The sequence below is a fragment of the Salvia miltiorrhiza genome, chromosome 2 (genome assembly GCF_028751815.1).
Source record: "Salvia miltiorrhiza cultivar Shanhuang (shh) chromosome 2, IMPLAD_Smil_shh, whole genome shotgun sequence".
NCBI classification, from domain to species: domain Eukaryota; kingdom Viridiplantae; phylum Streptophyta; class Magnoliopsida; order Lamiales; family Lamiaceae; genus Salvia; species Salvia miltiorrhiza.
The window spans coordinates 63362022-63432465 of NC_080388.1; the positions used below are offsets into that span (position 1 = coordinate 63362022).

Here is a 70444-nt window from a genome sequence, read left to right on the forward strand (position 1 = left end):
TAATGCATCCGAAAATAATAAATTTTTTGCTCCCTTCAGGATTCGAACCCAGGATCTGCATTCATCCACCAAGATGATGCATCCACCGTAGATCTTGATGATCGAATGGTTTAAAATGGTTCTCTGTTCTAATTTTATTTAGTGGTTCTTATTTGAACCTCTCCCTATATATATATATATATATATATATATATATATATATATAGGGATATATATATGACTTTTTTTAAAATCTTAAAAAAGATAAATATCCTATATAACTAACTACTATAATGAAAATAACAATAATCACCATTATATAAATAAATTAATTTATTGATAAATTAATAACCTTTTAATTTATATAATAATAGTGATCAAACTAAAGATGATTCAATAATATGTTCATATTTTACAAGTTACCATAGAATACCATATTTAATAATATTTTAGCAAATACTAATTTATAATATTAACATGACATATATATATATATATATATATATATAGGGTGCGGTTATAGTGAGAACCACAATTATCGTGAGAACATAATAACCAATAAAATTACTGCATTTGCTATACAAATTAATGCATCCGCTATTAAATTTAATGCATCCGAAAAAAATAATTTTTTTGCTCCCTTCAGGATTCGAACCCAACACCTGCATCCATCCACCAAGATGATGCATCCACCGTAGATCTTGATGATCGAATGGCTTAAAATGGTTCTCCGTTCTTATTTTATTAGTGGTTCTTATTTGAACCTCTCCCTATAAATATATATATATATATATAGGGGAGGGCTACAGTGAAAACACTTCTTAAAATATAAATATAAACGTTTTTTAATGTACGAATTTTATCCAACAGGGTTACGAATTCATCCAACAGAGTTACGAATTGCGAAAAATAAATTTTTGTTACCTTTGGGATTCGAACTCAGGACCACGAATTCATCCAACGGGGTTACGAATCAACCGTAGATCTTGATGATCTAAGGGCTGAAAATCATTTATATTTTATACACTTAAGAGTGTTTTTATTCTAGCACTCCCCTATTTATAGCAAAAAAATACACGAACTTTAATAAAAGTTGCAATTTTCACCTGAACTTTCAAATTAGCCAATATCTGGGATGCACGGATTCGCCATAAACCAACACATTGCAGTATCCGATTCGCGCGGGGGGCGGGTGCGGGCGCGATTCGCGTGGGATTCGCACGGGATTCGCCACCTGGCGAATCCCCCCCCCCAAAAAAAAAAAATTGGATTCGCGAATCCGATTCGCGAATCGGGATTCTCACTCTCAACGGACGGCTGTTGGCTGGCAGGAGGCGAGGCGGCTGAGCAGGGCGGCGGGGCTGAAGGGCAGGCGCCGCTGATGCAGCCGAGAAAGGAGCAGTGGCAACGGCGGCCCTCCTTGGCCGTCTGCTGTCAAAAACGCGTGGGAGAGAGAGAGAGGCAGGACAGATCGGAGGCGGTGGCAAAGGTGGAGGGGCCGTGAGGGGGGCGCGACTGCCGGGGATTCACGGTGGAGGGGGTGCGACTGCCGGAGATTCGCGGTGGAGGGGGCACGACTGCTGGAGATTCACGCCGGAAGGAGGGCGGCGGCGTGGTCAGTTTCGAGAGAGAGAAAATGAATGAGCCGATAGAGAGATTAGAGAGAGACGGGGCGGTGGGTGTGAGGAAGGAGAGAGAAAAGGGTGGTTGTGAAGAAAATGGGTTTGACTTCTAATTGGGCCGATTTCTTGGTGGATAATTAAATCTCATGGGCCGATTTATTTTAATTTCATGGGTCATACTTTTATTTTGTTGGGCTCAATTTATATATTTTTACTTAAATGTAGTATTAAATATTTGAACTAATACATTATACTCTCTAATTTAACTCTTCTAAATCCTCGAATCGCACCTTATAAATTTGATTGGTTTTATATTATATATATATATATATATATATATTTGATTGGTTATATGTAATAAAATATATATATAACACGGACGTATCCTTCACGAATCGCACCCTACCATTTTTGAAAAATCCGTATCCCCGCACTGGAATCGTATCGCTCCCGCACCCGCCCCCCCCGCACCTATGCAATCTAGGCCAAAATATACCTGAACTTATATTTTTTGTTGTAAATTTCACCTCGACGGAGTTCAATCATTACAAGTTCAGGTGAAATTTAAAAAAAAAATATAAGTTCAGGTATATTTTGGCTAATTTGAAAGTTCAGGTGAAAATTACAACTTTTATCAAAGTTCGTGTATTTTTTGGCTATAATCCCTATATATATATATATATATATATATAGGGTGCGGTTATAGTGAGAACCACACTTATCGTGAGAACATAAGAACCATTAAAATCAATGCATCTACTATATAAATTAATGCATTCGCTATTAAATTTAATGCATCCGAAAATAATAAATTTTTTGCTCCCTTCAGGATTCGAACCCAGGATCTGCATTCATCCACCAAGATGATGCATCCACCGTAGATCTTGATGATCGAATGGTTTAAAATGGTTCTCTGTTCTAATTTTATTTAGTGATTCTTATTTGAACCTCTCCCTATATATATATATATATATATATATATATATATATATATATATAGGGGGCGGTTATTCAATAAACCACCCTTATTTTAAGAATTACGAACCAGCAAAAATGCATGAATTTTATGTATAACACGCATGAATAAACTGTATAAAGGCATGAATTGTGAAAAATAATTTTTTGCTACCTTTGGGATTCGAACTCAGGACCATGAATTTATCCAACAAGGTGATGAATCAACCGTAGATCTTGATGATCTAAGAGCTGAAAATGGTTCCTAATTTATATTTTAAGATGCGTTCTTATTTTAGCCTTCCCCTATATATATATATATATAGGGGAGGGATACAGTAAAAACATTTCTTAAAATATAAATATAAACGTTTTTTAATGTACGAATTTTATCCAACAGGGTTACGAATTCATCCAACAGAGTTACGAATTGCGAAAAATAAATTTTTGTTACCTTTGGGATTCGAACTCAGGACCACGAATTCATCCAACGGGGTTACGAATCAACCGTAGATCTTGATGATCTAAGGGCTGAAAATCATTTATATTTTATACACTTAAGAGTGTTTTTATTCTAGCCCTCCCCTATATATATATATATATATAAAGGTGTTCTCTAAAAAAATTACTTATTTTATTATTTTTTTGGATTAACCCATGTTGATATCGGAGAAATTTATTATTTTTTTTGTCCATCAAATGAGTACACATATTTCTTTTTTGGTCTGTCTATCAAATGAGTATTCATTTCATTTTTTTGGTAATTATACTCCACATAACACACTTACAACAAAAATGAAACATTTATTTCACTTATATACACTCAATCAATTTTTTAAAACTCGTATCGCCCTCAAATTAGTACTCTATCCATCCGATGGAGTAGTTTATAGAGTTTAATTTTTATGCTAGTTATCATAACACTGAGCAGTTTTTTGTAGAAGTTGTTATCCTTTCAGGTCTAATTTCATCTTTTCTTTTTAACAATTTACTCGATTATGTTGGAATTTCTCTTTTGGAATATATGTTTAAAAAAAGCCCATAAATTATTTGTTCAGAAAAAAAAAACATTTTAATTCAAGATAATTAGTCAATTAAAAAAAAGGAAAAGAAATAAATTCCTTTTTATTCCTCTTTGTGATATCATGATAGTGCGGTATGATACAAATTTCAAGAAAAAACAAATTCCTTAGTCTTTTAATGAGTAGGCGTAACCGTGTACATAAAGGAGTAAAACCAATACTAATCTAAACAGAATCCCTATAATCCTATTTGTTAGGATAACGATATTGAATACTACGAAACTATATACTGCTGCCGCCGTCGCCGTAACTCGCCCTTTTTATTTCTCTTTGTGGCCGCCGTAGCTCCTCCAATATTGTTACCGTTTCATAAACAAGTGCATTCCAACTCGCTACAAATACAGTCTCGGTAAATTAGCAGCTCTCAATATATAGTTGTGTTGATTGATTCTCATGCATTATGAAAATATATATATATATATATATATATATAAATATATATATTCATATATAATATTAATACCAATAGTCTCTCAAATATATAATTGTGTTGATTGATTCTCATACATTATGTATATATTCATATATAATACTAATACCGATCGTATTTCTTATTATTTTATGCGAAAAAAAAAGCACCATTATTGTTTTCCAACGTTCTTTGTCATCTGCTAGCAATATTTTTGCAGCCTATGCATAATTTATTTGTTTTGTTTGTTTGGATGATTTGTGCGTTTGATTTTGAACTTACGTACTCAAATATAATTTTATATATTTTTGTTCTTGTGATGTTGATCTTCTATAAATGATATGTTAATTTAGTTTTGGATTGTAATACAGAATTAATATAATATGATGGGTGAATGTGAAGTTTCGGTGGTTAGCAAATTTGAGGAAAAAGGTTTGTTGGTCCTAAGCTCTAGTCAATATGAGAAACACACCGTGAGTGGGGTGGAGAATGAGAACTTTGTCATAAACCCTCAATATGAGAAACAAAGTGTTGATGAGGAATTGAATGTTGACTCTGGAATCAACACCCAAAACGAGGAACAAATTGTGGTTGTTAATGGGGAGGGAGATCGGAAGTGTGATTGGATGGACGAGTATCCTCCACTTACTAGTCGAGGTGTCCAAGTTTTCTCTGTGAATTTGGTCCAAAGCACTACAAGTTGGGTGGATGCTCTCAAGAAGCCACATGTTGCTTCTTTGGAGGAGGCAAATGTCAAGATTCAGGTTAGTTTTAGTTATTATAGTCATTGATGTTGTAAGCTATGGTACTCACTTCTAATTCAACCTCTTCATAAATGATGTTTGGTTTCCAATTCTATAGATGGAGAAGTTTATGAAAGTTTGTAGCAAAAACAAAAAAATTCGGCAAGATTATGTTGCAAAGAGCACGGTGCGGAGATTTGGGACTTTGAATGGGCGTGCACTTGGGCCTGTTGAGAAGCCAACGCCACATGTTGTTCCTGGGACTTTGGATGGCCGAGTCATGTTGACGCAACATGTTGTTCAAGTCTTCGAAAAGGAAAATTGGGAGAAATCAACAGACGATGATGACGGATTAGCAAGGAAGACTGAAGACATAATGAGCTATGAGGCTGATTTGAAAGAAGAAGTTAGTATTGACAAGGCAGAAGAAACGGAGAGGAAAGTAGAGCTGAAATCAGAGAAAAGAGAGAAGGTGAGAAGCTACACCAATTTGATGTTGTTGTTTCATTCCTGAATTTGTGTGTGAATTTGATGTTTCCTGAATTTGTGTGTGAAATTGTTGTAGAAGAGGCATAAGAGGCTGAGGTTGAGGGAGAGAAAGAAGGCTCTTGCGATTGCAAGGGATGGTTTCTCTCTCACCTCTACACAAAATGATGATGAAATGCTCAACGAAATAGAAACACATAATGAAGCTTCTTCTTCCATCAAATTTCTAGATGCTGACGAAGAAGAACAGCAACAAACCGAGTTGCTCGAGCTTGTGGATTCTAAAGAAGAAGAACAGCCACAAATCAAGCTTTTGGATGCTAATGAAGAAGAACAACAAAACGAATTGCTCGAGCTTGTGGATGCTAATGAAGAAGCACAACAACAAACTGAGTTGCTCGAGCTTGTGGAGGGTAACGAAGAAACACAACTGAGAGAAAAGGTGAGAAACTAAATTACACACAACACATAGTGATTGTGTTATATATCAATATAATACAAATTTTGAAATATATGCATCATTATAATATCATTGTTGAAATATAACATAGAAATATTAACTTTAAGTTGAAATTGTGCAGAGAAGGAAGAAGAAAATGACAAGGAAGAAAAGAAATAAGGCAAGAGCAGCGGCAACAAATGCAAGAAAGAAATGGATTTTACTCATCTTCATCAACCTCACACTTGTGTTATGCCTCATCTTCAACTTGTCCGCCAAATTCTTCACTAGATTGTATATTTTCTAGTTTATTTTGTTGTTTATGACCGAATACTTCAAGTATGATATTTGCGTTACTAGTAAGTATTGGTTAGTACATAGAATATGTTACTTTATATTCTTATATCCAATATTAAGATATTGGAAATTTAAGACTACCGATCCTATATTGTGTGGGAGAATTTGAGTTGTTATTTCATTATTATACTTATTTTTTTCTTCAACTTTTTTTTTTAAAGAAGTGGATATAATTAATTCTAACGATAAAGAAGTAGATATAGTTAATGCTAACAAGGAAGGAATTAATTTTCTTGGGATATGTATTGGTACCATAATAATTTTCTAATATTTCAAGGAGCAGCTTCTACAATGATAGGGATCCGGTTTATCTGGCAGAGCTGTATCTAGTCTCTGCTGCTATATGTGTAGCTTAGTTCAAACATACGCAGTGGGATTCTCATATATTTATTGCCAGTGAAAAAGGATAGTATATCCTTCTCCCCAACAAACAGAAAGAAAATAAAAGAAAAAAAGATATTCTCTGTTTTTTCACTATTGTGGTTTTTGATTGTGACCTATTGAGAAAGGAATTGGGTTCATGCACCTCTACCAAACACACGCACATATATATTTAAAATAATTTAAGTTGAAAAGGTCCAACTGAAGTCACAAATATGATCTGATACCTTAAACTCATTCCAATTAGAACAAAGTAAGCTTTTCTCTTTAAGAAGAAGAAAAATGTGATTGGCAATGAGTACCACGGAAGTCAATCCAAACTGCAGATATTTGATGGAAACAAGTGTTGGTTTTAAATTCATTTCAATTTAGTAAAGTTAGTATGGATGCTATAATTGAATTGAGCCTGAAAATGACAAGAATTATGAGAAACATTATCAGTACAGATTACGACTGAAACCATAACTACTTGTAAATACTCAATTTGAGATTATTCAGTCAAAACCTACGGATATTTAATCGAGATTGATTGTTTCAAAACTTATTTGAGCAGTAAACACAGTAGTACTATTAATTTAAATTTCAAGTCAAGACTTAAGAGCTCAAAAACTCTAGTTAGCTTCATATTTAATTCAATAAATTAATGTAATTTCGCAAATCGCCTAAACTGATGCAATAAGCAAGCATGAAAAAACAAGGAAAGGTTGTGGATAATTTTATCTGCAAGTTTTTACTGTGTTGTGTTGCTGCATTGACTGCAGACGCAAAACAAAACAATTGGAGCGAACAAGAAGAAGAAAGGGAATAGGTAAAATATGTGAGTGAGTGTGTGTGTGTGAGAGAGAGAGAGAGAGAGAAAAGTTGGTTGAGAGAAAGGAAAGGGAAGGAGAGAGAAAAGTAAAAGATAGTTGTATTGTACATAGGCATGAAATATAGAAACAGTTTTTGTGTCCTTTCATTTCGTTTCTTATTCCACATCCTTTGTTTCTTCTCTGTCTATTTTCTATATTTGTGCAGCAGATCTCTCCTTTGTGTAATCCGTAATTCTTGCCAGCAGTTTCCGGAATTACTCAATTAGATCATGTTTCGCCGCTGAAACCCAGCCAAAATTTGGAAGAAGGGCTGCTGACTGAGGAGCTGGAATATGTGAATTAGTTTCAAGGTTGTGAATGTGAAGGGGAAAATCAGACTCGACCTTTCCGCAGATGAATTCAGTTAGCCCATAAAGGTGCGACCTTTTATTTTTCTGTTTCTGTTTCTGGGGTTTATTAATTTGAAACAAATTTGTTGGGCAATTCATAGTCACTGACCTGATGGTTTGTGTTTTAGTGAGACTTCGAAGATCGTTGCTTGATTACTTAGAAGAGGTTTGACTTTAGCAAGAACATGGTTAAGGTTCAAGGAAGAAAATCCAAGGTTTCCTCCTTGAAGATTGAATTTTTATGGTGGTTATGTTGTTCAGTTGTATTGTGAAATTTATTGACCAAAATCCTCCCAGTTTTAAAGAAAGCTACTACTATATTAAACACTTGTATTTCCGTTTTCCAACAACTTAGATTCCAAGTTTCCTATTTCCCAATGTGCAGGTGTTTCTGTAGTTTTTGGGGTTGTACAAAGTTTTTATCTTTGAGAGATGGAAGAGGTAGGTGCCCGGATAGTTGCTCCTACAGTCATCCACCAGCATCTGACTGCGAGATTTTGTGATCCATATCCGATGGCTAAAAAACGCGCTCTGCCCTTTGACTCATCGAGCTTTCTGCCACAGAATACTGCAGAAAGTTGGAACCCCAAGTCCTGGAACTGGGATAGTGCCAGGTTTGTCGCCAAACCATTGCAACGCAATGGAGGCCAAGTGGGGGGTGGCGAAGAGATTCAGCCAGCCGTGCCAAGAAGAAAACAAGTGCTGAGTAGTGCTTCATATTCTAGGACTCCTGCAGTTTCTGGAGAAGTAGATGATAATCTCGTACTGAATCTTAGAGGTGGAGATGGAGCTCGTAGTAGTGGTAATACTGGTGGTGTCAATTTGGTGGAGCCACAAACTGTATCAAGGCCCAATAAGAAAGTAAGATCGGGATCACCTGGTGGTACTAACTATCCCATGTGTCAAGTGGATAATTGCAAGGAAGATCTGTCTACTGCTAAGGACTATCACCGCCGGCATAAGGTGTGTGAGGTTCACAGCAAAGCTGGCAAGGCCTTAATCGGGAATCAGATGCAAAGGTTCTGCCAGCAATGCAGCAGGTTGGTATGTGCGAATATGCATTGCATTATACTGGGATATAGTCGAGGGTTGAAAATATTAACCACAGATAGTGTTTGTAATACATCGAGATGAACACAATTAAATATATCTTTAGTCCTATAAGTGTTACTATTAGTTTTAGGATTATTAGTCCTCCTAAATGTTTCCATGTCCTCAAGTTCACTAAAGTGTGCTAATGGAGATATTAACTGAATTTGTTTGGAAATATTCCATATGACGTAATTGATTACCATCAGTTTGAATTTCCAAAGCATATCACATAGACTTCTAGAACAGACTTTATTATTGACTTTATTTTTTCATGTCAATACATAGTTTCGTAGTGTATTTGATAAGTGATAATAAAACCTAATTGAATTTGGTTGTATACCTATGCTGATACAACTACAAGTAGTGAAAATGGGAGTTTAAGTTAAAACAATTCTGTAAATAGAAAAAACTTCTACCAAGATATGGCTCAAGTTGTGCTTCAACTCCTGTTTTTAATTATTATGAGGAGTTGGTCTTGGCATACCTCGAGTTTGCATGAAAAAAAGAAAAAAGAAGAAGAAGCATTTAGTGAAATGATAATATAGATGGGGTCATAATTTTGATTATTCACAGGGATATCTCGAATCTCTGCTTTGATTATCAAAATTTCTATTTCTTATAATGTGCATTTAGATCCAATGTTTTAGCATCATACGATTCCATGTTTCCAGGTTCCACCCTCTTTCAGAATTTGACGAGGGAAAGAGAAGTTGTAGGCGTAGGCTTGCTGGACATAATAGGAGGAGGAGGAAAACTCAGCCAGAAGATACTACTCAACGGTTATTAACTCCTGTTATTGGTGATAGCAATGTCGGTGATAATGATGTTCTGAATTTACTGGCGGTGCTAACTAGTGCACAAGGTATAAAGTTGGCAGATTAATGGCTTAATCATTTAGTAGTAGGAGCTTATCAAATAATGTTGCTAATAAAAAATGGTGAATAGCTCATGTGTTGGCCTTGGATGCATCATCCATGTATATAATAAGGACATGCTAAAACAAATTATATGCAACCTTAGCACTAATCATGCAATATTCAGACTTACATAAGAGTTATCTGCCTTTTCTTCACATATATACATTCTAAATTCTGCTGCTTGTTGTTTTCGGTGATCATAGGGAACATTGTGGACAGGAATGATAAATTCCCATTGATACCCAACAAAGATCAGCTCATACAGATACTGAGTAAAATAAATTCATTGCAATTGCCAGCAAACTTGGCAGCCAAGTTGAATGGCATTAACTCAAATCATATATCCTTGGAAAATCAGAACCAGATAAATGGGAATGCTTCTTCCGCATCAACCATGAACTTGCTTGCTGCTCTTTCAGCAACTGCAAGGGCACCTTCATCTGATGTATTTGAAACTCAATCTCAACCGAGCACTGAAGGAAGTGACTCTGAAAAAAGCAAGTCACCATGTCCTGAAAAGCATGGTGGATCAACAATGGAATTTCAGGAGACCTCGCCAAGTGTGCCTCTTAAGCTGTTTAGTCCCTCACCTGAAGATTATAGGCCAAAAAAATCGCCACCGGACAGAAATTTTCTTTCATCTGGCAGCAGTTATCCTTCAGATGAGACATCACCTCTATCTACGCCACCTGTTGTACATGATCTATTCCCGATGCAGACTTCAAGAGACACAGATAAGAATGACCATCTGTCAAATAGTGAAGGTGAAATTGCCACGATCAACGGGTGCAGTACATCTCTTCAGCTTTTTGGAGTATCGATCAGTGGTACTGAAGATGTTCCAGCTCATACATCTCCATACAGAGCTGGATATACATCTTCTTCCGCGTCTGATCATTCCAGCCAAAATTCTGATGCTCAGGTACTTCTACATCATTTTCTTGCTGTATTTTGAGTGCAACATTTATTGTATGTTCTTGTCTTTATTTATTTTGTGTCCTTGTTCCAATGGATAGTTTGGATTGAATTTGACCTGTTTTTCTCCTAGGATCGTACTGGTAGAATAATTTTCAAATTGTTTGACAAAGATCCAAGCCATATGCCTGGGTCACTGCGGGACCAGGTCAGTGCCAATATTTTAGCTTTGCTTTCTCCACTATTTTACTTCTCCTGTACAATATTGGAGACTTCATCATGTTGTTTTATTTCCAGATATACAATTGGCTCTCTAACAGTCCATCAGAAATGGAAAGTTATATCAGGCCTGGTTGTATTGTTCTATCCCTTTATTTATCGATGCCATCATTTGCCTGGGATCAAGTGAGTTCTTTCTATGATCTTTTTACACTTCGGTACTATAAACTTTGACTAACCTTCATTTTCCCCATTAATGCCTTTGCAGCTTGAAGATAACCTTCTTAATTATGTGAAGTCTTTAGTCAAAGATATTGATATAGACTTCTGGGGGAATGGGAGATTTTTGATTCATACAGACAGACAAATGGTTTCACATAAAGAGGGTAGGTGTTGCTGATTCTTTTATAATCTGGGGTCTGTTAACTGATGTCTCTTTTTCCATGTTATCATCTTTCTTTAAGGAGTTTGAGATTGATCACCTTTTAAATTCTATACTAACACCCTCTTCTAAATTTTCCTCTTATCTTCCTTCTGTGTTATTGATCTACAGGGAAGATTCGTCTATGCAAATCATTGAGGGCCTGGAGTACACCAGAACTCATCTCAGTGTCCCCTGTGGCAGTTGTTGGTGGGCAACAGACCACTCTTCTTTTGAGGGGAAGAAGTTTGAAGGCTCCAGGCACACGGTAACTCATTGATATTTAAACAAAATTTACTCTTTCATTAATTATTTTGACTGGAAATTTTCATAATTTATCATGCAGGATACACTGCACGCAAGCAGTTGGATATAATATAAGGGAAGTTCATTCATCATTGTGCCACAAGACTCCATACGATGAGATTATCTTGGCTGATTTTAAGGTCAATGGAGCAGCATCTAATGTGCTCGGGCGCTGTTTCATTGAGGTAGAACTTAAGCTAACTGTCAACATTGAGATTATAGATGAGCTTTGTATTATTAATGTCTCCCTTGTTCACAGGTCGAAAATAGTCTCAGAGGGTCAAATTTTCCAATAATTATAGCAAATAGCACCATCTGCCAAGAATTGAGACTCCTTGAGCCCGAGATAAATGGAACCTCTGATATATGCAGTGATAGTTCAACTGATAATATTGAGAAAACAGCATGGGTCCGATCCAGGGAAGAATCCCTGCATTTTCTGGATGAACTCGGATGGTTGTTCCAAAGAAAATATAACTCATGCTTGTTTGAGATCCCAGATTATAGGCTCACTCGGTTCAAATTTCTTCTTGTATTTTCCGTCGAGCATGACTTTTGTGCATTGGTCAAAGCCCTCCTGGACATTCTGCTAGAACTTAACTCCGGTAGAGAAGGATTAGAAAAAGAATCTCTGGAGTTGTTATCAGAAATTCACCTCTTGAACCGGGCTGTCAGAAGGAGTTGTGCCAGCATGGTTGATTTTCTCATTCATTACTCCATCGTAGATTCTAGTGGTACATCTGAGAGGTTCATTTTCGTTCCAAACATGGCTGGGCCTGGTGGTCTCACACCTTTACATTTGGCTGCTTCGGCATCATCATCAGATGATATCGTTGATCTACTGACAAGCGATCGACAGGAGGTACCTTTTTTTTTCTTTTTTTTCTTATGTCCTGGATCTTTAAACAGATAAATCTTAATTTATATGTTATTGCCAAACTGTGTAGGTTGGGCTGCATAGTTGGAATTCTGTTCTTGATGCAAATGGGCTTTCTCCTCATGCATATGCCCTGATGAGGAATAACCATTCGTACAACGCACTTGTTGCTCAGAAGCTTGCAGATAAGAGCAATGGTCAAGTCTCTGTAACAATCGAGGATGACATAAAACACTTCCAGGTTGAGATGGATAAGGAAGGAAATACTAAATCGCACCTCAATCGAGGTCAACAATCTTGTTCCAGGTGTGCATATGGATACAGCAAGAGGATTCCAGGTTCCAAAGGATTGCTGCAGCGTCCATATATACACTCAATGCTCGTCGTTGCTGCTGTTTGTGTTTGTGTGTGTTTGTTCTTAAGAGGACACCCCTTTGTTGGTCGTGTTTCTCCGTTTTCATGGGAGAACCTGGAGTACGGCACAATTTAACTACTGCATCGACAGTGTTTAATAAATTCTGCAAACAAGGAGAAGTGTGTATTAGAAGGCATGAATAACTCACTTGAGGATGACAATCAATTGGTGGCAGCACATCTGTTCATCAAGTTCTTTGCTGACCAAGACGAAAGCGTGATATCTCCTAACCTGTTACATGAATTTTCTGATATCAGAGAGTGAAAAGCTTCAGCGCAATAGCTAGATTTCCCAGAGTTAAATCCTTCATCAATCCATTGAGTTCGAAGACTAATATGGATCACTTTGAACGTACAAGAGTGGTGTGATATTCATAACCTACTTCAAGGAGCATATTGGTTGAATTTGATACAAGGAGTCTGAAGCATTGCAAGACTATATCCACTAAGGTGAAAGAATGCTCTATGCTCTTGTTCAAGCTCATCAACTTCAGCTAATTGCCATGGACGTTGATCTGCACTAATTGTGCTAACAATGAGGCCAAAGAATTACACACTGGGATTTTCTTACTGTAAGAACTAGGTGTTATATATTTAGATAGTTGAAGAGAAAATATATACATGCAATAAGAGTATTAGGTGGTTTTATATATTTATTAATTTGTTTTTCTTCGTAAGTCACATTTACTGCAAGTAAAAGCCTGTAGTAGTGTATGATTGCTCTTGGTTGAGGGCTAATCTGACTTGAGGTAAGGTAGGCTTTTGATGATGTATTCCTCCTGTAAAGACATGGTACTAGAATCTGTCTTGTATTTATTGTCTGAATCTTGTATAAATTCATATGCTTTCCATACAATAATTTGAGTTCAAGGAATGTCTTGTTGTTCTCCTGTCTGTGTGTGTGTGTGAAGAGGCAACTGAAGTAGACAAACTGTTTCCCATTAATTATTACAGCAGTTGCAGAGGCCATTATGATGAGCATGAGCAGAGAAGAGGAGATAATTATACATACATTTGTTGCAGCAGGCAAAGAATTGAGGTTGATGCTTGAATAATAAAAGTAGTCATGGTTGTTGTATCCTTCTTCTGCTAACACACCTACCTCTTGCTATGTTCTGAACCAGGGCTTCTCCCATGCCTTCTCCGAGGCCTTCGATGAGGCCTCCGATGAACTCTATGACGACCTGGGACGCCAGACGAGCTGCAGTCCCGAGGGCGCTGGGCCTCTCGGGCGGGGGTATGCCGTTGGCTTCAAGGCCATTGATGAAAACCTTGGCACACACCGCATGAAGATGGTATTCACACACCGTGCAGCGGTACATTCTGCCCGATCTCTTCTTGTTGCACTGCCCGCAGGCAGCCCCGTTGGCCGTGCCCGCCGCGGGCAGCAGCCTCAGCATGTGCGGATGAGCCGGGTATTGCACCTCGGTGGTCAGCATGGCGCAGCAAGGGTGCATCTGGAAACTGCAAGCCCTGCACCGGAAGGCGAAGCCTCTGCTGGACTTGGCGCAGACGTCGCACCTCGGCCACGAGATCCCGCCTTTTGCTGCATCGTATAAGGTGAGCTTGTGGTGAAAGGATGGGGCCGGAGCCGGGGTTTGAGTTTTACGTACCCGACTTAGGTTTAGCATGGAAGATGAGCTGATGCTGGCCGTGGAGAGGGTGGTTGTTCAACACAGGGGGGGAGGCGGCGCAGAAGTCGTGCAGCTGGAAGTCGCACTGCTGGCAGGCGAATCTCCGGCCGGCCCCGTACTCCTTGCATCCGCCGCAGGTGAAGAGCTCCGTGAGAGTGACTTGTACCAATGGGTGCTTCGAGTGGGCGTAATGCGTCATCCCTTCTCCGGCAGCTGACTGCGGCGACGTCGGGAACTCCACCGGGGAGGAGGAAGGGAGAGATGTTTGAGATTTCAGGGATGTTTTTCTTCTCATTGTGTGTGTGTGTGTGTGTGTGTTGGATATGGCAGTGGGAGAATATTATTTATGCTGCGAAAAAAACATCAAGTGCTTGCTTTATCAAACAGGAGAATGAGAATGTAGTATGAGAATACTGCCTTTTGAAAAATGAAAATACAAATGTTTTACGTAATACTCCTACGCATTCAATGTTTAATTAAGATCATGTTGGCTGCAACTAAATTGCGCAACACCATGATTATCTTTTCTTTTATTTGCACATACATCAAATTGAAATATTTACTCCACATTGAGGTGTTAATTACACTGACACCTACAGCCAATAAATCCAGTGAAAAATAAGGATAATTCTTTGCCACTTCTCTTTATCTGTATTTTTATAAATTCGAGTGTGCAATTCTTTGCACTTCTCTTTATCCGTAATAAACCAATATCGTTTGGTTTATTAGACACAACCTATACAATAAAGGGTTAATTTGTTAATCGATTCTTTAACATCTCTATAAGTCACCTTAAAATATGTCTCAATGGACAAAAATGTCCTAATCCTTAAATTGTATATAAAAAATGTCCTTTTTTATAATTACATGCATTCTATGTTCAAATTAAGTGGACGCACCTAAATACGGTTAGATGGTTTTGATAGGTTATCTGTAAAAAGTCATACAAATTTCTTAAATATAAAATTAAAAATGATTTGTCACGATTTAGGAATTGGAAATGGGCTTTCCTTATTTATCGCTTGGCTGGGGGAAAAAATTCAAAAGCAATGGGGTCAGAAGATGCCTATGTTTGATTCTGTTACATTAGATAAAGTTGTCGTCTGCAATTATACATAGGGCTCGCAAATCGTGCGGGTCGGATCGTTATCGGATCAATCTGATATCGACCTGACTTGATAAAGCCAAATTCGAACACGGCCACAATGTTCGAACTCGACACGAACTCGATACGATTTGCCTAAATCTGAACTCGACACGAACCCGATAACAACATGATTTAAAGCGTGTTGACACGACACGATAGCAACACGATCTGATTACAACCTGATAACAACACGAATTTAGAGTTGATCTGATTTGCCCAAATTCATTCACATCAATAATAATAATAATAATAATAATAATAATAATAATAATAATAATAATAAATACAAGTAAATATTTAATAAAAGCTAAACTAAAGTGTAGAAAAAAATCATGAATAAAAAATTAAAAATAAATATTTAATAAAAATTTAATTCTATCGGGTTACCCGAACCCGATCACGAAATTATCAGGTCCTTATCAGGTCGACCCGATAAGAACTCGAACCTTATCGTGCGTGTTACTAACCCATTAATTTCGTGCGATCTTGTATCGTGCTTTCGTGTCGTGTCGAAAATTGCCAGCTCTAATTATACAAGAGAAGAAGCTGGAGTGAACAAAAAGCACATGCAAGAAATAAATAAGAGACACATATGCTCCAAAGTCAAGATTTATCTTTATGCTCAAGGAAGTTAATTGGAATTAACCAATAAAAATTTACTAATTTGTATTTCTTTCTCATTAACTAAGGGTGAAAAAGAATCCAAATCTTTGAGGAGGGTTCTTATTCGATTTAAAGTGGGAGCCAATCAAGAAAAAAATTGCAGCCTTTAAGATTTTTGATGTTTTAAAGCAAAGTAAAGCCAAGATTCATCGTTGAAGTGGGATTTATGGGCTCGTTTGTAGGCCTCGTTTTTCCATAGTGTGAGTTGTAAAGCAAATTAACACAGTGAAATGAATTCCATCAATTCTGCCTGTGCCTGTCTATTGTTTCATGTTTGAAAAACTTCAACAAGTATTCTTTATAGACGTCGCTTAGACAATAAGTTTACATCCACCGCTTGATTTGATATAAATTTATTCGGAACATTGGAGGTGACCAAGAATAATCTAACAATTTTTACGACATTAATTGATGTATAACTGTAAGAAAGAAAGAAAAAAAAAAAAGAGTTCAAATTATTCCTCATAATAAACAAATTAAAAATTATAGAATTTACTGTGTGATTTTTCAATTACTACTTTCAAGGATAACTCCAATTAAATGGGAGAAAGTATAAGAACAAATAAATGAATAAAAAGTTAGAGTTAATTCTTATTGTTAATGCTTCAAAAATTACAATAAATAGAAAATATATTGCATAAAATAAATAAAAATGGATTGGTAATAGTAGGAATGGGAATATATGTCAAAAATTGTAATATTAAGGACTTATTTGTATCTAAAAATGTGTAAGCTAGAATACATTTGTTCTAAAAGTGTTATAGGTATATTATATCCTAATCACTCACTCAATACCAACGAGCTCTAAGGGTATATTTGACCCTTTTCCCTAACTAGTACTCACTTACTTTTGTTTTGTATTCTTTAATAAAATCATCATTTAGATAAATAGTATCGTACTTGTGCTTGGATTTCAGCGGAGGTGGGTTTCATTAGCTTGTTGTCTTGGCCTGTCTCATTTTCATGATGAGATAGAGCGATTCTATTTAAAACTTCTCATTTTACTTATATATAGTCCCTGATAACAATAATAAATTTATTATTATTATTATTTTATAATTTATAGTCTCCAAATTACGTACGTACCTAATAAATAATGAATGATTCTAAACATAACCCCTTTCTTTTTCATATAAACATGGCACAAACCCAAAAATTTGGAGAAGAAAAAAAATTGTAGACAAATAGTACTCTTTCCGTTCCATATATAGGCCGATTGGAATTTACACAAAAATTAAAAAAAATATATTAAAAATAAAATATACAAGTAAGCTTTCTAATACGCTCATAATTATTATTTAACGATGAATTAAAATTGAAATAAATTAAAGAATTAAATATGGTTATAATAGTAAATGAGTAAAAAAGATTATTTTTTTATGAAAACAAGCCTATATATTTGAGACATTCGAAAAAAGAAAACAAACCTATTTAAATGGGACGGAAGGAGTATTATTTTCTAAAAAGACATTAATGTTACAATTAAAAGGCGTGTAATAACAAATCAGCATAAGAACGAATGAAATTATAACAGCAATTAGCATGAATTTGTCGAATTTTGAATTAAATGATCCTTAAGTTGCATCTCGGTGGGCGTGCAACAAAATTAAATCACATGAATTACTTACTGCTCCAAATCTATTGATGAAAACAATTGTTAATATACTTGTGAATACACATATTCAACCTTTAAAAGAAGCTACGAACTTCACGCAATATGTTTTTTTGTTTTTCTTTTCTTTTTCCCTTTGTTTCTATCCAATTATTATTGTGAATCCATAACTCAATCAATTAATTCATCAAGCACTCAAATATGAAATGCAGAAATAGGATAAATGGAGCACAGCATTCAGAATTTTAAAAACCTGGCATTTTTTCTAAGCTCCAGCATATATAGTTTTACTTTTTCATATTTTTGGGGCTACGGTGCTTGAATTGTGAGACTTTATGAGGAATTTATTTTTGGCCGAAGGAATCGCATCGTTTGATGACATTTCGATGCCCTAAGTCAGCTCTCAGTCGTCGAAACAAATTTTATTGGATAGGTTTGAAAGAAAATTGATAAATAACGAGTAGTACTATATTTGACTTATACATTCAGATATACTCCATTTATGAAAACATTCAAATCTTAGGATATAAGAAGATGCTTTTATATAATTATTACCTTAACATAAATACCAGCATATAGTTTATTCCTCAATTTATATGAAGTCGTGATTTTTTTATTATTTGCGTGGAGGATGAAGAAATGATGAGGTGGCTATAAATTAATTACCGTCAATCGCGCATTGAATAAATTCATTATGAAGGTTGTTTTTTGCGAATAGTAGTGACAAACGCACCTTTCATTTTGCATACTACTCCTGGTTGAAAGGGTAGTAAATTAACAAGTACGGATAAATTAGATAACAATGATGATGACAAATGGGTGGGGGTCTACTGCTGGTTTTAGTTTTATACACACACACACAGAGGCGAGCTGTCATATGAAGGCTGATTAGTCAAAACATTAAATTCACGCAAATAGTACGTAGAGTTGTACGATGAATTAAGAACTATATGAATCATGATGCCTAACTTAATAACTCAAATTAATCGATCAAAGTTTTTCTAGTAATTCATACTCCCTCCGTCTATTAGGTTTATCTCATTTCTTTTAGGCACGATTATTAAAAAAGAATATAATTAGTATAGTAAAAATGTATAAAGACGTGAGATCATATTATTTATAATGTAAAATCATTATCAAATATAGAAACATGACAAGATCAATGAGACAATTCAAAAAAGAAAAGAGGACAAGATCAATGAGGCGGATGAAGCATTTTATTAACGTCATATTTTATTAATGTCCTGTAAATTATATTTTTATTTATTTAAATTTATACTAGTTTGAATGTTGTTTTATGAATAAATTAATTTATTTATGATATATATTTAATTTTACTATATAATAGTTGAAAAAAATAAATCCGAAGGCTATGCACAACTCAAGTACTCATCCTCATCCATATTTTACTTACAGTGCACCAGCATAATTACTCCCATTAATCATACATTGCCACTTGTCTCTTCATTTCTTACACTAACTTCAACTGCAAAAACTACCTATATATATATATATATATATATTCAAATTATTATACGATTAATCAATCGCAATTATTATTATTATACTATATTATCAGTTGGAAGTTTTGGCCGATTTTAAACCAAGTCAATAGTTCGAAACATTAGATTGTGTGAATCAAACACCGCTGAAATGAAAATTTTATTGAAAGAAAGAAAAAAAAAGAACAAAAATCCTAAAAATGTGTCATGCTTCATGACACAGTTTCCTTTTTTGTCTGTCCCACGAAGCATGACACGTTTTTAAAAATGGCAAAAAAAATTACCCTTTATTTACATTTTCACTTTTTCACCTACCACACTTAAACACACAAAATACCAATTTCTTAATTTTCGTGCCGAAAAGAAATGTGTCATGCTTCATGGGACGGAGGGAGTAAGAGTGGGAAGTCATAAAATTTCTTCAGTTGAAGTACGTTTCTGGACAAGCCTTAATTCGGTAGTAGGCGGCGGGCTCTCTCTCTCTTAGACTATGTACCATCACATTTATAGCGCTGCTCATAAATAAATATTTTAAGGAAACTGCAAACCACAAATTATATATAGATAAAATGAGGAAAACATATTTTTCGTAGGAGAATTATAATCATTACATGTATTATATGGTGCGATGAAGAGAGTGAGTAATGATGAAGAGCACACACAGAGAAAGCAACAAGTGAAGAGACCAATTCATGATTTGTCTTATTAATCTGGATGACCTATATATCTCATTCTCATTTAATTATGGTAAGTCGTTTCATTACTTTATTCAACAACGCAATTTAGCTGATTAACGCAACTTAGCTAATTAGTGAATTTAAAAATAAGTTTATACTTTATTTTAAGTGATAATATTTTAATAATTCATTACAAAAATATTAAAAGATTAATAAAATTATACTCTCTTTGTCTCGTGAGGTGGTCTTGGGAACAACCGGGTTGCACCATCACTTATACCTTGACCTGCACCCTGATTCGAACCGATATCCTGACCCAAACCTTATAAATAGCATTATTTTGAGTGAGGGTCAACTCAATTGTACGGTTCACTCAGTTGTACTCAAGTTTTTGTGTTGTCTCATTAATAATGACTCACTTTCATTTTTCATCTTTTTCGTTAATAATGGCTCATTCCAAAAAATAAAACCACTTTCTCTAATAAAAAGTTGTGGTTCCATCACTTTCTATCACTTTTATCATTTAATCACTCTTCTTCTTAATAATTGCATCCAAAAATATAAAATCATACTTAATGAAACGAATGGAGTATATAATTAGAAAATTATTTGAAGGTGGATGTTTCTTCGATTTTTTCTACTTCGATTATCTACAAAAAATCAATAGGAATTAAGCTAAACATATATTTAAAAGGATAATGGTATGATATTACTATAGATATAAATTGTGAAGACCTCTTTCGCTAGCATTCGTTAGATAACAATGCAAAATTAAATCATGACCGAACACAAGTTTCGATTGGTGAAGTCTTATGTTCGAAAAAGATTGTTTATGTCTTTTGTTTATGTTTATAACAAAAACTAGTCTTTATATCAAGATGATGCCTTTAGATCTGATATATAAGTTGTATTCTATTGAGTTTTGACGAGAAATCACATTACGTTGTATTCCTCCAGACTCCCGTCTACAAAACATCTTTCTAATTTTTTATTTTTATCTGTTCACGAAAAATCTTTTTAATTAATTTTTGAAAATAATCCCACTAACTATCACTATTACAATTCCCACACAATTACACACATTGCTGCTAATGAACCCATAGTTTTGGAAATTACCTCATTCACTATCATCACACATAGTCATAACATAACAAAATATTCAAGTGTTAAGAAACATAATAGAAACAGTCAAGTATTCAAAGCACAAAAACACAACATAATAATCAAGACGAAGGTTCGGTGGGTGGAGTGGGTCCCGTAGATCCAGGTGGAAGCCTAGCCAATATCTAGTTGAGCATACGCTGCTGAGCCTCAAATCGAGCATCGGTCTGCTCTTCTTTCTGCCTCATCTCCTCCTTCTGACGTGTTATCTCCGCTAAGGCATCCTGCAACTGCTGCTCCATGTCTACAAGTCGCTGTGGATCGACAGTATGGCCATGGAACTGAGTTGTACCACTCGACTGCTCACTGCTCCTATAGCTGGCTGCAAGTCCACCAACTCCAAACATTCTCTTCTTCTTGTCGAGTCCACCAACAGCCTCCACATACACCTTGTTCATATCGATCTCTGGTGGATCAGAATCATCATCCACATGCTGACTCTGAGAAGCAACTAATTCATGCACCTTTTCCTACTTCCCGCGAATTTACCGACGGATCGCCGATGGAAAATTATCGACGAAATTTTCTTCGTCGTTATTCTTTTTTTTTTTTTAAATTTTCGCAATTTTTAAAATTACAGATAGTGACGGACAGTATTCCGTCGCTAATTATTAATTTAAATAATCGAAAATATTTCCTTTAAAAATAACGACGGAATTCGCGTCCGTCGCTATTTAGCGACGAAAAATTCCGTCGCTATTCTGTCGCTGCGCCCTAAAAAGTAAATTTGATAGCGCCTCCTTCTTCAATTTTTCAACACAACTTTCACTTCTATTTCTCAAAATTCCCAAATTTCACTCATCCGATTCCCCATTTCCGGCGACTCCATCACGCCGCGTGCTCCCCCCGGCGACTCATCCACGCCGCAGTTTCCGCCGCGCCCCCGCGCCGCTGCCCGCCCTGCGCCGCTGCCTGCCCCACGCCGCGCCGTTGCTCGCCCCGCCCCTCCCCTGCGCCGGATTCCTTCGCCGCCACCGGTCCTCTTCCTCCACTTCCTGCGTCCGCCGAATTCCTCCATAGGTTTGTAATTTTTTTTTAATTTCCATTAATTATTTGAAAAATCCTATTATGTTTTATTGTAAATTTTGTATTAATATTCTGTAAAAATGTATTTTTTATTGAATTAAATTATATAATGCTCAAAATATAATATTTTTATTGGATTAAATTTTTATATGCTCACTCACATAATTATAATATGCTCACATATAGTATTTTCAAGAACATATAATAGTTTTATAGTATTGTAAAATTTCCCTTCAAAAATATTTTTTTTATTGGATAAAAAATGTCTTTTTAGTGTAAATTTTCTTTAATGAGATGAAGAAAAATAAACTTGATTGAATTATAGTATTTTCAAGAAAAATAAACTTGATTGTTAATTTTATTAAATTATAATTTTATATACTTTGGTTCTTGAATAATTATTAAATTCTTTTTTTTTGTTTTGAATTAATTCTCATTTGTAGTATTTCACTCCACCATATTGCTTCTTGAGGAAGAAACAAAGAAGTCAAGGTGAACAAAAAGAAAAGCTAGTAACAAAACAAGTAAGTTTTCATTACATTATCTTTTGTTTTGTTAGTATGGCTCAAATGGTAGCCATGGTTAGATTTTAAAATTTTAGATGAGCATGTATCTAAGTGTTTTTATTCTTTTTTTATATATATTTTAGATGAGCATGTATCTAGGTAGTAAGTGAAGCACAAGGGAGGTTCGAGGTCTATTCTTCAGTATGCTGATGACGTGGTACGTTGAAAATTTATTCATATTTTTTTTTCATTGAAATTCATATTACTAATATCTATATTTGTTACGTTTTTTAAAAGGCAAAAAGGAAAGGTGTGGAGCCGACTGAATGTTTCTACGAGGCTTATGATATCCTTCATAAGAACAAGGATTGTACTTATACAGACGAAAAGTCTAGACAAATTGGAGTACGTAGTAACGTATTATAAACGTATTTAAGTATTATTTTTATTGCTCTAATTCTTAAATATAACTCGTGATATATATATTATTGTAGTATTCCCGGCAACACCCGTCGTTAAATTCGTCGGTAAATCCATCGCTAAGTACAGAAGAGTATTTCCGTCGTTAGTCCGTCGTTATTCTGTGACGGAATAAATTCCGTCGGTGTCCGACAACTTTTCTTGTATCGTAATACACTAGAATTAGAATAAAAAACATATATAAAAAATTAAGAGTAGGACAAGATGATACATAATAAGTTATGGGACAGAGAATCTCATCCACGAGTCCCTACATTTATACGAAGACACCTTGAATCTAAGAATAAAAACCAAATTCAAACTATAAATATCTATATAAATCAAGAGATCAAATTAGTTATATTTTCCGTATTATTTGTTCCATGTTTTTGTATACATTTATACGAAGACACCTTGAATCTAAGAATAAAAATCAAATTCAAACTATAAATGTCTATATAAATCAAGAGATCAAATTAGTCATATTTTCCGTATTATTTGTTCCATGTTTTTGTATACATTTATACGAAGACACCTTGAATCTAAAGTAAAATCTAAATTCAAACTATAAATATCTATATAAATCAAGAGATCGAATTAGTTATATTTTCCGTATTATTTGTTCCATGTTTGTGTATTTGAATTTGTTGGGCTTCATTTCGCGGAGATCAGTGAAGACTTTAAACAATTTAGAAGTTGAAAAAAGTGACAGGTCTAAGTTTAAATTTCAAGAGTATTGACTATTATAAAGAGTTGAACTATATATATGTAAGTTTAATTACTGACAGCTGATTGGTAATCTAATCTTGATAGGCCTCTTCATTTTCCATCAGTTACATGCGAACTCATATTTTATGCATCACTTTTTTCCCTTTCTCAATGAGAGAACAAACGATTATCAACTGAAAAAAAAATCTAGAGCTAAATCGATATGGTATCAGTATGTGGTAAAATATCGATGGTATATAAGACAATATTTAATGAGGTAGCCAATATATTTGTAGCCAAAAAACTTACTCGTAGTTTTTTTTTTTTTAAAAAAAAAAGATACTTACTCGTAGTTAATCGTTTACAGTTGAGATTTGCTTTGATTTTGGACTGCTTTATCTTGATGTGAATGCTTTGTCCGCTTAAAACGGCAGTTCCCACACATAATATTTTAATCGATAGCGAAATATTAAAACAATTTGTAGCATAAAATAAAATAAATCAGAATTGGTGTTGTAACGCGCTGTACTCCAATTCAATTTACTCCAAATGTGGTCACAAGCTGGGGTTTGGAGGTGTTCACTATAAACTCGAAAATTAAGTTTCCAAATACAACTAGCTAATTGCATATATGGAATGCAACATGGTTGATTTTAACCATGAGTTAGCGAAACATTCACGATAATTGGTTATATTTATACATAAATTTAGGTAAGTTGAGTTGAGTTTGTAGATGAATAGATATATCAATAACCTAACTTACATTACAAAGGGAAAGGGGCGGTTATGGCTCTTCCGTCAAGCCCACGTCACGCGTTAATATTGTTGTCCAAACCAAAACTATGGCGGCTTAGAGGGTGTTTGGCTGAGCTTATAAGCTCCTCAAAACAGCTTATAAGCTGTTCAGGAGCTTATAAGCTCCTTCAAAGTGTTTGGCAAAATAAGCTCCTAAACAGTTTATAAGCTCCAAATTTAAGCTCCAAGAGCTTATAAGCTCCCAAAAAAATAAGTTCCTCTACCCCAACTTATTTTTTTATAATCTCATATGTAATAATTATTTTACAAATATTTTTCAACTATAATTTATTATTTTCATCATATATCATTCAAGTTCATTTCTCTTCGATTTTCTCTCTCCAAAAAAATATTTTCTCTCTCTAGAAAAAAATTCTCTCTCTAGCTTATAAGCTCAATTATCCAAACACTTTGACAACTTATAAGCTCTTAGAAAACTACATCTTATAAGCTCTTGAAACATCTTATAAGCTCCAAGAGCTTATAAGCTCTTTAAAATAAGCTTAGCCAAACACCCTCTTATTTTGATGGGCCAAATTATGTATAGGAAAATAAAAATCCCTTTAAACTCTCCAATTTGCACATGGAATGTGATAATGAGACTTTGATCAGACATCTATTGAGAGCTGGAAGTGGAACCATATAACCAAGTTTACAACTCAGTGTATTTTTTATATTCTTCAAATAATCAATACTTTTCGTTACAAATTCATTCTAAAAAGATATAATGCGGACTTTGGACTAAACATTGTTGAAATGAATAGTTTTTCCTACTAAAATGATATCCGCTGTGAAAAATGTTTCTGACTAAGTTATAAAATCTTAGTTTTTTCTTTTACTTCTTATGTTCAAATACTAATTGTCCCCAAATGGACAACAAGCGGTGCGAACTCCTGTCTGCGAACAATGAGGTCTAGGGATCAAACCCCACCGCTCTCCCTCCCCAAATATAAAAAAAAATGTTCAAATACTAATTACGCATAATATATTCAAACTTATATCTACAACCGTATATAGTGTGTGGTTTAAATAAGATTATATACGTATACATAAATTCAAACTTATATCTACAATCTTATATAGTGTGTGATTTAAATAAGATTATTTACATATACATACAAGGTGTGGTTCTATTGAGAATTGGAATGTATTTTTTCGTCAGAAATGACAATAATGAATAAATTAATAAATTATACGAATAAACTAATAAAACTGATTAACATAAATATATATTTAATTTATTAACATAAATATATATTTAATAAAGCTCAGACTTATTGACTTGTTCGCGAAAATTCACAAGCATTATCAATGCTCAACACATTTAACATTCTCAACAATATATATATAAGAATTATTTGTAATTTTTAATTTGGGAAAATATATAATAAATTTATTACTTTTCTAAATAAATTGGCGATGTATCTCACCAAAATGTATTTTATACAATAATTTGATTTGAATAACTGTGAATCGTATTACACTATATAGCAAGAGTTTTAAGTTGTGCGGAAAATATATATTTTGAACTTTAGGAATATAATACAGCTGAAGTAGAATTTTATTAGAAAGCAAAAAGAAAAAACTTATTAGAAACCCATCAAATACACATAGAAGTAAATTGAGGGCCGGGCCTCATTAAAACTTTTCCGGAAAAAATCCGAGGGAAAAATTCCGGAATATAATACAATTAAAGATATAGTGAAGCATATCAATCGGTTGTAAATTCCTCAAAAAAAAAATAAAATAATAATCGGTTGTAAATGAATTTTGATTTTAGAGTGTTATGTTGGTAAAAAGGGTGTGGAGACGCATCGATGGCAAAAGAGGTTAAAAGAAAAAACAAACGAGTAGAAGAGAAAGAGAAGACAAGGTAAATGTGAAAGGAAAAAAGAAAAAAAGAAAAAAAAAATGTGCTCAACGAAAGTACGAAGAAAAGTAAAAGAGAGTTGTGCAGAAATATAGAGAGAGAGAAGCCCTCAATCCTTTCATTTACTTCTTACTCCTCCTTTTCCTTTGTAGATCTCCCCTTACTTTCTGCAGTTTCCTAGATTCAATCCGTCCTTTCGTATTCCTCTTGAATTCCACTGCAAAACCCCTTGAAAATATCTGCTTAATTGTCATCAGAGGGAGAAGACGAAGGCGAAGACGAAGACGACGACTACTGGTAGCTGTGGAGTCAGAAATCTTGACTGATTTTGAGTAGTAGTTCCTGTTCAGATGAGTCGAATCAAAACTGGAGATGAAATCCCTTGATCCGTAAAGGTGCCTTCTTTTCTTCCTTCTTCCACATGTATGTGTGTAATTGGAGATTACTATATTGATTTCACCTTTTGCTCACCACATATTTTCAACACTGATTACACTGCACTGAATTTGTTGTTTCCCTTTAATTCCCTAGGCTACTAGCCGGAGTTTTAGAGAATTTTGGGTGCCTGTTCAAAGAAAATTATCTTGATTATTGACTTATGTATTGGGCAATACTGGGATTGATAATCCTTAAGAGTTTATATTCTCTGTTATTAGGCTACTAATTGATTTTTATTCTAAATCAGAGAACATGTACAACTTTCTGTTGGTGTTAGGCACAACACCCTGAACCCTGTATAAATTATCTAAAGGTTGCTTTTCTTTTGTTGTCAAAATCCTGAGTTTAATCAATAATCACTTGACTGAGTTTCTTTTCGTGTGCCAATTTATTGTTTTTCTTACTGCAAATTGGGGGACAATTGCTCACCAACTAAAGATATTGGTTGTATGGGCAAAGGTTACAAATTTGATAGGGTAACAGAATGTTAAGCTCGAATCAGAATGGTGACTCATCTATCCTGTTATACTTTTAAGCTAATCTTCCAGTTTATGACTTGCTGATTTGGAGTTGGGAGGTATACACATATATGGTCAGCAAGTGACATTAGCAATTCATTACGTTTGACATCAATCCATTATATTTGCCCTGGATTTGTGTTCCAACCCCTATTACTTATATTGCTAACTTTTTTTTGAGACGGATTTATATTGCTTACTTTTGTTACAAATGTTACAATGGATATCTGGACCTTCTTAACTTTCTTCCAGCTCCCTCAAGTTGTGTTCGATTCCTTGGCATTAATATTTTTGTATAACGAAGTTGTATTTTCTTTTTTCAGGATTTATAGAGTTGTGAGATCGTTATGATGGAAGAGGCAGGTGCACAAGTAGCTTCCCCAGTTGTCATCCACCAAGCATTGGCACAAAGATTTTGCAATCCACATCCAATTGTCAAGAAACGTAGTGTTCCTTTTTATTCATCCAATTTTGTTAATCAGAACCCTCCGGATAACTGGAACCCGAAGTCCTGGGATTGGGATAGTTCAAGGTTTATTGCTAGACCAGTGCAATGTGATGGAGACCAAGTAACAAGAGGCTCACAGGCGCCACTAGACTTGGAAAGGAACAAAGAAGCACAGAACAGTGCTTTAAAGCCCTCAGAGCCTAATCAAATCGGAAAAGATGATGAAAATCTTCGACTGAAGCTTGGAGGTGGAGAAAAACAAGCCGTGAGCAATGGCAGCCATGGTAGCATGAATTTAATGGAAGAGCAACATCCTGTGTCGAGGCCCAGCAAGAGAGTAAGGTCTGGATCACCTGGTACTGCTAACCGTCCAATGTGTCAAGTAGATGATTGCAAGGAAGATCTCTCTACTGCCAAGGACTATCACCGGCGACACAAGGTGTGTGAGGTGCACAGCAAGGCTGGTAAAGCTTTAGTGGGAAAACAGATGCAGAGGTTCTGCCAACAGTGCAGTAGGTTTGTGATATTGATCATTTTCATTAAGCATTGTGGATTTTCTTATTGTTTTTGCATTTCACCTTCACTTTGCTATGGTTGTTAGGTTTCCACTTGGAGATGTTGCAGTAAATGCTGGCACATGTGTTTTTGTTTTGCTAAATTCCTGTGGTTAGGCGCATGTTGGAATATCAGTAGTATTAATGTTTTTCTATGTATCAGGTTCCACCCTCTTTCTGAATTTGATGATGGAAAGAGGAGCTGTAGGCGCAGACTTGCTGGACATAATAGAAGGAGGAGGAAAACTCAGCCTGAAGATGCTACCCCAAGGGTGTCAGTTCCCAGTGGTGCCCACAATGATATCAACTGTGAGGTGGATGTCATCAATTTACTGGCAGCACTAGCTCGTCCACAAGGTATTCTGTAGCAGCTTCAACTAAGATGTAATCTGTATTGTGTAATTGCTAAATTAAGGTGGTAGCTCCTGTGTTGTCCTTATAAGACTCACGTGCACGCATTAGACATTCTGCTAATTGTTGATTTCTGTAAATCACAGGGAACCCAGAGGACAGGAATGCTAAATTCTCCTCAATACCTGATAAAGATCAGCTGGTACAAATTCTTAGTAAAATAAATTCATTACCGTTGCCGGCAATCTTAGCATCCAAGCTACCTCATTTGAAGACTACAAGTGGAAGTATATCCGATCATGCACATTCTGAAAACCAGAACCAAATGAGTGCAAATGCTTCTTCGCCATCAACTATGGATTTACTTGCTGGTCTTTCGGGTGCTCCTGGAGTACCTTCTGATGCCTTAGAAATTCAATCTCAACCAAGCAAAGAGAAAAGTGAGTCTGAAAAAAGTAAATCACCTGATGTTGACAATGCTGGGCGTCTAGATACACAAAAAGGATCCACCGTGGAGTTTCCCTCTGTTGGAGGTGAGTGGAGTAGTACAAGTTGCCAACATTCGCCCATGGAAGAAGTAGATTGTCATGTTCCAGATACATCTCCAAGTCTGCATTTACAGTTGTTTAGTTCCTCACCTGAAGATAATAGTTCAAGGAAGTTACCGTTGAATGCAAACTACCTTTCATCCAACAGTAGTAATCCTTCACAAGATATATCACCCACATCTTCACCACCTCTTGTGCGTGATCTATTCCCAATGCGCACTTCAAGAGAAACAATGAAGGACAATCATTTTTCAAATAGTGAAGATGAACTGGCATGTGCAAAATCAACCATGAGCAATGGGTGCAGTACATCACTTCGTCTTTTTGGTGGCTCAATTCAGCCCGTTGAAAATGCTTCAATTCAAAGTTCTCCATACCAAGCTGGTTATACGTCTTCTTCCGGGACTGATCATTCACCATCGAGCCTGAATTCTGATGCTCAGGTACTGACAGACCATTGTCTTGGTATCTTTTACCAAACTTTTTATCATTCCTTCTCTTCATAGTTTACACAGCACATTTTAACAGATTTTACATCTTTCTACTAGGATCGCACTGGTCGAATCATTTTCAAACTATTTGACAAGGATCCCAGCCATTTGCCCGGCTCTTTACGAACTCAGGTTAGTACATGCTGCTTTAATTTGGTCGTCTTGACAATCTCCTGGCTTATAGACAAAGACCTAATGGTATGTGGTGCCTCTACTTTCAGATATTCAATTGGCTTTCCAATAGTCCATCAGAAATGGAGAGCTTTATCAGGCCTGGTTGCATAGTGCTCTCATTGTATCTATCAATGCCGTCATATGCCTGGGATCACGTGAGTGCATTTTTATGAAGTAGATATACTTGGCTAGTACGGCTTTTTGTTGACCAGATTTCTGTCCTTTCCGCAGATAGAAGAAAACCTTTTTGGTTGTGTCAGTTCTTTAGTAAAAGGTGTTGATGTAAGCTTCTGGGGAAATGGAAGATTTTTGGTTTGCACCGAGAGACAAATGGCTTCCCATAACGATGGTAAGTCTTGCTGTTTTTGTATTTCTTTGTCAGTCCAACCAATGAAGGTTTAGGTCGTTTACTGGACTGATGGTTTTGATAGTTTACCCTTTTCATTGTATTTCTGTGAAGAATTTTATTTTTTCTATTCCATGTTTTCATTAAATTCTTGACTTTCTCTTATGCATCTTCAGGGAAGATCCGTCTCTACAAAACTTGGAAAGGCTTTGCTATGCCAGAACTGATATCGGTGTCTCCAGTTGCGGTTGTTTCTGGGCAAGAGACTTCTCTTCTATTGAGGGGAAGAGGTTTGACAGCCCCAGGGACCAAGTATGTATGATTGGTATTCAGTTGAGCTGTAATTGGTAATTTTTCCTTTTCTTTCATTATGCAACTTTCTTTGTTTATGCACAGGGTGCATTGCACACATGCAGATGGGTATAACATAGAAGAAGTTAGAGCATCATCATGCCAAGATGCTGCGCTTGATGAAATAAACTTGAGTAGCTTTAAAATCAATGGAACAGCAAGTAATATGCTCGGTCGCTGCTTTATTGAGGTAGCAATTCTGAAAGCTGTCAGTTTTTAACACCCCCCACCCCTCCACCCCCCCCCCCCCCAAAAAAAACAAAGAAAAGAAAAGGGGTCTGCATATAGATTGACATTTTGAATGTTTACAGGTAGAAAATAGTTTTAGAGGCACCACATTCCCAGTAATTATTGCTGATAAACCCATCTGCCATGAGTTGAGGCTCCTTGAGCCTCATATCAATGGCAGTGCTGAAGTTGGTAATGATCACCTTGAGAGTACAGGGAGGTCCTGGTCGAGGGAAGAAGTCGTGCATTTCTTGGATGAACTTGGATGGCTGTTTCAGAGAAAGTGGAACTCTACATTGTTTGGGATTCCAGATTACAGGCTTAATCGGTTCAAATTTCTTCTTATATTCGCTGTTGAGCATGACTTTTGTGCTTTGGTGAAAACCCTCCTGGACATCTTGCTAGAACTAAACTTGGGCAGGAAAGGGTTAGTAACAGAGTCTATGGCAATGCTATGGGAAATTCACCCCTTGAACAGGGCAGTGAGAAGGAGGTGCAGGAGGATGGTTGATTTGCTCGTCCATTACTCCGTTATCGACCCTGATGATGCTTCTGAGAAGTATATATTCACACCTAATTTAGCCGGACCTGGTGGCCTCACACCCTTGCATTTGGCCGCTTCTGCAACTTCCTCAGAAGACTTGATCGATGCCCTAATAAGTGATCCTCAGGAGGTACGTACCATTTCGTGTTCTTCCCCAACGGTAAAAGTGAAACTGCAAATGGTTTGTTGATATTTCATCCCATGTCTCGTGTAGGTTGGGTTGCAGAGCTGGAACTCTGCATTGGATGTGAATGGATTATCCCCATACGCGTATGCCTTGATGAGGAACAATCACTCTTACAATGACCTGGTTGCGCGTAGAGTTGCAGAGAGGAAAAATGGGGAGGTCTGCGTAGCGATTGAAAAGGAGAGGAAGCCGTTGGAAGTAGAGAAGGAGAGGTGCTCCATGTGTGCAGTCGCAGGGTATAGACGACAAAGCAAAAGGTATGGAGGCTCCAAAGGATTGCTCCAACAACCTTACATCCATTCAATGCTCCTCGTTGCTGCTGTCTGCGTCTGTGTCTGCGTCTTCCTACGAGGACACCCTTACGTTGGCTGCGTTGTTCCGTTTGCATGGGAGAACCTTGACTACGGCCCACGTTAACTCTGCGTTTTTTTCTTCTTCTTCCTTAACATATTTATAATTTCATAGAGAGAGAGAGAGAGAGAGAGAGAGAGAGAGAGAGATGGGGGTAAGGTTGGGTGGTGAAAGGCGAAAGAATTTGAGCGAGTTGAATTGTGGGACGTCGATAAGTAATGTACCTCTCATAAATCATCATATAGTGTTTATTCAATTCATTATTAGTATTATTTGTTTTGTTTGGACATGTAGGATTATCCTCCTTCCTTTTTCCACTAGAAAATAAATTTAAGGCATTGTGAAAAAACATACAATGCCTCTATTTATTTCCTACGTTCAATGTACTGGTTTTGGATGCTACGAATAAATAAAGGTCACCACCATTACATTAAATTCCAGCCCACCAAACATTTACTTGTATGTTGTTTCAAAGTATTATCAATTTAAATTTGATTTATTGCATTTTTCAAAATTAAATTATAGTGGCATATGCCATATTGGTTTGGTAAGGAAGGCAGCTGTGGTTTTTGTGGAATCACATGCTGAATTGATGGCTGAGATTTTAGGGCTGCCAACGGCATTGCGTTTTAGATATATATACGTTTGTTTGTTTGTTTTGTTTGTCTGTTTGTGCCACTGCCATCACACAATACAAATCATTAGTCAAGTTAAAACTGGAACTTTCTAGGTGCTATATATACACTCAACCACTTTTGCTTTTCACTCGGAATATATCCAACTTTTTTTCTAATTTTCATAAACGATATTACTCCTTTTTTTTTATCAGTAAAATTAAATTTTTATTGAGATAAAAAGCAAGGCACAAGAGATGCCAATCAAAACAAGAATGAAAGATTGAAACCCTTTGAGCACCACATGGTGAAAGAGATTCTCAACTCCAAAACTTTATAAACCTCATTCCAACTCCAAAGTCTACCCTTGATCTGTAAAACAAGTCTCTCAATATCCCAAATTTTTCCTTGAAAACGACTCTCGTTTCTTTTTTCCCAAAGCGTCCAAACCGTTCCCACCCATAACGCATTTAGCAATCTTCTTCCTTTATTCTTTTTGGCAGCAGAGATGAAGGAAGTGTAGTGATGAAGAGTAACTCTAGGATTTGCCGTTTTGATGTGTAACCATTGGAAGATTTGGTCCCACACCGCCGCAGTTTTCGGGCAATGAAGAAACAGATGTTCCGTCGACTCCTCTCCAGCGACGCAGGCGTTGCATCCTCTCTCTTCCCAGCAAATTTGAATTTGTCGTTTTCTCAAGTTGTCACAGGTAGCCAAACGATTTCTAAGACATCTCCACGCCGTCACCTTGGCTTTGTGTGATGTTGGAGCCTCCCAAACCATAGCCATCTCAGCCGGTTGAGTTTGTTGCGCCTCTCTGGAAGCCGCCACCAAATCATAAGCCGACTTTGTTGAGAATTTACCGTCCGTAGTTGCCCTCCAAATCCATCCATCAGTTAAACCTGCAGAAGGGACAAAAGCAAGCAACAAGTCTCAAAAGTTCCCCCACCTGACCAGTCTCCCTTTCCCTCAAATCCCTCCTCCAATTCACCGACCACACCCACTCTTCTCCTTCCCAAAACCCACTATCTCCGACGAGGCCTTTCTTATTCGAACACAAGTTATACAATCTCGGGAAAGAGAACTTAAGAGGTTTGCTAATAGCCCACACGTCCTCCCAGAACATTGTATTCATCCCATCCCCGAGACGGTGTTGAAGGTGATCAATGAACCATCTATCATCTCTTCCTCCCCCTTTCTCCACAATTTTCGCCCCACCACCCCAACTGCCCACTTCTTCCCACCACCGAGCAATCCCCCTCTTCGCCCCAGAGAAGTTCCCCATAAATAGATTTGATCACTCTCGCCCACAAAGCTCCCCCATCCACCAAAAATCTCCAAAGCCATTTAATTAACAGAACATGATTAAACCATTTCACATCCCGAAATCCAAGACCTCCTGTTTTCTTATTGGAACACAAGGAGCTCCATTTAAACCAGGTGATTTTTCCGGACTGAGAGCCTCCACCCCACAGAAATCTGGAGAACAAGGAATTGAGATTCTTGAGCACAGTCTTGGGAATGAAAGCGTAGGCCAGTTGATATACCGGAATCGATTGAAGCACCGCTTTAACAAGAGTGATCCTCCCCGCCAAAGAGAGAGGTCTTTTTCTCCAGCTTGCAATTTTGTTTGAGACTTTATCCACCAAGAACTTCCACTCGCTAACACCATTGCTTCGGCCGCCAATTTTGGTTCCCAAGTAAAGACACGGGAAGGAAGCAATCTTGCAATTGAGAAACGAAGCCCAAATCCTCTCGACAGACACATTCACTCCCACCGTCATCAGGCTGCTCTTGGCGAAGTTGACAGCAAGACCAGAGATAAAATGAAAGAGAAGCAACAGACTTTTCAGAGATTCCACATTTCGGTCATCAGCCTCTAAAATAAAGATGGTGTCATCCGCGTACTGGAGGTGTGTAATCGGCACTTCATCCTTACCAATCTTAACCGGAAACAATAACTGTCGTTCCACTGCCCTCTCAACGAGCGCATTCAACCCTTCCGCGACAATGAGGAACAAGAAGGGAGACATCGGGTCGCCCTGTCTCAAGCCTCTCTCCATTTTGAAATCTCCCGTTGATGACCCGTTAACTAGGACACTTGCCGTGGTTGACTGTAGACACCCTTGAATCCATTTCCTCCAAATCCCATCGAAGTTCATTCTGTCAAGCAAAGTATCCAAAAAGTCCCATTGAACTGAATCGAAAGCTTTGGCAAAGTCAATCTTAAAGAAGATCCTGCTTCGTCGTTTCTTCTTTGACTCAACAACAGTTTCATTCAAAATGACCGCCCCATCGAGAATGAACCGCCCTTTAACGAAAGCGCTTTGATTATCAGAGATGATCGACCCCATCACCTTCGTCAGTGTTCGCTAATATTTTCACCACGCCGCAAGTATACGGGTAGTTGTAATATATGGAAGCAAGGTCGTATCCCACAAGGATTAGTAGTTCAATCTAGTGATTATCCTAATTCATTATGCTAGAGCTATTTAGACTAAACAAGGAGGTGAGTGGTTTGATTAACTAACAAATTCAAAGACAAAATAAGAACAATCAAACAAAGTGGATTAATTAAGTGATGAAGGTGGTTTAGGGATTAGGCATCGATGGATTAGCAATGGACTTCAAATTAGCTCAATATTAGTCTTGATATTCCTATTTATCTAGAGTGATCTCCCCACTAGTTCTAGCCCCCTCCCGGACGACTAAAACGGTAGATTACGGGTCATAGTTGCCGTCCCCGGTCAACTTCTAACCTATAACTCCCAAAAGCACAAAGGATCGGTAAACTCTCACCCAACTCTCAACCTCCCGGTTTATTGAGTCAATATGTTTCAAGCTCCTAATCTATTATGATTATCCTCTCCCGATTCAAATCACAAATGAGAAATGCATAGAAAGTGGCCAACAATCCATACAAGAAAGAATACTAGGGCTTGCAAAGATAATGACAAGGAAGTAATCAAGACATATATTAAGCATAATAATCAATCTATTACATCATCCATGAGCCTAATCCCCAAACTAATGGGGGATTTTATCCAAACATGTTCACAAACAACAAACCAAAATCAAAGAAATACATAAATGAAAGAGAGAGTAGAAGTGACAAATCCTATTAATGAGCTTTCTTCAATCTTCTCTCCTCTTCAATGCCTTCAATCTTGGTAAAAAGATGTGGTAATGGAGGCTAGGGTTTGGTGTGAATGAATTGGGGAAGATGGAAATGGGTGAGTATGAGGTTGGGGAAGATGAATAATGTGAGGAAAAGGGGGAGAAAGGGGTTAAAAACCCGACTGGGGCCCACTTGGGGAGGCTCCGCCCTTTTCCCGCGGTCCTGGCCCGCGCCCGCGGCCGGCAAACGTGGGGGAGAGTCAGGGGACCCGCGGTCCCGCCCCGCGGCCGCGGGTGATGACCGCGGGTGACTCCTGGAGTCGGGGCAGCTGACCCGCGGTCCCACCCCGCGGCCGCGGGTGGTGACCGCGGGGTACTGGGCGTATTGCGCAGGCCGCTCGTTTTGCTCCGTTCTCCCTCGTCCGGACTCGGATTTGGTCGCCGTTTGCGCTCACGGATTCCTCTCGAGACGTACTTCAATCTCATATCTTCAAAATCCTCCAATTAATCATTGATGGTTCCTGAAATTACTCCAAAACTACACCAAGATATCAAATCTTCATAAAACTAAATATTCGGGCACAAACAAGCATTCACAAGCAAAACATGAAGGGAAATGACAACAAAACATGTGGAATTGAGGTACGAAAACCATGTTTGTCAACCCCCCAAACTTAAAGTGTTGTTTGTCCCCAAACGACGAAGAGAAGAGAAATAAAAGTAAACAAACATGTGAGCATGAATTGGTGTCATTTCAAGGGCTTCAAATTTTACAAAAAATCTTTCAAAAGTGCATCACAAGTAGAAATGCATTCCAAGAAGTCACAAGTGATAATGAGTTCAATATTATAACCTCCAAGCTTGAATCCTAACAAAGTGGATGTTTCAATGACGCACTCAACTCTCAAGTGTTTAGAATGGACGTGTTTGCACTCAAATTGAAACAAATATGCAATCTACCATAAGCTTGCCATTTATCCTAACTCTCTATACTTCAATGTGTTACAAATAAAGATCAAAAAGGGCTTCTATTTAGGTTGCAATGAGAGCTCTTTGGTGAGGTGAGGTGTTTATAGGCAAAGTGACTCATATCCCATACAATTCCCAAATTGAATATGTCATATTCACCATTGTTCTTATCAATCAAAAACCAAAATCCCCACATTTATTCTTTTCACTCTTAGTGATACTTATCATGATATGATTCAAAAGGCAAATCACTCCCATTTATGCTCTTTTATTCACATTCATTTTCATTTCTTTTTCTTTCTAAGCTCATAGGGGACTAGTGATTTTCACTCAATCAAAGCTTGATAAGCAATTTCAATCATTTCCCAAACCTTTTCATCAAAGCAATCACTAACAATCTAAGTTCTACCCATCATTGGTTAATTCAAAGAAAAGTTATAAGGCACAAAAGTGGGTAAACTATGATCATATGAGAATTTGGACAAGATTTGGGTTAAGTGGTTTGCAAAGATGGCCTTCAATCATCTCAACATTCATAACACATCTACTTTTATTTTTTTTGAGAGAGGACTTATGGCAAGTTCTAGAGATTAACGAACATGTTCAATTGATTTACACTCAAGAATGAAATGAGATTGTGATAATATGACAATCAATGGCTCAAATCTTACAAGCTCATTATCAAGTTCTTGGAGGCAAAACATTTAACTCACTTGTCACAAGTTCAAACTTTTCATGCATAATCCACAAGTGATACACACAATTTTTCCAAGAAACAATTCATATCATAAGCCCAATGACATTCAATCAACATCACAAAGTTTGATACAATTATCCCAAGCAAAACAAAAACAAAAATATCAACCCAACTAACTCTCAAGCTTTCATTTATTCAACAATAACAAAAACAAGACAACAATACTAAAACAAACAAAAACAAGTAAAGCTTAAGATAGATGAGACAACTAATCCATCTCTCCCCTCCCCCCAAACTTATTTCACACAAAGTGAAAATGAGTTTGGAAGAAAAGAGAAGGAGAAGTTGTCTCGGACTCACAAAAAAAACTAACATATAAAAAAAAATAAACCATACAAAAATTAAAGGGTACCTTGTTGGGGTGCCTCCCAACTAGCGCTTAGTTTAACGTCATGAGCTAGACGTCTCCATGATGGTGTTATGGCTCGGGGGTGGTTCCAACGAACACTTCAACTTTTGGTTTCAAGGGCAAAAATGCCTTGATTCTTTCCTTCTCAACCACAAAGGTTCTTTCATCCTTCTTTCTCAATTCAATTGCTCCATTGTTGAAAACCTTGTTGATTTTGAAAGGACCCGTCCATTTTGATCTTGGCTTTTCCGGAGGTAGTGATTGACGGAAGGTGAGGAGAAGGACTTCATCATCGGGTGCAAACTCCCGTTTGTGCATCATCTCGTCATTAGCACTTGTTGTCCTCTCTTTGTAGAGGCTTGACTTCTCAAATGCGTGATACTCATCTAACTCTTTGAGTTGGAGTACACGGTCTTGCCCCATTGGATGTATCTCATTCTCACCAAAGAATGCATACTTCAAGTGTGTGGGGAGAAGCTTCAACTCCAAGCCTTGGGCTTCCTCCTCTTTCCTTTCTCCCTTCAATTTTTCTTTCATGTTGATGCAAGGTTCAATCACTTGCATCAATTTGCATTCCTCCACTCTCATTCTTTCTTCCCCATCTTTGTGCTTGGGAGCTTTGTGGATTGAGAAGGTAACACTCTCATCATTCACTCTCAATGTGAGCTTGCCCTTTGCAACATCAATTAGGGCCCTCCCCGTCGCCAAGAATGGACGTCCAAGGATCAAAGGTACATCCTTGTCCTCAACCATATCCAACACCACAAAATCCACCGGAAAAATGAATTTGTCAACCCTCACCAAGACATCCTCCACTATCCCTTTTGGATATGAAACGGAACGGTCCGCCATTTGCAAAGCAATCGTGGTTGGCTTAATGGTTCCTATTTCAAGCTTGTTGAAGATGGAGAGAGGCATCAAATTTATGCTTGCTCTCAAATCACACAAGGCCTTTCCAAAACGACCATTTCCAACATCACATGGGATAGTAAAGCTCCCGGGATCCTTGATCTTGATGGGTAGCTTCTTTTGAAGAATGGCACAACATTCTTCGGTGAGGTTGACCGTCTCAAATTCTTCTAATTTCTTCTTCTTGGATAGAACTTCCTTGAGAAATTTTGCATACTTGGGCATTTGTTGCAAAGCTTCAACAAGGGGGATGTTGATGTGTACCTTCCGAAAGATCTCAAGGAATTTAGAGAACTCACTCTCCACATTTTTCTTTTGAAGTCTTTGAGGGAATGGAATTGGTGGGCAATAAGGTGGTGGTGCCTTGTACACATCTTTCTCCTTCTCCTTATCGCCTTGCATTTTTGAGGAAATGTTCTCATCATTGTTCTTGACTTCCGGAGGTATCTTGGACTCTTCAAGTATCTTCCCACTTCTTATAGTGATAGCCTTGCAATGTTCTTTTGGATTCACAACGGTGTTACTCGGAAATTGCCCCTTTTGATGTTGGTTGCTTAAGGATTCGGCAATTTGTCCCACTTTCATCTCAAGCATTTTCAATTGGGTTGCTTGAGCCTCTAACCTTTCATCGGTTCTCGTCATGTGGGCTTGAGTGGCCGTTATGAATTTCATTAAGATCTCTTCAAGGTTGAGCTTCTTCTCTTCCTTGATCATGCCATCACTCACCGCAAATCCGGGCGGTGGTTGCAAGAAGTTATTGGGATTACCATAGGAAAGATTCGGGTGACGATTTGCTTGAAACCCTTGATTGTATTGCCCTTGTCCTTGATAGCCACCTTGTTGTTGGGGCCGGAAGTTCCCATAGCCTCGGTTGTTGTTGTTGTTGATGTAGTTCACATCCTCAAAGCTAGTTTGTTCTTCAACCACGGGTTCTACTCTTGATATTGACATAGCATCAATCTTGCTATTTATGGCGGTCATTTGAGCCGTCAAAAGGGCTATGTGATCCGAGCTTGTTGTAGCCGCCACTTTCTTCAAGATGATCCTCTCCGTTGGGAATTGATGGCAATTTGCGGCTAAATTCTCAATGATGTGGGCGGCCTCCTCGTGGCTTTTCTCCAACAATGCTCCATTGGCCGATGCATTCATATCTCTTTGCATCTCACCACTACACCCGGTGTAGAATACACAAATGATTGTGTTTTGATCTAAGCCATGGTTAGGGCACTTCCTTAGCATCTCTTTGAATCTTTCCCAAGCTTCATAGAAGGATTCTCCATCAAATTGGTGAAATTGGACTATGTCCTTCTTCATCTTCATGGTTTTACCCGGAGGATAGAACTTGTTGAGAAATTTTTGAGCCATCTTCTCCCATGTAGTGATAGAACCACCCTCTAAAGATTGATACCATGTCTTAGCTATGCCCCTTAGTGAGAAGGGGAAGAGTCGAAGTCGAACGGCATCCTCCGAGACTCCATTTATCTTGATGGTGCCGCATATCTCCAAGAAGTTTCCAAGATGTCCATTCGGGTCATCTTGAGAAAGACCGGCGAATTGGTTTTGTTGCACCATATTTATGAGGGCGGGCTTGAGCTCAAAATTATTGGCATTGATCCTTGGAGCATGCACTCCTCCTTGTTGGAACACGGGTTGAAACATGTTACTAATGGGTGGTGGTGGAGGCGCATTCCTTTGAGCTTCTTGCTCATTGATTCGTCCTTGCATAGCCTCTAGTTGCCTTTGAAGTTGGAGGATCAATTCTTGATTTTCCGCCATGTTTCCCTCCATTTCTTTCTCTCTTCTTGCTCTTGCTTTATTGTGCCGGCAAAAAGCTTCAACCTCAAGGTTTATAGGTATAAGAGGTGCACCTTTAGACCTTGTGTTCATACACTACCTATCAACCAACAAGGACAAAGAGTCAAATCACAATCTTAAAATAGAAAACAAAAATAAAAGCAAGTAAAATGTCTAAAGTAGTTAAGCACAATGAAGCAAAATATCACAAGTAAAGAAACTAAACTAATCCCCGGCAACGGCGCCAAAAAACTTGTTCGCTAATATTTTCACCACGCCGCAAGTATACGGGTAGTTGTAATATATGGAAGCAAGGTCGTATCCCACAAGGATTAGTAGTTCAATCTAGTGATTATCCTAATTCATTATGCTAGAGCTATTTAGACTAAACAAGGAGGTGAGTGGTTTGATTAACTAACAAATTCAAAGACAAAATAAGAACAATCAAACAAAGTGGATTAATTAAGTGATGAAGGTGGTTTAGGGATTAGGCATCGATGGATTAGCAATGGACTTCAAATTAGCTCAATATTAGTCTTGATATTCCTATTTATCTAGAGTGATCTCCCCACTAGTTCTAGCCCCCTCCCGGACGACTAAAACGGTAGATTACGGGTCATAGTTGCCGTCCCCGGTCAACTTCTAACCTATAACTCCCAAAAGCACAAAGGATCGGTAAACTCTCACCCAACTCTCAACCTCCCGGTTTATTGAGTCAATATGTTTCAAGCTCCTAATCTATTATGATTATCCTCTCCCGATTCAAATCACAAATGAGAAATGCATAGAAAGTGGCCAACAATCCATACAAGAAAGAATACTAGGGCTTGCAAAGATAATGACAAGGAAGTAATCAAGACATATATTAAGCATAATAATCAATCTATTACATCATCCATGAGCCTAATCCCCAAACTAATGGGGGATTTTATCCAAACATGTTCACAAACAACAAACCAAAATCAAAGAAATACATAAATGAAAGAGAGAGTAGAAGTGACAAATCCTATTAATGAGCTTTCTTCAATCTTCTCTCCTCTTCAATGCCTTCAATCTTGGTAAAAAGATGTGGTAATGGAGGCTAGGGTTTGGTGTGAATGAATTGGGGAAGATGGAAATGGGTGAGTATGAGGTTGGGGAAGATGAATAATGTGAGGAAAAGGGGGAGAAAGGGGTTAAAAACCCGACTGGGGCCCACTTGGGGAGGCTCCGCCCTTTTCCCGCGGTCCTGGCCCGCGCCCGCGGCCGGCAAACGTGGGGGAGAGTCAGGGGACCCGCGGTCCCGCCCCGCGGCCGCGGGTGATGACCGCGGGTGACTCCTGGAGTCGGGGCAGCTGACCCGCGGTCCCACCCCGCGGCCGCGGGTGGTGACCGCGGGGTACTGGGCGTATTGCGCAGGCCGCTCGTTTTGCTCCGTTCTCCCTCGTCCGGACTCGGATTTGGTCGCCGTTTGCGCTCACGGATTCCTCTCGAGACGTACTTCAATCTCATATCTTCAAAATCCTCCAATTAATCATTGATGGTTCCTGAAATTACTCCAAAACTACACCAAGATATCAAATCTTCATAAAACTAAATATTCGGGCACAAACAAGCATTCACAAGCAAAACATGAAGGGAAATGACAACAAAACATGTGGAATTGAGGTACGAAAACCATGTTTGTCAGTCAGTCTCCCCGCCAAGATCTTTGCAATGATTTTATACAAGCTGGTAATGAGCAAGATTGGGCGAAATTCATTCAACGAATCAGCCCCTTCTTTCTTCGGTATTAAAACGATAAAAGAAGCATTACCTCCTTTAGGAATTTTTCCGTTCGCGTGGAAGTCCTTCAAGACCTGGAGGATATCCTCCTTAACAACATCCCAAGCCGATCTCCAGAATGAAAAGTTAAAGCCATCAGGTCCTGGACTCTTATCGCCAGAACAGCTCCAGACCGCTTCTTTAACTTCTTCAGGTTCAAAACCTCTAATCAGCCAATTTCTCTCCTCATCAGAGATTTTCCTTCTCACAAAGTCAATGGGAATAACAGGCATCTGTCTATTTTTCCGCTTGAAAAAGGTTTCAAAATGATTTCTCACCCTAGCTTTTACCTCTTCCGGTTTGGAGATCCATGAGTTATCAAAGATCAGTCCGCCTATGTCGTTCTTCAACCGCCTTCCTTTAATCGCTTTATGGAAGAAGCCAGAATTCACATCTCCCTCCTTAAGCCATTTCAGTTTAGCCTTCTGTTGTAAAGTCATCTGCTTATGCTTCAGCTGAAGGGAAAGGAGAGCTTGGAGCTCATTTCTTCTGATAACATCCACTTCGCCTAAACAACTCTGCTCGTCAAGCTCATCTTTCTGTTGTAACTCCTTCTTTAATTCGTGAATTTTAGAATCAATCTCACCAAAGGATGTGCGATTCCAAACTTTTAAAGCCTCTCGAAGTTTCTTCAATTTCTCCTTAACTACGAAAAAGCTCCATCCCTGACAGTCAGTCCCCGTCCACACTTTCTTTACAACTTCTTCAAAGTCCGGGTGATTTGTCCAAGCATTTAGGAACCTAAAAGGTTTTGGTCCCCAATCCTCCGTTCTAGTAGTGAGAACAATCGGACAGTGATCCGAGATCGAACGCTTAAGACCGCGTGCAGAACTTCCTTCCCAAGTAAGCATCCAAGTTTCGTTAACAAGGAAACGATCGATCTTGCTCTTGCATTTGCCATTGGGCTTGTACCAAGTGTACTTTCGACCTTGTGTATGAATTTCCTTCAGATCATTCCCCCCAATAAATTCCTCGAAAAACCTCGCCTCCGACGCTCAAAACGTCTCCCCGCTGCCCACCCTCTCTTCTCTTCTCCTGACTGCGTTAAAATCTCCCAAAATACACACACTTCGATCCATATTCTGTTCAACAATAGAACCAATTGCATCCCAGAGAATCCTCTTATCCTTTGATTCAGTTGGCGCATAAACATTGATAATGCAACACAAGAGACCGCCCTCCTTATACCTACCGTTAACAACCACGGCCCCCGGTAAATCCCAAGAACTAGATGCTTCGAATACCTCCCTATTCCATAAACACGCAATTCCCCCAGCTCTCCTCTCAGAGTTCCTGATTGCCTTATCTGTGTTATTAAACCCCCACCAAGAATTACAAAAAACATCACTAAAAGTCTCCATTTTTGTCTCTTGTAAACAACAAATGTCAATCTTATGCCCTCTTACAAGTTCAAAAACATCTCGTTGTTTCGCAATGCTCCCCAAGCCCCTAATGTTGTATGACAGTACATTCATGGACAATTCATCTGACACCCAGCATTATCGAAGGAAAGGAAGTTACCTTGCATCTCGATTTGGCGGACAATCACCTCTTCTTCAGTCTGACTTGAAAGCCCTAACTTCTTCCCAAAGTCCCAGATTTTCTGACCTGAAATTCCCCCCTCCTTTGTCGAAAGCAACCCTTTTTGAATCTCCCCAGCGTATTCCTCCCCTGCGGCCTCCTCCCCTATCCCATTTAGTGGTTCTATTTCAGAGATGAAACGCCCCCAATTATCCTTCTCCCTCGCTTTATTCTTCTTTTTCCCTTTACCTTTTTTTCCATTTGTGCATCGGGGATCAACCCTTTTGTTGTTGGAAGGCATCATCTCTTCCCCTGCTTGGGAGCCCAAAGAATCATCGTTTTCTGTCCTAGCCACTTCCTCAGCATGTTTGTTTTCTTCTACAATAACATTCACGTCGAGACTTTCACTGTTATCTTCCAGATCGTCAAATCCCCCTTGTACAAGAATGGATTCCTTTTCTCTCACGGCAGGAACCGTGAGCAAGAAAAAAGGTACCTCACAAAAGTTTTCGACAGGACGACAAGGGGACTCCAATAAGTTTCCACTTGGGCTTTTGTCTTGGTCCTTTGAGTTTTCGGCCCAAAGGAGGCTATCCTCCTGCTCGGGCCTGCAAGAAGAATGGCCTAAACCTTCGGCAACAACCACATTCAAAAGCATTTTCGAGCCTCCCAACGTTGTCTCCTCATGATTGGTAACCTCGACTGAGGTGTCTGCAACGATTTGTTGCGAAAGAATCGAAGAGTTCAATTCTTGGAAAACCGAAACTTCTTGCGAAGGAATCGAAGAGTTCAATTCTTGGAGAACCGAAACGTCTCCATCTCCCACACCGATGTCGTCCATCATTCCGATGGTAGCAATAGCCGGATCCATGGACTCCGCTCCGTCCGACCATCCTGAATCCGATTCCAATTCAGATTCTGACTCATCTAAATCCGGTTCTTCGATCAAGGACGAGAGAGGGTTATCCTGAATTTCTTCAATGCGAAGTGTGAAACTAGCTCCATCAATGCAGCACTCAAATACTTGCTCAATGGATTTGAGACCTGTAGAGATTTGGATCAAAGCTTCGTCCAATTTCTCTCTTTCCTTCGTCAGTTCGTGAATTTTCAATACCCGGCCAAAGTTTGCCGTCACCGAATCAAAGAAACGAGAGTTCCATGCATGAAGCGGGATTCCAATCCATCTCGTCCAAATAGCTCGCTGTATAATCAATAAAATCAAGATTCTTCTTAATTGCTCCCTCACTTGACGATAAATTTGTTGTCGATTAAAGGATACAAATTTTAATAAAACATCGGAAAATTGAGAAAGAGATTCATTAATTGATTTGTTAAATAATAATTAATAAATATTTTGTGAGATGGATTTTTTTAAAAATTTTAAATATGAATGAGATTGAAAATATAAAGATATAATACATACTAAAATAAAAATATTATATTTATTATGCATGAGCTAAAATGACATCAAAATCACATTTATAGTGGAGGAGAGAGTATTAATTAGATAAACAAAGTAAAGAAAATAGAACAGTGTGTGAGATATGACAAACAGGATCGGTCTAGCTAGCATGCTTGCACCAACCACTCTCAATGCGACAAAAATGTATTGGTTTTTTTCCTTTTCTCTTTATTTTACAATAAAATATTATTCCTTACTAAATACTCCTTTTAATTGTTTCTATAGTGAGTACTTATTTGAGAATTAATTACATGAATTTTAAGAAATTAATTAAATCTGTAAGTAAAATAAATATCTCATTTTTTTGTTATGAGTGGGTTATATGAGATATATTTAATACTTATTTAATACTATTTGATTACGATCGGTCCTCTTCTCCTTGCCGATTTACCAACTTTCTTTTGCTAAGCTTCCTAAGAGTGTGTTGTCTGAAATTCGGTCTCTTTTTTGTAAGTTTTTGTGGGGAAGTGGGAGTTCTGGTGAGCGAAAAATCTGTTGGATCAAGTGGGAGGAGTTATGTTTAGATCTTAAGGAAGGGGGTTTGGGCATAAAAAATTTGGAGTGGTTTAATATTGCTCTCATGTCAAAGTGGATTTGGCGTTTCCTAACTGAAAAAGATCTTTTGTGGGTTAGGGTAATCAGGGCAAGTCAAGGGGAAATAGAGAGGGAGGAGGATGAGTTCCGAGTCAAGGGAGGAAGAGGCGGAAGAAGTGGGTGGTGGAAAAAGGTTTTGAGTATAAGTAGGGGGGAGGGAGGAAACTGGTTCAGGGAGAATATGGTTTTACAAGTGGGGGAGGGCGAGTCGACTAGATTTTGGAAACAACGATGGGTTGGGGAGAGGAGCTTGGAGGATATGTTCCCTAGACTTTTTCATCTTAACTCCAATAAAGAAGGATTTATTAGTGAAATGGGAGGTTGGTTTGAGGGAGTGTGGAGTTGGGGGTTATCGTGGAATCGGGAACTTAGGGGGAGAGAACTTGATCTTTTGTCTTCTCTTAATTCTTTGATTTGCAATATTCATTTGGTCTCAGGGAAGAGAGATGCTTGGAAGTGGAAGGCGGACGTATCCGGAGCCTTTTCTGTTAAAACGGCTTACAAATCTTTGAGCAATGCAGCAAGGCCGTCTATTCCCAGTTCAGATGGTTTCGATTGGCATCAGGTATGGAAAACACCTGCTTCTTTTAAGGCTGTTTTAACAGCTTGGAAAGTTCTTAAGCAAAGGATGGCGACTTGTGATAATCTTCAAAGAAGACATGTCCCTATCTCTTATTCAGAGGCGATGTGTACCCTGTGTAAATCGAATCAAGAATCGATTGAACACCTTTTCTTCGAGTGCCAACGGGCGGTGGAAGTTTGGAACGAGATTTTGGTTTGGATTGGAAAAGTAGCAGTTAATCATCATTCGGCAAAAGGTCATTTCTTAGCTTTTACAAATCTTGGAAGGAAGGAGGAAATTTCCTTTCTGACTGGTGTTTGGAGTTGTACTATTTGGTGTATGTGGAAGCAAAGAAATGGTTGCAAGTTCAATCAAGAGCCATGGAACAAAGATAAACTGATTGCAGAAATCAAGTCTAGACTGTGGAGTTGGAGGATGGCTTTCGATCTCAAGTCGGCGGCAACAGGATTCAGAGGTTGGTTCGCTGCGGCTACATTGTCTGGATAGTTCTAGATTCGGTTATCTCAAGGTTTTTGGAGTTCGAGTGTTTTTACTTTTCTGTGTATTTGTTCTGTTCTTCTCCTCTCTCTTTTTTATGTTTTGAACTCTTAGGTACCCCTGGTACCTCATTTTATTAAACGATTTCTCTTGCCTTACCAAAAAAAAAGGTTCAAGTGAAATTGCTATTTTTCGTGATCTATGAGACTAATGAATAAAGAAGTATATAGTGTTATAAATAATGATATTAAAAAAATTAGTAAAGTTTTTGCTCCCTCCAGAATTAGAACCCAAGTAAAAAATTTCCCCATCCAAATAAGTATCATTCATAAGATACATTAAATCAACACCCAAAAATCAATCCAAGATGTCATCGTATATCAGAGATTTCATTGGAACTATTTCCTCTCTCTCCCCCCCCTCTCTCTCTCTCTCTCTCTCTCTATATATATATATATATATTCCGTAGAAAAATTAAATATTTTGCGAAATTTAGAATTGTTGAACGTATCAATAATTTTTGTGAACATACCAATAATTTTAGTGAACAAACATTTTGGTTTGGGGTCAAATCATGGAGTGCGAGATTTTCAATAAATATGTCTTTTCAACATATACATTCGTTCATCAAAATTATTGATATGATCATCAAAATTTGGACACTAGATTTATGATTGATCAATATCATATACGGTTAAATTATGTTAATTGAGTGGACACGATTGTTTCTCCTTTCTAATAACATTTACATTTCTCCATTAAATTTTTTCCATATATATATATATATATATGTATATATATTCATTTTAGAGACGGAGAAAGACCTCTACCATTTCCATAAGAAGTACCAACTTATCGAATTATTAATGAATAGGCGAAAACAAGACAACGAAAGAAGCTGCATCCATTGTCCACTTCTACGTTCAATTATTATCATTTAGTTTTCTTTTGTTTTTTTATCCCTCACTTTTGGCAAACTTTATCAACTCACATACCAAATAAAGAAGACAAGAATTACAGATTCAGAAATAGATATCGTGCTTGCATATGTGTTGCATTTCTATTGTGTTGCTTATACATATATTTTCACTTTACCCAAGAGTGAACATGAAGAAATTATGATGTCCCATTTTAGCACTATCCAATAAAAAATCACCATTTCTTTAATTTCACTGCCTATGCTATATTCTTGGAATTAAATCTATTCTAGGATATGTTGAAAAGAATACGACTCGTTGGAAATAATTATTGGTTGAAACCCGACATAAGTCGTTAAGATAAATTTCAGTTTTTCTTAATAAAAATAAAGATAGCTGTAACGCAATTATTCATTTCTGGAATCTCTTGTGGTTAATAAACAATGAGCTGTGTCGTCCTACATGTGAAGTATCGAATAAATTTGTTTAGTGTAATTTTATACGATGATTGAGTGATGTATTAAAGTATAAAAAATAATTAGTGAACAATTAAAGAAGTTTAACTTGTTGAGAAGCATCTAGACTAGTCCGTGAAACATAAGATAACGACTAATAAGCTCGTAACATTTTCTATATTTTAACCAAATTTAAACTAATCCTCTAATCTTGATGTCAACATTTTATTTACTTCAAATATGTCACTCCACATCATCCTGGAATTGATCTCTTCCATAAAATAATTATATCCTAATACTTTATATTCAGCAATTCCTCCAAAAAAAGGACTACTTCATTTAAATTATATATTTACTTGTTCGGACATAGTTTTACTTGCATGTTGACACACTTTGTTTTTTTTTTTTTTTTCTTTTTTGAAACGGCACTTTGTTTGTTATTATATAGACACATATATATCGGGGGATCGCTTTTTATCTTGAGATAATGTGAGTGCTTTGTAGTTTTGTTTATAGTATTTGGCAAATTTTCTTTTACGAAATGATTATGTTGTATAACCAATTAACCATCATTTACAAAGATCTTCGTAAGTTCTCTAATATGTGGAGCAGCTTAGTCAAAATTTCTTACCTTTCTTTAGTACTTTCTTCGTCCCACGAATCTTGACATGTTTGGTTTCGACACGGGAATTAAGGAGTTGTAGATTAGTGTTTTAAGTATGTAGTTAATAAGTATAAAAGTGATAAAGTAGGAGAGAGAATGTAATAAAAGTGATAAAATAGGAGAGAAAAAATAATAATTATTACCTTATTTGGAAATGTGTCAAGATTCATGGGGCAGCCCAAAAAGAAATACGTGTCAAGATTTGTGAGACGAAGAGAGTACATATTTGGATGAAATATTTCCCGATTACTTGGTGATACATCTAGAGTTTCCGATACACCTTATATATATACATTAAAACTCAAGGGTGCTGCCCTTTTTCTTAGTCTTGTTTATGTAATGTTCTCCTAAGTTTTCTTTCAACTTATGAGATATAGGTTATCTCTTATATTTTTAATAGTCGAATTGTATTCTATTTGTGTACGAATTTTTTAAAGTTCATCTTTGTTTGTTTGTTTGTTGGGAATAAGTGACCAGTGTCAATATTCATGTTCATATGATATCACTGTTGACAGATTTGGAAAATTACTTAATGTTTTGACTCAACATTCATCGTAATAATTAAGTTCTCTATGACTTGACTTTAAGTAGTGAAAAAAAATTCTTTAACATGATCTGCCCAAATATAGACACCGACTAGATACTCATTCTTGTATGTTTGCTTTTATGCTCTATGCTTGTTAATTGAGTATTTGTTATTGTGTACATGAGTATTTAATCATTGAAATCTTCTTAGTGCGTAATTGTAAGGAATTGTTCTTTTCTATAATACCCAATATATTTACAATTTAAAATTTAAATTTATGGTGAATTCACTATTGTTTTCCTAAATTATAATAATGTTCGCAAATATTTGGAGACCAACCATGGGAAATCTCTCACTTTCCAATTCATGTACCAATATTCGAACATGTATATGTCATTGTTATATTTCCTCCGTTACTCAAATAATTTTCTAAAGTGAAGAAAAATTAATTGTGTATTTAATAAGTGAAAAAAAATAATAAATTAAAAAAAAAGTGATAATAGTAATAATGCCCAATTCGACCTTAAACCACCTGAACCGGCCCAAAGTCAACAATTCGGGCATGGACCAATGACCAAGGGTCCGCATACGAGCCTAAGATGCGTGAATCGAAAATCGACAGTTAACCGCCAGGTCGGGCTGCAGGTTAATCGCCCAAAACTGACGATTTTTCAATTTTTTAATTTTTTTTATAACTTTTTTAAATTCAAATTTGATATTTTATTAGTGTAGTACTAGTAAAAGTTTTTAGTAACTTTAATTCAATTTTGTAATTTGAAAATTATAATTATTTATGCATGTAAATTAAATTTTTTACTTTAAATTTAATAAAAATGCGAATTTTATTACATTCTGATGTTAATGTGTTATAATTTTATTTCGTTTATAGTTTTTTCAACAATTTTGTTATATGTAATATATTAAATTGTGTAATTTAATAAGAAAAATATATACAATACATAAAAAAAATTAAAAAATAGAAAAATCACTGCTTCAAGGCCCGAAACTGGCCCTTCTCAATTTCTTCATGGCCCGATTACAATTCACCTTTTCGGTGAACCGTGAACCGGCAGTTCAGACCCGAAACTAGCGGTTCCGGACCGGTGGGCATCACTTGATAATAGTGATTAATTAATGAACCAATTAAAATGAAAAGAGATGAGTCTGTTAATGGTAATGAATATAGATATGTAAAAATTGTAAGGATAATAATTAGTGAAATTATTTTAAAAAATAGATTAAAAAGATGTTTTGAGGACGGATGGAAAAGAAATTGTTAGAGTATTTTTCTATACTCTACTTTGGTTGTCATTATGTAGACAAAAAGTGTATCTTCGACTATTTTTCAGAATGTTAGACTGTCTCCTTCATTGTTCTAAGAGGCAACAAAGATGTTCAAGAGTTTTATGACTTGCGTTTTTAAGAGATATTTTGGAGTTATCTTTTGCGTGTGTCATGGATAAACACAAATTTGAATCTACTGAATGAGGAGAGTATTTTCGATGAGTCCTATTCAAGCATGATATATGCTAGGGTTTTTGCCTATATATATGCGATGGTGAGGACCAAAGTTGGCTGCCATTTTTGTGATATTCTCCTGCATATTGAAGAGTATTTTCGTGCATTATTCTAGATAATTCAGTATGTGAGTGTGCGATTTTGTAAGTTTATTTATTCCATGTTACTCGTAAGCGTTAGGTTGGTGTAGTTTTTTGTTATTCGATTGTTGCTTTCATCAGGCTGTTGGTGGACTTTTTTCATAGGGTTTTAGGTGGTGAATGTATTGTATTCACGTCTAGGGAGTGAGTTGTTGTTTTGCTCTCAATTATCCATTGTTGGTGAAGTTTTGGGAAGATATAGAGGCTAAGTAAGATCGGACTTATTGTGTAAGTCTTTTGTATGTCTTAACTTCATATAGTAGATCGTTTACCTTGAGCGAGGCCCCCAGACATAGGTGTTTTGTCATCGAACTGTGTTATCATTCTTGGCGTACTGTTCTTTTATGTGTTAGTACATTTGATGATACTGTATTTGTGAGCGTACTAATTTTTATAGTGTGTGAAATTTAATGTGTGTGGATATATAAATGACCATTTCAGAAATAAAGAAGGATGTTTCAAGTAGGCACGGAGTGGATAATTTTCTCAAATCTACCCAAATGTCACGAAATTCTTTCACCATCTTTGAATAAATGCCCTATTTAAAAATGAATTTATTTAATTATGTGCAATATTTCATATATGCTCTGAATCCAAATTCTTTACTCTTTATGTTTAATTATTTATTTGATTTGATTGATAATTGGAACTTGGAAGGGAGAGTAAAATGGGGGGGGAGGTGGAAAAATGAGGGAGAGAGTAAAATGAAACGACGCAGAAGTTTGAAATGCAGATTGGGTGACAAAGAAAGAAGAGAAAAATGTTATGGGTATGAGACAATGATTAGATAGAAGTGCATTTCAGTAAATAAGGGGAGATCCAGGGGCGTAGATATGAATACACTAGTACAACTGGAACCGAACCCAATTAAGAAAATAAAAAATTGGAATTATATTAAAAGCGGAATAAATAAAAAGAGCCAGAAAATGTATATTCATTACATAATTTACATTACAGCATCACTTTCTCACACATAACACAAAGCTGTCTGTCGGTCAAGCTTTCTCGAGCGGAGCGGTGGTCAATATCCAATGAAGAAAGACGGAACTCCGCCGCCCGTCGCCGCCGCCGTCAACCCCGTCACCAAAATCTTCCTCTGCTTCGAGACCAAGTCCTTCCTCGCCACATTGCTCGGCCTCACTCTCGTCGTCGTGGTCTGGAATCTCCAGCCCTACTACGACAACATCCTCTCCACCACCCGCTGCGCCGCCGCCGCGTCTCAGCCTATAATAAAGCCCGCCCCCCTCTCCGAGAAGAAGCTCGCCGTCGCGGATCCCAACAAGCGCACCTTCCAAGCCTACGGCAGCGCCGCCGCCCTCTTCGTCCAAATGGGCGCCTACCGCGGCGGCCCCGCCACCTTCTCGGTGGTGGGACTGGCGTCGAAGCCCATCCACGTGTTCGGCCGCCCATGGTACAAATGCGAGTGGGTCCCCAACAACGGCAACGCCTCCATCCGAGCCAAGGCCTACAAAATGCTGCCGGATTGGGGTTACGGCCGCGTCTACACCGTCGTCGTCGTCAATTGCACATTCTCCCAGAACCCTAATGCCGATAACAGCGGCGGCAAGCTCATGCTCTACGCCTACTACGGCGAGTCGCTGCGGCGCTACGAGAAGTTCACCGCGATGGAGGAGGCGCCCGGAGCCTACGACGAGTCCAAATTCCGGCCGCCGTATAAATACGAGTACCTCTACTGCGGATCGTCACTCTACGGCAACCTCAGCGCCAGCAGAATGCGGGAGTGGATGGCGTACCACGCGTGGTTCTTCGGCGCCAGCTCGCACTTCGTGTTCCACGACGCCGGCGGTGTGTCGGCGGCGGTGAAGACGGTGCTGGAGCCGTGGATTCGGGCGGGGAGGGTGACGCTGCAGGACATTAGGGCGCAGGCGGAGTACGACGGCTACTACTACAACCAGTTCCTGGTGGTGAACGACTGCCTCCACCGCCACCGCCACGCCGCCAACTGGACTTTCTACTTCGATGTGGATGAGTATATCTATCTCCCCGACGGCGGCAGCTTGGAATCGGTGTTGAGTGATTTCTCCAACAATACACAGTTCACGATCGAGCAGAATGCGATGTCCAGCTCACTCTGCTTGAACGATCCATCTCGAGATTATTCAAGGTCCAAACCCTAATTTCAATTTGGAAATACCAAATCTTTGTTTACTTGGCATTAATTACTAAATAGCTAGGGATTTTGCATTGGCTGTACATTTGGGAACAGGGAATGGGGGTTCGAGAAGCTACTATTCAGAGACTCGAGAAGTCGAATACGGCGAGATCGGAAATACGCAATCCAAGCAAGGGACGCCTACGCCACCGGCGTGCACATGTCGGAGAATGTGGCCGGCGGAACCCTCCACAAAACTGAGAGCAGAATCCGGTACTACCACTACCACAACACCATCACCGTCCACGAGGAGCTCTGCCGCAACCTCCTCCCCGCCTCCGCCGCCAACGCCACCACCTGGCTCGACAAGATCCCTTACGTATACGACGATAACATGAAAAAACTCGCCCCCACGATCAAGCAGTTCGAGCGGAATACCATCGGCGCCGCCCTGCAACGCCGCCGATAGTAAATTAATTCTTTTTCCGAAACTATTAATTTTTCCGTGTATAAAAGAAAAAGTTAATTACCATCTTTTATGAATTTTTACTCTTTATTCTTTATTCTCTATTCTCCAATTCTTGATCGATGTTTCGAAAAGGGGAAGGATTGGCCACCGACACAATCATCTGTCTCCACCTCACCAGTCACCCCCACCAAATTGATGATTCTGTTAAAACGCTGAAATTGGGAGCGACGCGTGGCCTTATAGCATAATATCATCTCCTCAAAATGTAGAAGAATTATTGAGTTGTTATATAAATATAAATATATTGTGGATTTAGTGTGTGGTATGGTTTCACTGCTATGTTAATGTGGTATCGCCCATATTCCAATCCCCACCACAGCTGGCACGGCTGTGTGACTAATTTATTACACATACACAACGAGGAATTCATAGATTTCACTTGGATTTGTCTCTCGATTTCAATTATTTAGTGTCGACACTTGTGTTTAGCATAAGCTTTGTTAAAGTACTCAGTCACCATGTAACACGCCTTGATCTTTGGACAAATATTTACGTTTAGAGACGTATGTTCTTTAGTTAGGACGGAATAGTGGAATATAGCAGTGGCATGTGATTCAATCATTGACTTGTCCAAGTTGCTATTATTCAAACAATTTTTTTTATATATATATGATTTGGATTTATGATAATGATGATAATAATAGAATGGGGTAGATGCTGGAATGAATGATGGGGGCACATGCCTTTACCATTTTCACTTATGATTACCTTTTTATCTTTTCTGTTGAGAAATAAGACAAGTACAGTTACGCAATTCTAGTTATTTAATCTTTATTTCGTAAATTTGGTGACACTTACCCCGTTACCCGTTACAAGAAATAGTTTTGGTCATCGAGAATACGAGGGAGAGCAAAGGCACATCACGCATGAGATCTTCTATCTCACAATTTAGTGTGTATCATCGATAATTTTTTTATTTTATAATTATATTTTATAAAAATATAAATTATTATTATATTATGAATTTTAATTAATATTTATCATTAAAAATTGAAATTTTAAAAAATTATATACCCTAACTTTGAATTAATTAACTCAAGTAATCTATTATTATTTGAAATAAATAAATAAACAAATTATAAATCCTATATGGATGAATGAACCTATGTTAATTATTTATATATTATATCAAAGCATAATAAATTAGAATTGAAGAAAAAATAATTAAAAATTATAATAAATTATTCAATTTTTAAGAGTTTGGTTCTCTCCTAAACTTTTCTTTTTATGTATGATTATGTTATATGATTGAAATATTATCAAGTTTGATAGGGCTCTGGCCCAATAAGGCCCACCGAATTCATAAGGTCCACAAGAGTGTGCGAATTAATTAGAAGTGCAGAGTAATGTGAGTCGTAATATAGAAGAAGCTGGCAGAGCCGCACAGGTGAACAAACTTCCCTAGCACGATATATCAATTTCATTTCAAGTGGATAAATAGTCTAAGTTACAACAACAAAATTGTAAAATATATGCATAAGATAATATCCAAAAATAGAATGTACATAAATTTGAGAAACATACAAAAAAAAATATATGCATAAATATGGAGGACGGATGAAATATTATTTATACTAAAAATGAAAGTTGTCTTATAACATTTTTTTTTCACTAAAAAAAAATATTTTATGCAAAAATATACTATAAATATATTTTGTATTAGTCATATTATATAGGGGTAATTGTTTGTAAATTCATAACGTTTTCCCGAAATTGATTTTTTCTCCCAATTTAAAAAATCGACTTCTAAATTCGTAACTTTTTTTTTCTCAAATTTGTCCTGACCGGTATTTTCTTGCGCCGGCGCCGGAAAATTAGGGTTTTGAGAGCAGAGCAGAGCGGCGCTAGCGTGCAGGGCTGAATTCTCTCTTGGGACTTTCATAGCTCGTTGTCCATCCAACGGTGAAAGCTGAGCGGGATACAGTTCAGAAGGTCAGAGCTGGAGTCGTTCAACTCGATCAACGACATCCTTTGCATACAGTTTTCAAGTAAGTAATTCTAACTCCTATGTGCAGCACTTAAATTCATAGAAACATGTTAGGGATTAATCGTTGTATGGTAAATTAAGATATCTAAGAAACGATCTCGTTGGGGCTAATAATCCTTCACTGCCCTCTGCCTCCCGCCTCTGCCGCCGCACTCTGCTGCGTTCTCCCACCACCACACCAGATCCGCCGCCTTCATCTTCCCCCAAATTGAAACCCTCGGACCGCCTCCCTCCTCCCACTGCCGCGCCACAGATCTTAATTTCTTAATTTCGACTACAGAAGGCGGTAGAGCGCGACCTGGTGGCGAAAAGAAGAGGTCGTTCAGAACTTAATTTCAGAATCGTGACGGCGCACGACCTAGTGGCGAAGATGTGGCCCTAGGACCACCTCCCTCCTCCCACCGCCGCGTCACATATCTTAATTTCATAATCGTGGCGGCGGCGCACGACCTGGTGGCGAAGATATGGCCCTAGGACCGCCTCCCTCCTCCCACCGCCGGGCCACAGATCTTAATTTCATAATTGCGACGGCTGCGGCATTCAGAACCGCCCTTCGCTCTCTCCCCCAACCCTGAAAATCTGACTCCGGCGAGCAGCAGACCCGAGGCTGCCACCGCCAAGCGGTCCCGGTGACGTCTAGTGAGTTTTCCGGCTAGGAGGCATAGTTGGGGCTCAAAACGACGTCATTTTACCCCCCAACTAAACGACGTCGTTTTGATTCACTGTCGGTGACGCCATGTCACTGCCGGCGACGCCATGTCAGCATTCAATTCGGGGATTCTTGAAAGTCATGGAAAAATTGTTCAACCCTTTAAATTCAGGGAATTTTTGATAATAAAAAAAAAGTTCATGGAAAAGTTGGAAATGGAGGTACAGTTCATGGTTTTTGGCGTAATTAACCCTTTATTTTATTTTATTTTATTTTATTTTATTTTATTTTATTTTATTTTATTTTATTTTATTTTATTCCATATGTCAAAAATGTGCTTATGCGTCAAGTTCTGCTGCCACTATGTCAATTTCGGTTGTCACCATGTCATTTTCGGCGCCAGCGTAAGAAAAAAATCCGTCACTACACAAATTTGAGACAAATACAAAAAGTTATGAATTTAGAAGTCGATTTTTCAAATTAGAAGCAAAAACCAATTTCGAGAAAACGTTATGTTATGAATTTATAGACAATTACCCCTATTAAATTATATATATGAGTTTTTTCAGTTTTTTTTTCTCACAATTCTTATGTATTCATTTTATAAATATATATGAGTCCTTAATTAAAACTACTCATCTAACCGCACATGTCTTTTGACCTTCCCAAAAAAGATTTTAATTTCAAATATACAATAGAAAAGAAACATTACAGTCCATCTCTCAATTATAAAGATCATGCTAAAATATTGAGTAAATAAGTTTAAAATAGTTTTTTGACAAAAATATTTATTATTTCGATTGAGGAGTTTACCTGTTTGTTGGCCTAATTTGCTCTAATTAATTTCTTTATTTAATGCAAAAGAAGATAATAATAATAATAATAATAATAATAATAATAATAATAATTAAGTATCATAATTCCTACTCATATATTTTAGGATAATTGTTGGTACATAGGCTATATTTGTTATTATTTTATTAAAATAATTCTAATATATGTTTATATTGAGTATATTTTAGCAGAATATTTGTATATGTTATTTTAACATAATCTATGTATATTATATCAATTATAATTTCTCTATGTCGATTTAATTTTGGGCCAAATTTGTTGTTAAACACAGGCCTATAAAAAGTAATTTTTTTTTCCAGGGATCTATAAAAAATAATTAAAATTTTCAAAAACTACTTCTAGAGTAATAGAAACTTTGAAAGAAAAATATTACGTATTTTGATGAAAATTTTAATAATATAATATTATTCATTAGATAAAAAATATATTGTCAAGGTATTGATCATTGATTTGATGCGGCCTCAACAATAAAATGAATTCATCTATCATACTATATATATTGAATCAAATTATGTTATATAATATAAATAACTCTTGAATTTTATTTTCCTAAGAAATAAATTATTTTTTATTATTCTTTCAAATAAGCAGGTATCTTTATATGTATCGCATGAGAGTAAAACTAATAAGGAGAAAAAGTAAAGCAAGTGGTTGTATCTTATTTACATTCAATTTGTTTGTCATTATGTAATTACATATAATAAACAATAAATATTGACAAAGACGGCGGTTAAAAAGTATGTTTGTCTAAGGAATTTTGGTGATTTGATTTAGTAAAGGTATGGATTGAATTTTACAAAAAATAGTTCTGTATTCCTATTTTTTTATAATTAATACTACATTTACGAACTCACGTACATAATACTATATATATAACAGATATTTTGAAAAATCGTTATGTATAAGTGCATTTTTAGAAAAAGATAACGATTTTATAAATATCAAGATAACAATTTTATAAATATCCGTTTTGTATATGTAGTGTTATTTGTATGTATATAACTATACGTAATGGTATGGAGTAGTATTAAGTTATGTATTAGCGTATGTTTGAGTAGTATGTATAACTATTAAGAACCATAAAGCCAAGCGTTATGTATGAGTGTATTTTAAACTTTTACATAACCGTTATTGAAACTGTTAAGTTAAAACGTTATGTATGAGCGGACATACGTAACGATTATAAAACTATTAATCAAAATGTTATGTATGACAATCAATTTTTTTCCCACAATTTTTTTGAAAAAATTAAGTTTATCTATTTTCTAAATCTTCTTTTAGTTTTAAAATAGAATTATTTTAGTATAGTATAATTTAATGATATTTATCTTCCCTCCCAGAGAACAGACGCTTTTATTCAGACGATGCCATCGCCTGATCGAGATCCGCCACCTATACCCAGACGCCACTGCCTCCCGCCCCGCCACTCTTCAGGGCATGACTCTGTCGCCGATCTCGAAAATATTCAAGTAAATTTGATAAGATACAATGCAAAGAAATTATAAACTATCTCTAAAAAATGTTATTTTAAACAATTAATTCAATTTAAATTAAAGCAGAACTCCCAACAACTCATTTTTAATAGATCAAACATGTATGAGTTAATTTGTTTTTCTAATTATAGATTTTAGAGTTACATTAATTTATTTTTGTATGATATTTTTGGATCAAACAAATCAACATGACCATATTACTTTTTCAATAGTTATTTTGAGAAATTAAAAATCACTGTTAAAAAATGTCAACAAATTCTTTTAATTTTTTTTTTATTTTACTCCCTCCGTCCCACCTATCTTGAGACACTTTGTTTTTGGACGTCCCACCTATCTTGAGACATTTTCTTATTTGGTAAAAGTATTATATATTCACCTTTTCACATACACACAAAACACTACTTTCTTAATTTCTATGCCAAAAAAAAAAGTTTGAAGATAGCTGAGACGGAGGGAATAACTTTTATTTGTAATTGCTATTATTCAAATTTCATCTGTGATAATTGAGATTTTTATCTATTCGGAAAAGACAGGTGGACATGAAATATCAAAATTATTGTTCAGCTCCAATTTTTGGAAAAGCCAGTAATTAAAGGGCTCGTTTGATTTTCAGTAAAGGATTATGTAGGATAATTTGTAACCAAGATATTTAGTGTGGATAATGACAGATTATTAAAACTGAGTTGGTGTTTGCTATCATGACTAAATACAAAATATCCTGGTTTAAGTTAATCTTAGGGAGGAGGTGGTATTATTAATCCTAATAAATCTGGATTAATAATACTGGGTCGTGGGATTAAAGCGGGTCATCCGCATTATTACTAAATAATACTCCCTCCGTCCCCAAAATAAGTTCCTCTTTGGGGACGACACGGGTTTTAAGGAAAATGGTATAGCGTATTGATAGTGGAGAAAAATATGTTATAATTAGTATTGAGAGTAGTGAAAAGGTGAAAAAGTGTTATAATTAGTATTGGGAGTGGTGAAAAAGTGAAAAGTAAGAATAAATAAAGTATTATTAGTGGTGGGGTAGTTGTCCAAAAATAGAAAGAAAGAAAGATGAACTTATTTGGGGGACGTTCCAAAATGGAAAAAAAGGAACTTATTTCAGGGACGGAGGGAATACCAAACACTAGACTGATTTGTACTAAATTAGTTAATACAGTGTATTAACCAATATCAAACACGCCCAAATGTGCTATATATAATGGACGAACATTCATGTAAAATTGTAAATTGTCGCAGTCTGACATAATTAAGAATAGCTAAATGGGGGACTCACGATTAACAATGTGGATTAAGGAAATAGAGAAAAGAAAGGCCATCATAGAACACTATAATCTCACTTAAACTCAATTAATGTTTAATAAGCTCAAACTAAAGATGCAATATATAAATGAAAAAATAAAAGCTGACAAGGCTACAATATATAACTTAATAATCAATCATAGTAGTATAATTTATACAAATTCGAGGGAAATCTTATTATAGCCCTATTTTAAAATAACATAAGTTTTATAGCCTCAGTTTCCAATACATAAGTTATATATCCATTTTAGGTTTAAAAATCTATAACGTCTTTTGTCTTTTAAGTCTAAAATGGTTATATAATTTATGTATTATAAACTAGGGTTATAAAACTTCAATTTTTATGAAAAATGGCTATATGTAATAATTTCCACATCGGTGATAGGGAAGGACATTTCTTAAGATATAAAATAAGAATCATTTTCAACCCTTAGATCATCAAGATCTACGGTTGATTCGTAATCCTGTTGGATGGATTTATGGTCCTGAGTTTGAATTCCAAAGGTAGCAAAAAATTATTTTTCACAATTCATACATTTATATAGCGAATTCATACGTGTTCTACATAAAATTCATACATTAAAAATTGCTCTTATTTCTTATTTTAAGATGTGCTCTCGGTAGCCCACCCCTATGGTGATATATATACTTGACAACAAAAGACTCATTCAATCATTGAGTGAACATATTTTATTTTATTTTTTTGGTCCTTTTTAGCCTCTTTTAGATGCTCAATATCAACAATGGCGAAGAATATGTAGAGGGGCCAATCTAAGCTACAATATATAACTCACCTGAGCAAATTTATACCACTAATACAAATTATTTCACAGCCTGGAACCAATAGCAACGGTCGCTCGTCGAACTAGGATGCTAACACATAATTCATGCTCAAAACTTTATCCTCAAGTAAGTAGTATTACATCTATTAACTTATGTATTGAGAAAGATGCCTTCTTTTGTAGCGGGTCTACCTTAAAAGATGGCTCACTATCATTGTGTACACTAATTCTAACTCGTATGTTAATTAGTCCATATATTTTTCACAAAATACAATAGAAAATACATAATTTTTTTTTTCTATTCCCAAAATTAAGAAAACATTTTGAGCACCATGAATTCAATTGGAGCTTTCCTAATTTTCAAAGATTGGATGGAATTAATTATTCCTGCATTGAATCGGGATCTGCAATACACATGGATACAATTGCAAAAATTAAATACTGCAGGATTATTTACTACACAACAATGAAGTGTTTTGACTGTTTATTAATATGTATCATTAAATGATGTCAAGAGACATATGAAAAGTTGGAGAAGAGAACAGTAAAGAACACATTAATTTGAGAGTGAGATATGTGTGTTAAGCCTCCCTTCCTTAGAATTAGAACTCCAAGAACATATATAAATGTGCACGTACACTGTTCTCAGCAGTAAAAGCTTTAATAGAGACTATATATAACACGTGTCTCCCTCTTATTGGTTAATAAACTTGAAGGAGGTGTGAGTGAGACCGGCACCCTAGCTAGCAGAACACTTGCGTTTGATATATTTGGGTAAAAGACTAGTCTTGGAGCATGCTCAGCTCTCTAGCTTTTCATCACCAAACACACTCGAATTTGAGCACAATCTGAGTTGAGCATTAGAGTCTCTCTAGTATAGATGTATGAGAAAAGTTGCAAAAATGTAATTAACTGAGTAATGAGGCATATACATATATAGACCTTTCAGTTCAGTGTATATATGATTGGGATAAATGGCGAAGTTAGATTTGGGAAGTCTTAATTTGTGTGGAGGTGGAATTAATGGCGCCGATGGAGATCTATATATATGTGGTTTGGATTGCGCCTTCACCTTCCTCACTCATCACTAACCAATATATATCATGATAGTTAGCAATAAAATTAATGTTGCCTCCCTCAATTGCAATCCCACCTGCAACCTTAATTTCATGATCATATATAAATCAAACTCAATTATTGCATCGATCCAAACCAACATTCCACACCTGCACCTGCCTCATATATACATGATACTCCTTCGATAAAACTACTTCTCCATAACTCTTAATATTATACCCTATTAGCTAAGAACAGGGCCGGCCCTTCTTCAATTCAAATGGGGCAAAGGCCTAGGGCCCCCAAATTTGAGGGGCCCCCAAATTTAAAAATAGTTCTATTAGTAGTATTTTCCTTAAAAAAAATTATAAGTTAGTATTATTTATTAATTTTAAATTTATTAAATAAATATTATTTGATATTGATATTAAAGATTTATTTTAAAATTACAAGTGATATTATTTGATATTGTAAATTAAAATTGATAAAATTACATTTGCCGATTATTATGTCTGAAGAAAGATATATTAAATGTGCTAACAATTTTGTATGAAAATGAGATATTGAAAATACATTATTTAGGGCAGGTAAACTTGATCTTAAAGATGTTATTGATGATTTTGCTTTTCAAAAGCTAGAAGATCTAAATTATTTAATTATTGTTATTTAATTTATTTTACTTAATAATTAATAATAAAGTTATGTAGTCACACAATCATGAGAGACACTCACATGCTATCTCTATTTGATGAGAAAAATCTCAAATTTTAGTGTGCATGTGTTGGCCAAGTGGTAAAGGGTTAATGGCTAAGGCTAAAGGTCTTGGGTTCGAGTCCCTTATGGAGCGGCCTTTAAATCTCTTTATTTAATAATGTTTGTTTATAAAATAAGAAAAAAAAATAATATATAAAAAAATCTCAAATTTTCATTTTTATAAGGGCCCTTTTTTTCGTTTTCGCCTAGGGCCCCAGGAATGTCAGGGCCGGCCCTGCCTAAGAATTTAATAAATAACATATTTCATATATATGAAGGGTAGGGCATTAAATTTAAATACCTAGCTCCTGAAAGACTCAAGCTCCCCAATCTTCAAAATATATTGGTAATCAGAGTTAGCAACACTCCACCATCCAATATATCACCGGTGGCGGTGGTTGGGTTGGGAGAGACCACGTACTTGTCTTATACATACTCATATTTTACCCTATGAATTTGCATGTCCAGCTGTAAACACAAATTTTTGTATTTCAATTTGATAAAATACAAAACGCGTTACAAAGATAATTTGATAGAATTTGGAGATAGATTTATGCGGGTTGCAATCTCTAGTTAATCCTCTGATTCTTCTCTTCCATTTGATTCTTGAACAAGCTCGAAGGTTCTTGAAATACTTGATTTGATGACGCCAATCCAAGGGACTTAAGTCGTGATTTTGGATTGAACGTTGAACTTGATTTGATTTGAGAAGAACGTCCTTAGAATTTTGTAAGAACGCCTTGAAGCTTTGGGACTTGGTTGATTTGATTTGAGGAAGATCGTTCTTGGAATTTGTAAGAACGCCTTGATCACTTTGAAGATTTGAAGGTTTGATCACTTGAAGATACTTGAAGAATACTTGAAGACTTGATAGAATTCTTGAAGACACTTGAAGATTTGAACGCTCAAATACTTGAAGATTCGAAGGATACTTGAAGATTTGAATGCTCAAATACTTGAAGATTCGAAGAAGACTTGAACGCTAGATAGAATTCTTCAAGATACTTGAATACTTGGAAGAATACTTGAACTTTCCAATTCTTCGCCTCTTTCAACTTGTAATACTAGAGAGAATTCTTTGTGCTCTTCGATCTTCCACTCCTTCACGTCGTCATTTATGAGCTCCCAACACCTCTATTTATAGATTTTAGAGATGGGCTTCATGGGCTTTATGGGCTTTGGGCTTCCATGTATGGGCTTTAGGGCCTTAGGTGTCCATAAGCCCATTAATTCATTTATGTTAAATATTAATTATATATCTATTTAATTTAGGAATAAAATCCCATTTAATAAAATAGAAAATATAATTGAATATTTAATTCATGAATTTACACGTGGCACGATTTATTTCGACGACAATTTAATTGTCTACAAATTGCCCCATCGAGACTTGTTTATGGACGAAATGTCTTTGGTAATAGACGAGTCTCGAAATTTATTTTGATAGTTTAAACTCTTATCGAGGAGTTCTTGATTTGAATTTTGTAAATAGTTTATACTCGTATTTAGGAGTTCTTCATTTGATTTTGAAATTTTAAATAGTTTATACTCGTATTTAGGAGTTCTTGAATTTCTTGAATTTATAAATAGTTTATACTCGTATTTAGGAGTTCTTCATTTGATTTTGGAATTTTAAATAGTTTATACTCGTATTTAGGAGTTCTTGAATTTCTTTGGATTTATAAATAGTTTATACTCGTATTTAGGAGTTCTTCATTTGATTTTGAAATTTTAAATAGTTTATACTCGTATTTAGGAGTTCTTGAATTTCTTTGGATTTATAAATAGTTTATACTCGTATTTAGGAGTTCTTGAATTTCTTTGGATTTATAAATAGTTTATACTCGTATTTAGGAGTGCTTCAATTTGGATTTTGAATTTGCTCTTTTTTTTTTTTTTTTAACTTTGCTTTAGCATCCATAATTATTAACCTATTTGTGGTCAATCATTTGGGGCTATTTTCTATATGTTGAAGCGAATGAAAATATTAGCTGCAACTCCAACCCAAGTCATTTGCTTAACCAAAGGCATCAAAGGTTTAATTTGAAGATATCAACCACAAGCCCAATTCTCGCTTAACTGCTCGACCAAATCAACTTAATTGTTTGGCCCATGCGATTTTGCTATCTCTTTTAAAACCACAACAAAATATTCCCAATTAACTTTGTCTAGCTGTTGGCTTTATCTACAGCTGTATCAGCAGGACTTGCATTATCTTTACTTTATCTACAGCTGTACCTCGCTGTAAGGCATTACTCTTTGAGCAAGAGGAATACTTGTAGTTTATTTAATGCTCTGGGTATTTGGCAGTGAGTAGCAGCAGTCGAAAATCAATCTCTGTTTCTTGGTGATTTTAGGCTCCTCGGCATCTCCAGATGGCTGTGACCACTGCTGCTTCTCTTCGGCGAGCAACGGTATATCATGAGAAGATACCTTTGCAGCACAGTTCTTCTTTAACTTTCTGTACAGCTTCATAGAGTGGCTTTTGTTTCTTTTTCTTCAAATACTTTCCAGTGTAGTGAATGAAGCATTCAACGGCGAGAGAAATGGCGACGATAACCGTGCACACGGCGGCGACCACCCACGTCGGAGTGAACTCCAAGCTGGTCCCTTCTCCTTCCCCGCCAGCCATTTTCCTTGAGTATTTCCGCAGAACCCCACTTCAAATTAAGACGCGGAAAAGGCCAAAAAGAGGCAGAAAGCATAGAGATTTCTAGATGCATAAAAATAGTGGTGTCAGTGGAAAAGAGAGATCGAGCTTTGGTAGTCAAGGGCGATGGAGAGGAGGGCGTTGATTTGGCGGTGGAAGGAGGAGAGCAGGGAGCTTCTCACTGCCGTTCGCCGGAGATTGAGGAGTCAGTGGCCTTGAACTTGGGGTGGTCCAGGCTGGAGAGCGCCAAGGAGGCTGTCGTTGCTGGGAATTTGAGATTAGGGCACGACGGCGGCGAGGAGCCGCTGTCACCGCCAGAAATCGAGGGAGAGGAGTGTAGGCGATTTGGGGCCTAGGGTTTGCTGAGGCGGCTGAATTTGGGCGGCGACAGAGGGGATGGAGATGGCTTCTTGCCAGGATTTCAGGAGCCACTTAGCGCGAGGGTGCGGCAAGGAGTTCAGTAGCTTCAGCAACGAAGAGATCGTGCTTCATCTGGGTAAGCTTCTTTATACCATTTCTATTATCATCTTGAGCTTTTGTCTTTGGATACTCGTGGTGTGTTTCCTTTAACTGCTTGGTATGCCTACATTTTATCTTTTCCTTGCCCATTTGAGTCGCATGTTTCCTTTAATAGGACATGATTTTTTGTTACCCTTACTTGAACTTTGATGGTGTCAAATAGGATAGCTGCTGTTAATCAACACTATCATGCTCATATTTGTTCATTATCTGAAGATGCATGCCTTTGGTGACTTCTTGTTTGTCAGCTGGATTTGGGATCTTAGGATTTAGGATCTTAGACCTTTCTGGAGTATTTATGGCATCATAATCAATAGCTTTGAACAAATGATTTTCTTTAATGCTTTAAGAATACTTTGCAATTCAGCTAAGTATTTCTTCATCGTGCCAAACTCTGAGCTTAATTTCAGTTTTGCAAATTTCTGCGATTTTATTTTTTGTTCTTCCTTCAAGCTCTGTATCTTCCTTATGCATTCTCTGAGAGCAATACCCAACCATTTGGGGTATTCCTCTGCTTCTAGCTGTGCATCTGAATTTGCCTCGGTTTTATCTTTGAAGGTAGCAGCATCTGAAGGTAGCAGGCTTATCCTTGACGGCCGTTTTCAGCTTCCTTGTGACAGCTTTAGGCATCGGCTTGGTTTTTGACAGATGAGATCCTCTCCTCGGCGGCGGTCCGCCTAGCTCGAGTCGACGGTGCGGCGTCATGAATGCTCCAGCACCGACAGTGAGCCTTGGTGGCGGCGTGGCTTTTAGTCGGCTGATCTGCTGAGTTGCCTCGCGGCGGTTCAGATGGCGAGGGTACCAGCTACTGAAGCTTTTGTTGTCGGCAAAGGCGGTCAATGACGGCGGTGTTTTAGAGGGATGGAGGCGATTCGTGGATGACTTCAGGCTTCGGTTTTGCATCACTCGTCGGCATCCTCTTAGCGGACGCAGCAGCAGCCATAACCGGTTTGGAGCGTGGAAGGATGGAGTGTATCGGGAGTGAGCTTAAAGGCACGTGGCGGTGGTGATACAAGCCGACGACGGCGGATCCCAAGATTTCAGTGGGGCGTTTCACGGAAGACGGTCTTCGGAGCAGCAGCAGCAGTTCGCATTTAATCGAGGTAACGATGGTTTCTCAACTCAATTTATAAAGTTTTGAGCTGTTTTGTGAGAAATGGCAGATGGAAAATCTTGTGGCGTTTTAATCTGAAGGCTTATTTCCAATTTGTTTATCCTCTTTTTTTTTTTTTTTTTAATCTTCAAATTAGGCAACACCAACTAAGGTAGCAGATGGTTGGACAATTAAACTTATGCCTTTTTTCTTCGTTTTAGCTGATTTCATCTTTCTCGACAGGGTTCAAGGGTAGAGTAGAGACGAGCAGAGCTGATTACTCAGGCACATGCTTTCTCTTTTAGTTCAAATTCTTCTGCAATCAGTGCTCAACTTTTCATCCATGGCGTAGAGCTCCGGTATGTTCCAGATGCTTCCTGACATGTCTATGAATGCTAACTGGAAGAATTTCCAGACGTTTGAAGCAAAGTCCGTAGCCAGTAGCGATCAACTTCTTAACCACTCAAGATTAGTTTGCTCAAAGATATCAGCTCTCCGAAGTTTGATGGTTTAGCTCGAAATATGAATCTTCAGCAACAGCCAAATATTTCAGACGTTGTCGATTTGGTGTTTCTATGGATTTTCATCACCCACTTATTGCTCTTGCCATTCAATTTCTCCTCAAGTCGTCTTGTTGCTTACATCATTTGGAGTAGAAATATTCTTGTATCAAGATGGAAGCACGGTGAGGAGAGAACAGATCAGGAGTGGGTTTGGGCCTGCTTTAATCACGTCGAGCGTGGAGAGAAGCGGCGGCGGGAGTAGCTCCTTGTTGGCGAAGGGATTGGAGTTTGTTGAGGTCGGGCTTGGTCGTGGTGACATTATTGTCTAAAGGAGCAACGCCTTTAATTCAGAGGCAGCTGATTTCGTCGAGCTACATTTCGCATTGAAGCAGAAATTCCGGCAGCTGACGGTAGTATTTGTGAGAAGGGATGAGCGCTTGTCATCGGAAAGGCTTTTAGATAGAACGGGTCTTCACGAGCCACGGCGGCTTCGAGTGCAGCCACAACCAACTTTGTCAAGCTCTGCTTCAAATTTGGACACAATTTTTATCTATGTGCGAGAGGAAGAGAAGGCGATGGCCATCTATTCATGGAGATTCGAAACATCAGCTTCACCAATTTCAGAGCACCAACACTGGCGAATGGGTTCCATGATTCAGCGGCGATGATCCTAAGTGCCGACCTCGCTGATCTTGAATGCGGCAGCAACAACAGGATTTTTAAAAAGAGGGATGGAACAGATGACCATGACCGGAGGGAGAAGGCGGCCTCGTCTATGGCGGTTCTCACCAATTTTGAAACAACGGCGGCAGCGGTATTTACATCTATGCTTTCTGTATGTCCACCGAGAGGGAGGAGACGAGCATTGAGAGATTGGGTATTAGATCCATTTCTAGGGAGATAATTGGATTCTTTCCCATCTCAGCCCATTTCCAATTAATGAAGGCCCAAAACAATCAGACCCATGATATTCTTAATCCTCTCTTAAGCCCACGAACCAGCTGCAAAATTGACCAACTTTGAAAATCATGATCCAATGCTAACTTCTTCTTCGTTTTTCTCTCTGTATTTTTTTTTTTTTTTTTTTGCCATGTCTTATTTTGTCATTCAATTTCTTGAATTCACATTTTATTTTGATGCAAATAAATTTCTAAATCTAAATTCTGTTCTTCTTTTTCTTGCAGTTAGTGGCCGCAAGAACTTAATGATGGTGATCTTCAAAAGACTGATGCTTTATTCCATCGCTATATTCAAGATGGGCGTGGTCTCATTAACCAACTTCATGGCAGATTTTGCCCCAAACGAGATGCTTTGAGTATTTGCAAAGTTCGAAATCTATTGTCTTCTTTCTTTCAGTCTTGACATCTTCATCAGCCCGACTAAAGACCATCCTCAGAGAGTTCATCCAAAAATCTGACAGCAGCCTATCTAAGACTTTATTTGAGTGATGTTTACTTTGCACTTCAGGTGGCTCAATTGGCTTTTAATCAGATTTCGGGTGCGCTCGGATCTGGGCCATTGTGAGTCCAACCTTTGAAGATTGCTGGTTATATTTTCTCTTTGCGCGCATTCGAGCAGGCTAGATGACTCAATGGTGTTCTATTATGTTTGGCGAACATGTGTTTCAACTCCACGAACGAATTCAACTTTAGCTTGGAGAGAAGTGAAGTTGTCTATGCATAGCCGACCTCAATGCCACATGACTCAATTCTTTGACAGGTCTTGGGTGCGCTCAGGCCTGGGATTGTTTGAATCTGGTTTGAGTGAGGTTGTTGTTATGTTTGGCATCTCACGAAGTTGGGAGAATTCTGCACAACAGCTCGAGAAGATTGAGTATTTTCTTCTTGATGCTTAAGCCAAGGAGAATGAAGCCATCGTCCGAATTGCTTTGATCAAAGAAGAGCTTGCTATGATAGAGAGGTGGAAGACAGAGATGACGTTGTCCTTCAAGCAAGATAGTGCCTCCTTTCATATTGTCCGAGGTGCAATCCCAGAATTCAAAAGAGAGTTTGACAAACATAAAGTTGCATATGTTGATGAGGAAATGCTGCGGAATTTTGAAGACTTCAGAGTCACTTTTGATCTCTGCTCAGAGAACTTTGGAGGATCAAAACCTATTTACTTAGTATTGGTGCAAACCGCAGTTTCTATCATTTCTCTCTTGATGCTTTTTATTTGGTTTGTGATGGATATTTTGACATCTTCTCCAAATGCTTGTGCTTCTTTTGATGGCTTGATTTTCTTCCCAATTTGAGACATATTCGGCTTCACATAATCAACTTAAATCATAACTTTGATGATATAAATTGAAAATAATCAAACACAATTCATGACTGAACCTAGAAATTATCTAAGCTGCCTACGTACCCTTTTGAAAGGGATCAAGTCAAAACGTAGTTCATAGGATCAACAAGTGTTTGAGATTGGGTGCCGTGCACAGTTTATACTCATGCGGGCCAGGAGTAACATGCAGTTTAGGCTCGTGCGTCAAGGAGCTGTCTTCATACACTCCATTTTGTTGCTTTTCTTCATCTGACTCATTTTTTGGCTTTTCTGCTTTTCTATTTTTTTTTTTTTGGCTTTTTATGCTTTCCATTTTTTTTGGCTTTTCTATTTTTTTTTTTTGGAACTATATACATATGTACATGCTTCAACTTCTACCACCCTTCAAGGATAGTAGTACTTCAAGAACTTTCCTTTGAGAGTGATAACAATTGGCCTCCTTGCAGCGAGGGCCATGTCTCCAATTTGAAAAGGGGGCGCTCGCACTGCTTTGTTGAAGGATCTTGAAGGAAGAGCTTGATAGTATTCCAATTTTTGCTGGACTTCTAATCTCTCTTCATCCGGAGTTTCCAGTTCTTTGGGGCTCAAGTGCGAATTCT

General features: G+C 37.2%; 6 protein-coding genes, 1 long non-coding RNA gene and 1 other non-coding gene across 14 annotated transcripts; 7 read left to right on the top strand and 1 right to left on the bottom strand.

Moving 5' to 3' along the window:
- Window positions 1-3787: 3787 nt before the first annotated feature.
- LOC131011036 (uncharacterized) lies at window positions 3788-6217 on the top strand. The gene is made up of 5 exons (XM_057938778.1): window positions 3788-3986; window positions 4418-4810; window positions 4908-5261; window positions 5355-5717; window positions 5857-6217. Exons 2-5 carry the CDS (start codon window positions 4430-4432, stop codon window positions 6019-6021), a joined length of 1263 nt encoding a protein of 420 aa, XP_057794761.1. The 5' UTR covers window positions 3788-3986; window positions 4418-4429; the 3' UTR covers window positions 6022-6217.
- Window positions 6218-7001: 784 nt separating this feature from the next.
- Window positions 7002-14902, top strand: LOC131011038 (squamosa promoter-binding-like protein 14). Of its 6 annotated transcripts, none has more exons than XR_009096720.1 (14): window positions 7237-7680; window positions 7782-7868; window positions 8039-8693; window positions 9417-9607; window positions 9866-10584; window positions 10711-10785; window positions 10875-10982; window positions 11065-11182; window positions 11350-11485; window positions 11564-11708; window positions 11783-12385; window positions 12471-13264; window positions 13769-13853; window positions 13939-14902. XR_009096720.1 is itself a non-coding variant. In XM_057938782.1 (13 exons), exons 4-13 carry the CDS (start codon window positions 8086-8088, stop codon window positions 12888-12890), a joined length of 3123 nt encoding a protein of 1040 aa, XP_057794765.1. In that variant the 5' UTR covers window positions 7100-7260; window positions 7510-7680; window positions 7782-7868; window positions 8039-8085; the 3' UTR covers window positions 12891-13688. The 6 variants fall into 6 exon arrangements, 4 of the variants coding, with proteins under 4 accessions (XP_057794764.1, XP_057794765.1, XP_057794763.1 ...); XR_009096721.1 differs by having other exon boundaries at window positions 13772-13853; XM_057938782.1 differs by lacking the exons at window positions 13769-13853; window positions 13939-14902 and having other exon boundaries at window positions 7100-7260; window positions 7510-7680; window positions 12471-13688.
- On the bottom strand, window positions 13738-14743 carry LOC131011041 (protein VACUOLELESS GAMETOPHYTES). Its single transcript, XM_057938787.1, has 2 exons — window positions 14428-14743; window positions 13738-14360 (listed from the first exon to the last, which is right to left on the bottom strand). Exons 1-2 carry the CDS (start codon window positions 14741-14743, stop codon window positions 13879-13881), a joined length of 798 nt encoding a protein of 265 aa, XP_057794770.1. The 3' UTR covers window positions 13738-13878.
- An 11643-nt stretch (window positions 14903-26545) lies between the features above and the next one.
- On the top strand, window positions 26546-32392 carry LOC131011037 (squamosa promoter-binding-like protein 14). The gene is made up of 11 exons (XM_057938779.1): window positions 26546-26969; window positions 27854-28494; window positions 28696-28889; window positions 29030-29874; window positions 29980-30054; window positions 30144-30251; window positions 30328-30445; window positions 30619-30754; window positions 30839-30983; window positions 31105-31695; window positions 31780-32392. Exons 2-11 carry the CDS (start codon window positions 27878-27880, stop codon window positions 32167-32169), a joined length of 3219 nt encoding a protein of 1072 aa, XP_057794762.1. The 5' UTR covers window positions 26546-26969; window positions 27854-27877; the 3' UTR covers window positions 32170-32392.
- Window positions 32393-40028: 7636 nt separating this feature from the next.
- On the top strand, window positions 40029-40135 carry LOC131013814 (small nucleolar RNA R71). Its single transcript, XR_009097893.1, has one exon. It is a non-coding gene; the product is annotated as a small nucleolar RNA R71 (small nucleolar RNA).
- A 4670-nt stretch (window positions 40136-44805) lies between these two features.
- On the top strand, window positions 44806-47061 carry LOC131009871 (uncharacterized). Its single transcript, XM_057937275.1, has 3 exons — window positions 44806-44897; window positions 46032-46312; window positions 46430-47061. The coding sequence occupies exons 1-3, from the start codon at window positions 44806-44808 to the stop codon at window positions 47059-47061; spliced, it is 1005 nt and encodes a 334-aa protein (XP_057793258.1).
- Window positions 47062-51969: 4908 nt separating this feature from the next.
- Window positions 51970-54169, top strand: LOC131011039 (galactan beta-1,4-galactosyltransferase GALS1). Its single transcript, XM_057938784.1, has 2 exons — window positions 51970-53397; window positions 53500-54169. The coding sequence occupies exons 1-2, from the start codon at window positions 52304-52306 to the stop codon at window positions 53852-53854; spliced, it is 1449 nt and encodes a 482-aa protein (XP_057794767.1). The 5' UTR covers window positions 51970-52303; the 3' UTR covers window positions 53855-54169.
- Window positions 54170-64682: 10513 nt separating this feature from the next.
- LOC131011043 (uncharacterized) lies at window positions 64683-69773 on the top strand. 2 transcript variants are annotated; one of them, XR_009096723.1, is made up of 4 exons: window positions 64683-65943; window positions 66541-67069; window positions 67303-68376; window positions 68747-69773. It is a non-coding gene; the product is annotated as an uncharacterized LOC131011043 (long non-coding RNA). The 2 variants fall into 2 exon arrangements; XR_009096722.1 differs by having other exon boundaries at window positions 64686-65943; window positions 67303-69773.
- Window positions 69774-70444: the final 671 nt, after the last annotated feature.

Excerpts from the sequence above, each read along its gene's own strand:
- LOC131011036 (XM_057938778.1), top strand. The coding sequence starts at position 4,430 with ATGATGGGTGAATGTGAAGTTTCGGTGGTTAGCAAATTTGAGGAAAAA. Across the intron at positions 5,262-5,354 it reads AATCAGAGAAAAGAGAGAAG|AAGAGGCATAAGAGGCTGAG; the intron begins GTGAGAAGCTAC and ends AAATTGTTGTAG. Across the intron at positions 5,718-5,856 it reads AAACACAACTGAGAGAAAAG|AGAAGGAAGAAGAAAATGAC; the intron begins GTGAGAAACTAA and ends GAAATTGTGCAG.
- LOC131011038 (XM_057938781.1), top strand. The coding sequence starts at position 8,086 with ATGGAAGAGGTAGGTGCCCGGATAGTTGCTCCTACAGTCATCCACCAG. Across the intron at positions 10,786-10,874 it reads CTGGGTCACTGCGGGACCAG|ATATACAATTGGCTCTCTAA; the intron begins GTCAGTGCCAAT and ends TTTTATTTCCAG. Across the intron at positions 10,983-11,064 it reads CATCATTTGCCTGGGATCAA|CTTGAAGATAACCTTCTTAA; the intron begins GTGAGTTCTTTC and ends ATGCCTTTGCAG.
- LOC131011041 (XM_057938787.1), bottom strand. The coding sequence starts at position 14,743 with ATGAGAAGAAAAACATCCCTGAAATCTCAAACATCTCTCCCTTCCTCC. Across the intron at positions 14,361-14,427 it reads CCATGCTAAACCTAAGTCGG|CAAAAGGCGGGATCTCGTGG; the intron begins GTACGTAAAACT and ends TATACGATGCAG.
- LOC131011037 (XM_057938779.1), top strand. The coding sequence starts at position 27,878 with ATGATGGAAGAGGCAGGTGCACAAGTAGCTTCCCCAGTTGTCATCCAC. Across the intron at positions 28,495-28,695 it reads TTCTGCCAACAGTGCAGTAG|GTTCCACCCTCTTTCTGAAT; the intron begins GTTTGTGATATT and ends TCTATGTATCAG. Across the intron at positions 30,755-30,838 it reads TTGACAGCCCCAGGGACCAA|GGTGCATTGCACACATGCAG; the intron begins GTATGTATGATT and ends GTTTATGCACAG.
- LOC131009871 (XM_057937275.1), top strand. The coding sequence starts at position 44,806 with ATGGACTCCGCTCCGTCCGACCATCCTGAATCCGATTCCAATTCAGAT. Across the intron at positions 44,898-46,031 it reads TCGATCAAGGACGAGAGAGG|GGTAATCAGGGCAAGTCAAG; the intron begins GTTATCCTGAAT and ends TTTGTGGGTTAG. Across the intron at positions 46,313-46,429 it reads ATTTATTAGTGAAATGGGAG|GGAAGAGAGATGCTTGGAAG; the intron begins GTTGGTTTGAGG and ends ATTTGGTCTCAG.
- LOC131011039 (XM_057938784.1), top strand. The coding sequence starts at position 52,304 with ATGAAGAAAGACGGAACTCCGCCGCCCGTCGCCGCCGCCGTCAACCCC. Across the intron at positions 53,398-53,499 it reads CCATCTCGAGATTATTCAAG|GGAATGGGGGTTCGAGAAGC; the intron begins GTCCAAACCCTA and ends ATTTGGGAACAG.